At 43.3% G+C, this 60,948-nt stretch overlaps 1 protein-coding gene and 1 long non-coding RNA gene across 10 annotated transcripts; both read right to left on the bottom strand.

Annotated features, from left to right (window-relative positions):
* Positions 1–853: 853 nt before the first annotated feature.
* LOC135547426 (uncharacterized) lies at positions 854–6,465 on the bottom strand. The gene is made up of 2 exons (XR_010456711.1): positions 4,113–6,465; positions 854–3,764 (listed from the first exon to the last, which is right to left on the bottom strand). It is a non-coding gene; the product is annotated as an uncharacterized LOC135547426 (long non-coding RNA).
* A 9,388-nt stretch (positions 6,466–15,853) lies between these two features.
* LOC135547425 (nectin-3-like) lies at positions 15,854–57,833 on the bottom strand. Of its 9 annotated transcripts, none has more exons than XM_064976437.1 (14): positions 54,943–55,875; positions 53,268–53,334; positions 52,878–52,964; positions 52,125–52,324; positions 50,188–50,254; positions 49,796–49,882; positions 48,887–49,234; positions 44,986–45,291; positions 39,891–39,993; positions 24,637–24,791; positions 17,252–17,357; positions 17,086–17,128; positions 16,929–16,989; positions 15,854–16,254 (listed from the first exon to the last, which is right to left on the bottom strand). In XM_064976437.1, the coding sequence occupies exons 3-13, from the start codon at positions 52,951–52,953 to the stop codon at positions 16,930–16,932; spliced, it is 1,551 nt and encodes a 516-aa protein (XP_064832509.1). In that variant the 5' UTR covers positions 52,954–52,964; positions 53,268–53,334; positions 54,943–55,875; the 3' UTR covers positions 15,854–16,254; position 16,929. The 9 variants fall into 9 exon arrangements, 8 of the variants coding, with proteins under 8 accessions (XP_064832509.1, XP_064832516.1, XP_064832508.1 ...); XM_064976444.1 differs by lacking the exon at positions 54,943–55,875 and adding an exon at positions 53,874–53,880; XM_064976436.1 differs by lacking the exon at positions 53,268–53,334 and having other exon boundaries at positions 52,125–52,308; positions 54,943–55,878.
* Positions 57,834–60,948: the final 3,115 nt, after the last annotated feature.

Below are 60,948 nucleotides of genomic sequence, written 5' to 3'. Positions count from 1 at the left end.
GACCGAACTCAGTTCATTTTTCAATCACCCACGTGGGTATAACCAATGATGGCCACGGGATAGCGCTGACAGAGATGGTCGCTTCGCGTTCCTAGGAAACTACGCAGTATTTTGTTTTTTTAATGTATTTTTTCTTACACTGTTACCCCAGGAAATCTTAAGTCTTATTACATACAGCCGGGAAGAACTATTGGATATAAAAGCGATGCCAACTTACCAACATTATGACCAGGAATACGACATTCCCAAAGTGGATCCTCTGTTTGGACCACCACCCAGGACAATGGATCGGATCCCAGTAGGCGATCCAAAACAACGGCGCCGCAGAAGGGGCAGGCTCTGTAGATGGGCACATCTCTCACTGCTCCCGAGTGTACTATCCGCCAATGTCCAGTCTCTTGACAACAAGGTACTGTATATGAAATTCGAGAAAGGGTTGCCTTCAGAGAGACATAAGAGATTGTAACGTTCTTTGTTTCATGGAAACATGGCTCACTCGGGATACGTTATCAGAGTCGGTACAGCCACCTAGTTTCTTCACGCATCGCGCCGACAGAAACAAACATCTCTCTGGTAAGAAGAAGGGCGGGGGTGTACGCCTTATGATTAACGAGTCGTGGTGTGATCATAACAACATACAGGAACTCAAGTCCTTTTGTTCACCGGACCAAGAATTCAATCAAATGCCGACTGCATTATCTACCAAGAGAATTATCTTCGATTATAATCACAGCCGTGTATATCCCTCCCCCCAAGCAGACACCTCGACGGCCATGAAAGAACTTCATTGAACTCTATGTAAACTGTCACGAACCGGCTCAAAGCTCATAACAAAAGGAAGACAACGTGGAGATAAGGAGTAACAAAACATATATTTATTAAATCAAGTAAACTAAGTACAATATACAATGGTGTTTGTAATCAGTAGTGTAAGTGAGTGTTTTGCATGTATGAATGTGATAATGCAGGGTGTTGAAAGGTGCCAACGCAAACACCCCAAAACCACCAAGATACACAACAAAATCTATAAAGGTGTCTGCATGGAGAGAGTCTCCTCCATGAATGGGGAAGTGGTGTATTTATCCTGGGACACACGGGGCCCAGGTGTTTCCCATGTAGCTGACGACCCTCCCAACTCCGACCACCGACCATCCTAATATGGAAAAAAGAACAAAGAGAGAATACGGCAGACAGAGTGGGAGGGTCGTCACACCCCCCCCCCCCCCCATAAAACCGGGGACCAACAAGGACCCCGGAACATACCGACCTCTGTGTCCCCAAATTGACACAGCCCCTGCGTCCCCAAATTGACACAGCCTCTGCATCCCAAATTGATGAGGGGTTACGTTTTCACACTTCCACTTTCCCCAGCCAACCACCTCCTCCCCAGACCTCAGCAACCTTTGCGCACAGGAAGCAACGTTTAAGAGGAAAGAAGAACACAAGACCAGGAGGGAACAGACAGGAAAGATAGAACATGACAACACTTCACTTCCCAACGATTCATAGTCACTTCCCAACGATTCATAGTCACTTCCCAACGATTCATAGTCACTTCCCAACGATTCATAGTCACTTCCCAACAATTCATAGTCACTTCCCAACAATTCATAGTCACTTCCCAACAATTCATAGTCACTTCCCAACATAACAGAATTTCACTAATTTCAATCATTCAACCTTGTAGTGTTCAGCGATCTTCAACAGCTGTTCTTTAGTACATAATTCTAACAGGTCCTCTGATGGAAAGCGAATGAACAGTCTACATAAGACTCCATAGTCATAAGTAAATAATCTCACTCAACCCCTCTGCTGAGCACATCAGACCACAACCAGAGAAATGACAATCACCCTGAGCACCACAGAAGACAGATGAGATACAGAGCTTCCCCAAAACCTACAATAACTCAACCCTAGTCTTCCTGCGTGTTGCGGTGGGTATTTACACATTGTAGCCCGCTGGCAAGGAAATAGAACTCCCCAGCATGGTGGAAAATTACACCAAGCCACGAATGTGCCCCCGAGACTGTGGACTTCAGGAAACAGCAGAGGGAACACCCCCCTATCCACATCGATGGAACAGTAGTGGGGAGGGTAGTAAGTTTTAAGTTCCTCGGCATACACATCACAGACAAACTGGAGGCTGAAGAAATTCGGCTTGTCACCAAAAGCACTCACAAACTTCTACAGATGCACAATCGAGAGCATCCTGGCGGGCTGTATCACCGCCTGGTACGGCAACTGCTCCGCCCACAACCGTAAGGCTCTCCAGAGGGTAGTGAGGTCTGCACAACGCATCACCGGGGGCAAACTACCTGCCCTCCAGGACACCTACACCACCCGATGTTACAGGAAGGCCATAAAGATCATCAAAGACAACAACCACCCGAGCCACTGCCTGTTCACCCCGCTATCATCCAGAAGGCGAGGTCAGTACAGGTGCAACAAAGCTGGGACCGAGAGACTGAAAAACAGCTTCTATCTCGAGGCCATAAGACTGTTAAACTGCCACCACTAACATTGAGTGGCTGCTGCCAACACACTGACTCAACTCCAGCCACTTTAATAATGGGAATTGATGGGAAATTATGTAAAATATATCACTAGCCACTTTAAACAATGCTACCTAATATAATGTTTACATACCCTACATTATTATTCTCATATGTATACGTATATACTGTACTCTATATCATCTACTGCATCTTTATGTAATACATGTATCACTAGCCACTTTAACTATGCCACTTTGTTTACATACTCATCTCATATGTATATACTGTACTCGATACCATCTACTGTATCTTGCCTATGCTGCTCTGTACCATCACTCATTCATATATCTTTATGTACATATTCTTTATCCCCTTACACTTGTGTGTATAAGACAGTAGTTTTGGAATTGTTAGTTAGATTACTTGTTGGTTATTACTGCATTGTCAGAACTAGAAGCTCAAGCATTTCGCTACACTCGCATTAACATCTGCTAACCATGTGTATGTGACAAATAAAATTTGAATAGATTTGATTTGAGACAACTGCTCTGGCCACAGACACCATACAAAAATAACAAACATTAACCATGCCCAACATATTCCAAAAAGGAAACACGTCGCTAACACTATCAGGGGAAAAAGGCTCTAGCTCCGGGTAGCAAGTTCCACTACCCTATCCAAATCTCCCACTGAGGTACACAGATTACTCACCTCCTCAGACTGATGTCCCAACAGAAAGTAGAACAAGAGATTCCTGGCTGAAAACTAACCATTATACTCCAACTCAGCACACAAACCAAACAACAAAGGCAACCAATACTGGGCCTATCAAACTCAAACAAAATATGCAAACCAAACACGTACCTCCACGTTCTCCCAAACCAATACGTTCAAATATCCCAGATGAGCCGCCATTTGTCACGAGCCGGCTCAAAGCCCGTAACAAAAGGGAGACAACGTGGAGATAAGGAGTAACAAAACATATATTTATTAAATAAAGTAAACTTACAATATACATTGGTGTGTGTAATCAGTAGTGTAAGTGAACATTTTGCATGCATGAATGTGATAATGCAGGGTGTTGAAGCATCTCAAGGTCCTGGAGTGGCCTAGCCAGTCTCCAGACCTGAACCCAATAAAAACTCTTTGGAGGGAGCTGAAAGTCCGTATTGCCCAGCGACAGCCCCGAAATCTGAAGGATCTGGAGAAGGTCTGTATGGAGGAGTGGGCCAAAATCCCTGCTGCAGTGTGTGCAAACCTGGTCAAGAACTACAGGAAACATATGATCTCTGTAATTGCAAACAAAGGTTTCTGTACCAAATATTAAGTTCTGCTTTTCTGATGTATCAAATACTTATGTCATGCAATAAAATGCAAATTAATTACTTAAAAATCATACAATGTGATTTTCTGGATTTTTGTTTTAGATTCCGTCTCTCACAGTTGTAGTGTACATATGATAAAATGTACAGACCTCTACATTCTTTGTAAGTAGGAAAACCTGCAAAATCCGCAGTGTATCAAATACTTGTTCTCCCCACTGTATGTGGCAGGGTCTACAATCAATTACGGATTACAAAATGAAAACCAGAACTCCTTCGCCACTCCTCCACTAACCTCTCCCCCTTCCAGTGCGTACTGGGGTATCAGCCGTTTCTGGCGCCGTGGCGTCAGTCAGACTGAGGCTCCTGCAGTGGACGACTGGTTCAGGCGCGCGGAGGAGACATGGGACACCACCCATGTTCACCTCCAGCGGGCAGTGCTGCGCCAGAAAGCCAGCGAGGCCCCGGTGCGACCGGTCTGGCTCGACCTGAAACCTGCCCCTCCGGCCTGCCCTGCCGGAAGCTGGGACCGCAGTTTGTGGGGATAACATGCTGGGTCCCGGTGGAATCCTGTAGCCGTTTAAAATAATTGAAAGATTAGTGGAATCTGTGTGGGTAGCTGAACATGTAGGATGTCCGCCATTGAAGGTGAACAGGTGGTAACATGTCTGGTGAGAGAGCAATGGATGAGACTGTGGCCAGAATTCCTTTAACCATAAAGTGGTATATTTACTGAGTAGTCTGTGCGACCTAACAAATTAAACAGAATAACAGGTGAAATGATCAAATTCGTAACATGTATCCTATCAAATTCATAATCACAAAGATCAAATCATGACAATCATTAACATACTTAGGAAATTCCACATGCCGGTTCATTAAGAAGTCAATAGGTATCGTCCTTGAGTCATTTATGCTCGTAACTATTTATCATAATCATGAGAGGTATAATACATACAGTAATCGGTTATTAATACCCATTAGTTTGATGTCGGAATCGATCAGTTCCGCAAACATTGCCGTTTCATATATCACCCTTTCAAGTGTCTTCATGTGTCCATGTAATTTCATGACATATTAACCATATAATTTTGGCATAATTGGCCTGTGATAATCCGTAGGATCTTGATCATTGACCAAATCACATTACACGTTAGATTTGAAGCATGCGCGCCAAGCCGCTCTCCGCGGTAATAACTATAAATCAATAACCGATGGCAACAGAAAGTTCCAATGAAAGTTAACCAAATTCGGATGACTAACACGGATTCATGGTCGCACCGAACTTCTGGATTAGATGGAAGAGAAATCAGCGAGATCGGGCTATGGCTATTTACTCATTTTATGGGATGAGATCTGTCATACATTTCCACCCGACCTAATTAAGGCATTCCCTGGCACCGCTGAGTATGAGGCCTCGAATTAAAGGACGTTTCCACCAACGTCCTTGGGCTTTTCTACAATAATATTCAACTATATTTATACAAAACATCTACACATTTTATCATAAAAAATACGTACAATTGACAGCGATATATCGTAAAAATCGTTGTCCTCCAGTTTTAGAATATCTTGACTGAATATTGTTATATCTCGGAGTTGTCCTTATCATGTTGTCTGTCTGTCCATTTCAAACAACCGCAAATCAGCGACCTCCGAAATGTCATTTAAAGCTGGGAAATTATCCGACTTCAATGTTTTACTCGTTATGTTCCGGGGTACCCGTTATGTTCCGGGGTACCCCTGCCTTCTCGACCATGTCCTCTCGTGGTGTAGGGCCTTTGGTGTTGGTTAGACATTTTATCATAAAAAATACATACAGTTGACATATAGATATCTCCTAAAATTCGGTGTCCTCCAGTTGTTCTTCTGAAGCCTCATCAGGGATAGTTATAACAGCTGATGTTGGATGATCCAAGGCATTTATCCCCGGGAGCAGTTGGCTCAATGTTGTATAACCTAGACTTTAGATAATATTAACATGTATTTATACGAAATATATACACTTTAACTTGTAAAAATACATGCATTTTGGCCTAAATACATCCCTAAAAAAATCGTTGTCCACCCGTTTTTGAATATCTGTAAAAAACACATATGTCTGTTTAATGTTAGAACAATATCAAATTGTAATTGCCAGAAAAAATACCTAACGCATCCAAATCTAATATATTATTTTCACTAACTCACCTTCAAAAAGCTCCACGAGGAATGATTCACAGATTATCTTTTAGCTGTTCGGTCTTCCGCTCTTTTGGGCTGTTGTCCAGGGTTTGTAGTTACGTTAAAGCCGGTCGTACAGATGGGTAGAATACGGTCTGTTTCATCAGGACCTCTGTCGTGACCGGGAGATAGTATGTAATGACTTTACAGCCCAGGGGTTTGTTTGACTGTTTTTCGGGGCGCCATCCTGTATGCAAAAATGGACCTATTGTACCACAAATGTTTAGAGAACAACAGGAGGGGATGTCTAGACCTGATCTATGCTGGCTGTATTGCCCTTTGCTTCACAGCACCTCAGGGGGAAACCGCTGTAAATTTACAGACCGGGGTGGAGGTACCGTTAGTATCGGTGCTGGTTAGAAATAACAATGTTAAAAAAAAAAATTGCTGTCACGCTTTAGTTGGTGTTTATTTAACAAGATAGAGCATCTGTATATGTTAAAGCATGTGCATGCAGTTGGGGGGGGGGGGGGGGTATATGAGACCGATGAGACCATTGGATGCCACAAAATGGGGAAGAATTTATTTTTTATTTTTTATAGTGAGAGACAAAGGTCAAGAGCCATGCGTCTTCGAGAGCCAAACACAACCCAACCAAGCCGCTAATTAATACAGCACTGAAGCCAGCCGCACCAATGTGTCGGAGGAAACACCTGGTCAGCGTGCACTGCGCCCGGCCCGCCACGGGAGTCGCTAGTTCACGAAATAAATTTTTATTTTTATTTAACCTTTATTTAACCAGGCAAGTCAGGTAAGAACAAATTCTTATTTTCAATGACGGCCTAGGAACAGTGGGTTAACTGCCTGTTCAGGGGCAGAACGACAGATTTGTACCTTGTCAGCTCGGGGGTTTGAACTTAGAACCTTGCGGTTACTAGTCCAACACTCTAACGACCAGGGGTCGTTCTAGACATGTTATATTCCGGCTGTGGGTTTGGACTTTTGAGCCCCCACATCCTCTGGGCTGAGATAAATACGGATTTGAAAGGCATGTGTGCTAATGAATCGAAAGGGCCTATATTGTTTCAACCCTTTTTGATGGGGCTCGACAGATATCTAGACAGAGAGAGAGTATTAAGTGCAAATCCAAGGGCATTGATGAACACACACCACCAAAAACCCACGTGCACACACACGTCTTTCCTGAAAGCTTTTTTCTCCGGGACAGGCTGTGAGAAAAGACAGAGTCCCATCGTTAAAGGTGAGATACCGCTTTAATACCCTTGATTTAATTCTAAATGTTTAGTACCGACCTTTTAAAACATGTTATAATTAATTAAACAATTTTACTGCCCAATATCGAAACATGCAATCATGTTTTTATGTATAAACATTTTTGTACAACAGTTATACATCGTTACCAGACACAGTACTACACTTTAATAACCTTTAAATGTTTCTGTTCGGTCTGTTGTAGGAAAGACTATTCGTATAAAATAAGACAAAGACACCCTTCGTTAAAGGTGAGATACAGCTTTGATACCCTTTATTTAATTCTAAATATTTAGTACAGACCTTTTAAAACATGTTATAATTAATTAAACAATTTTACTATTCCTTTCTTACAGATAAAGGGCCCGGTTATAGGTTTACCCCTGGCATCCTGCCGTTTCCAATTCACCGCCGTCATGACAGGCTCTCTTGCTCGCAGGATATTCCACACAAGCCCCGCTCCATAAGTTTTCTAGGCACAAATACATACGAACTAGCAGATTGTGTAGCATTTCTACTATTTCTGACATGTTACTGTGGTCTTTAAAAAAAAAAAGTCAATAAACGTGTGTAAAGTGTACACTTAGTTTCACAGTAGATTTGTTTAAGACCACAAAGAAACACCTGATTTATCGCACTGCATTAATTGTGGGGTAGAAAATGAATGTGTTTAAGTCATAAGTAAAGGGCCCAACTTAAAGAGTACAATTACCCTTTAAAAAAGGGGCTGGCATGATTGACTGTGACATAGGAAAAATCACCTGTTGTTTGGGTATCGTTATGTATATATGGCCTCCTGTTGTTGAATTGTTTAGATAAAAAAACATGGTTTTTATCCCCCCAGGATAGATCAACTGCATGCACATGCTTTAACATATACAGATGCTCTATCTTGTTAAATGAACACCAACTAAAGCTGACAGCTTCAAAGGAATAGATGCACTATATGCATAAATTAACACGCACTCTAAGGCGTGAGAACAGGAACAGGATGTCCTGACAGGATGCCCAAATATCTGCATTTTGAATGTCTTTTTCCTTGTTATTTTATTAACGAAAGCATAAAGATGTTGATGAAGAAATACTGTACTGCTGTTTTGAGTTAGAAATGTAACACTTTAGAGTACTTAAGCTTGGAATACAAGTTGGGGGACGTTCACACCTACAGTAGCCGGGCTATAAAGAGTCTATTGTCCTGCTAATAGGGCTACACCTGCTACAGTACACATTTTCACTGTGGAGATCAGTGGAGAGAGGTACAGTAAGCAGTTATTACTACATCATTATTTAATCCAGTATTATATATGTATATGAGCAGTAGATGAGAATGTAGTATCAGTAGACAAAACATGAACCTGAACTAATAAGTTACTGTTCTCTCTTTTCAGCTATGTGACAGCCTCAAAAACAATACTCTTGTCAAATCAAATCAAATTTTTATTTGTCACATACACATGGTTAGCAGTGTTAATGCGAGTGTAGCGAAATGCTTGTGCTTCTAGTTCCGACAGTGCAGTAATAACCAACGAGTAATCTAACCTAACAATTCCACAACTACTACCTCATACACACAAGTGTAAAGGGATAAAGAGATGGTAAAGAGTAGATGGTAAAGAGTACAGTATATACATATGAAATGAGTGATGTAGGGTATATAAACATAAAGTGGCATAGTTTAAAGTTTATGTATTACATAAAGATGGCAAGATGCAGTAGAAAGAGCAAGATGCAGCAGTTTAAATGAGTACAGTATATACATATACATATGAGTTGAGTAATGTAGGGTATGTAAACATTATATTAAGTGGCATTGTTTAAAGTGGCCAGTGAAACATTTTTACATACATTTCCATCAATTAGCTTATTAAAGTGGCGGGAGTTGAGCCACTCGATGTTAGTGGTGGCTGTTTAACAGTCTGATGGCCTTGAGATAGAATCTGTTTTTCAGTCTCTCGGTGTCAGGATTTGGCCAGGGTTGTTCCGGGTTTTGGTCACTAGATGCCCCCATTGTGCTTTTTGACCTTATGTTTTTTCCCTTGTTCCCCATTATTATTTGCACCTGTTCCTCGTTTCTCCTGATTGTATTTAAACCCTTAGTTTCCCTCAGTTCTGTGCTCTGTGTTTGTATGTTAGCACCCAGCCCTAGTGTTCTGTGTTTTCCTGTCGATTCCGGTGGATGCTCTTGTGGAATTCTGTTTTTGTTTTTGAGTGTCTCTTGAGGCTTTTTTTGTGCTATTCCTACCACCTTTTGGATTTGCCATTTTTGTATTTAAGGACTTCTCCTTTTTACTTTATTAAATACACAGTCTTAAGTACTGCTGTGTCTGCCTCATCTTCTGGGTTCTACTGACTATTCGTGGCTCAGTTGGTTAAGTGACTGTTTCTCACTCCGGAGACCCAGGTTCGTAACCGGGTCCTGACAGAAACACAGAGCCAAAAATGAACCCAGAGGCAGCCAGTTCCCAGGACCTTTTTGCCATGCTGTCCCACCACCAGGAGACTGTCCAACGCCACGAAGCCGCCCTGGTTCAGCAAGAGGCCTTAATGGCTAGACATTCTCATCTTCTGTCGGAGATGCTGATTTCCATTAAGCAAATATCTGATCGTCTTACCCCGGCAACAGTTCCCGTCCCAGTACCTCAGATTCACGTACCCATGGCAGTTAACCCCTGGCTGAACCTCGTCTTCCACCTCCCCAACGGTTCTCAGGTGATCCAAGTGCTTGTAAAGGGTTTCTCACCCAATGTTCTCTCTCCTTTGAGCTACAACCCTCGTCGTTTCCCACCGACCGGTCTAAGATCGCTTATATCATCACCCTGCTGTCGGAAAAAGCCCTGGCCTGGGCTACTGCTGTGTGGGATGCCCATAGTTCCTGCTGTGCCAGCTACTCTGCCTTTGCTGAGGAATTCAAACGAGTGTTTCAAGGCCCAAGCAGTGGTTCTGACTCGCCAAACAGCTCCTGACTCTCCACCAAGGTTGGCGCAGCGTGATGGACTATGCCATCCAGTTCCGCATGGTGGCAGCAGCAAGTGGCTGGAACAACGAGGCGCTCACGGTGTGCTTTCTGAAAGGCCTTTCCGACACTATCCAAGATGAACTGGCCACTCGGGAACCACCGGACAATCTCGAGTCCCTGATCAAGTTGGCCTCACGCATTGACCAGCGTCTGAGAGAGAGAGAACTCAACCGTAGACCTCTAGCCCCTATCAGTCCCAGCTCCGAGTCCCCACCTTTATCCTCGCTGGCTCCATCGGAACCCATGCAGATTGGACGCATCTCCCAGGCTGAGAGAGACCGCCGGATGAGGAGCGACGCTGTCTATATTGCGGCAAACCGGGCCATTTCCGTTCCACGTGTCCCGGGCTCCAGGGAAACGCTCTGTCCCGTACAGACCGGGGGAACTGTAACGGGAAACATAACCTCCTCCCATCCGTCCAACTCCCGTCTGCTCATTCCAGTCACCCTCTCCTGGGACAACCACAAGCTTCACCTTCAAGCCTTGGTAGACTCTGGAGCCGCAGGTAACTTCATGGATGGTGTCTGGGCGAAGGAGAATGGCGTTCCCTCTGAACCTCTAAGTGAACCCATGAGGGTCACTACATTGGATGGAAGCCCTTTGGGATCTGGACTTGTCACTCATGTCACTACCTCCTTGCGACTTTCAGTTTCACAACACCAGGAATTGATGAACTTTCATTTGATCTCCTGTTCCGAGTTCCCTCTCGTCCTTGGATACCCCTGGCTTCACAGCCATAACCCTCACATCGACTGGTCTGTGGGCACTATCAAGCAGTGGGGTCCTACGTGCCAAGCTACTTGTATTTTCCAGAATTCCCCGAGTTCTACTCCCGAGTCTTTAGAATCCATCGACCTGACCCGAGTTCCCGAGTGTTACCATGACCTCAAACTGGTGTTGAGCAAACAGAGGGCCACCATGCTACCACCCCATAGACCTTACGATTGCCCCATCGACCCTTTTCCGGGCACTTGCCCCCCCAGGGGTTGGATCTTTTCCCTATCTCCACCCGAACGAGCTGCTATGGATACCTACATCAAGGACGCTCTGGAAGCAGGCCTCATGCGTCCATCCACCTCCCCGGCGGGAGCAGGGTTTTTCTTTGTGGCCAAGAAAGACGGTGGATTACGTCCTTGCATCGACTACCGGGGACTCAATGCCATAACCGTCCGTAACCGTTACCCGCTACCCCTTATGGCCACAGCCTTCAAGCTGCTCCAGGAAGCAGTTGTTTTCACTAAGCTTGACCTGCGGAACGCATACCATCTTGTGCGGATCAGACCTGGTGACGAGTGGAAGACCGCTTTCAACACGCCTACTGGTCACTATGAATACTTGGTGATGCCCTTCGGCCTGACCAACGCCCCAGCAGTGTTCCAAGCGCTCATAAACGATGTGCTTAGGGATATGCTTAACATATTTGTGTTCGTTTACTTGGATGACATCCTCATCTTTTCGAGCTCCCTTCAAGAACAAACTAAGCATGTCAGACAAGTACTCAAACGCCTCTTGGACAGCCATCTGTACGTTAAGCCGGAAAAATGTGAATTCCATTCATCCCGAGTACAATTCCTGGGATTTGTAGTGGAACCCGGTCGAGTCCAAATGGACCCCAGGAAGGTAGGGGCGGTAGCGGATTGGCCCACCCCCAAATCCGTTAAGGAAGTTCAGCGTTTCCTGGGCTTCACAAACTTTTACCGCAAGTTCATCAAGAACTTCAGCTTGGTGGCAGCCCCTCTCTCAGCTTTAACCAAGGGTGGCAATGCAAGGTTTTTGTGGGGAAGAGAAGCTGAGACGGCCTTCCAAGGTCTCAAGCAGCGCGTTCTCTCTGCTCCCATCCTGATACTACCGACTACGGATGAACCATTTGTGGTGGAGGTAGACGAATCAGAGGTTGGTGTTGGAGCTGTCCTGTCTCAGAGGGGTGAAGACAAGAAGCTTCATCCGTGCGCTTTCTTCTCACACCGGCTTACCCCGACTGAGAGGAACTACGATGTGGGGGATCGTGAACTCCTAGCGGTTAAGATGGCATTGAAGGAATGGAGACACTGGCTCGAGGGGGCTTCTCACCCATTTCAAGTGCTTACGGACCACAAAAATCTGGAGTATATCCCGCAGGCGAAGCGGTTGAACTCTAGACAAGCTAGATGGTCTCTTTTCTTCAATCGATTCCAGTTTATCTTCACCTATCGGCCCGGGTCGAAGAATCTAAAAACCGGATGCCCTGTCCCGAGTCTACGCTCCTGCCATTCGAGATGACACGGACATGCCTGTCCTTCCTGCTGCTAAGATTGTGGCTCCGATCTCGTGGCAAGTTGAGGATACCGTGAGACGTGCTCAAGCTAGCGAACCGGACCCGAAAGGAGGTCCTGCCAATCGGTTGTTTGTCCCCAAGGCAGTGAGGACTCAGGTCCTTCTGTGGGGGCACTCCTCTCGCCTCACCTGTCATCCGGGCGTAGGTCGCACCTTGGAGTTCATCCAGCGTAAGTTCTGGTGGCCTACCATAAGAGAAGACGTTGCCACTTTCCGCCCTCAAGTCAATGCCTGTCCCGTGTGCTGCCAGGGCAAATCTTCTCACCTCCGCCCTCAAGGACTCCTTCACCCTTTACCTGTTCCCCACAGACCCTGGTCCCATATCTCATTGCTTTATTACTGGACTTCCTCCATCCCATGGCAATACTACTATCCTAGTCATAATCGACAGGTTTTCAAAGGCGGCCAGGTTCGTCCCTCTGACTAAGTTACCTTCTGCCAAGGAAACGGCTGAGTTGGTAATTAATCATGTGTTCCGAGTCTTCGGCATTCCTCAAGATATGGTTTCTGACAGAGGTCCCCAGTTCGCCTCAAGGTTTTGGAAGGCCTTCTGCCAACTCATGGGGGCTTCTGCCAGTCTATCTTCAGGGTACCATCCGGAGTCCAACGGCCAAACAGAGAGGATGAATCAAGAGCTGGAAACCACCCTCCGATGTATGACTCGTGACAACCCGTCCACATGGTCATCCTTTATTGTTTGGGCCGAATACGCGCACAACACCTTGCACTCCTCCTCCACTGGTATGTCCCCAAAGCACGAGTGTCAGTTTGGCTATGCTCCTCCATTGTTCCCGGACCAGGAGGCAGAAGTCAGAGTGCCTTCAGCCTTGAAGTTTTGCCTGAAGCTCACGTTTTAGGGCACGCACAGAGAAAGATTCGTAGCAATTATATGCAGACGCTGTCGGCTTATGTGGAGGAAGACCCGTCTTAATCTTATGCGTTCCTCACAGAGGTACCAACAACAAGCCAACAGACGTTTCGCCGTCCCGGGCCTACCCTGCGCCCCGGCCAGAGAGTCTGGCTCTCCACAAGAAACTTACCTCTACGGGTGGAGTCTCGCAAGCTGTCCCAAAAATACATCGGTCCCTTCAAGGTTGCCAGGAGAGTTAACCCAGTTTCTTATCGCCTACACTTACCCAGATCCCTTAAGATTAATCCCACATTTCACATTTCATTGTTAAAACCTGTTGTTTTTTCTCCCCTTGTCCCGGCAGACAGACCTCCCCCTCCGCCTCGTGTCATTGGAGGCCAGCCGGCTTATACCGTCCATCGGATACTGGATTCCCGCCGGGTGCAGCGGTCCTGGCAGTATCTGGTGGACTGGGAAGGCTACGGTCCCGAGGAGCGCTCCTGGGTTCCTGCCAAAGACATCCTGGATCCTGACCTCATCAGTTCAGGGCCCTCCACCCTGAGAGAGCTGGTAGGAACGTCAGGAGCCGTTCCTAGGGGGGGGATTCTGTCAGGATTTGGCCAGGGTTGTTCCGGGTTTTGGTCACTAGATGCCCCCATTGTGCTTTTTGACCTTATGTTTTTTCCCTTGTTCCCCATTATTATTTGCACCTGTTCCTCGTTTCCCCTGATTGTATTTAAACCCTTAGTTTCCCTCAGTTCTGTGCTCTGTGTTTGTATGTTAGCACCCAGCCCTAGTGTTCTGTGTTTTCCTGTCGATTCCGGTGGATGCTCTTGTGGAATTCTGTTTTTGTTTTTGAGTGTCTCTTGAGGCTTTTTTGTGCTATTCCTACCACCTTTTGGATTTGCCATTTTTGTATTTAAGGACTTCTCCTTTTTACTTTATTAAATACACCGTCTTAAGTACTGCTGTGTCTGCCTCATCTTCTGGGTTCTGCTGACTATTCGTGGCTCAGTTGGTTAAGTGACTGTTTCTCACTCCGGAGACCCAGGTTCGTAACCGGGTCCTGACACTCGGTCCCTGCTTTGATGCACATGTACTGACCTCGCCTTCTGGTTGATAGTGGGGTGAACAGGCAGTGGCTCGGTTGATTGTTGTCCTTGATGATCTTTATGGCCTTCCTGTGATATCGGGTTGTGTAGGTGTCCTGGAGGGCAGGTAGTTTTCCCCCGGTGATGCGTTGTGCAGACCTCACTACCCTCTGGAGAGCCTTACAGTTGTGGGCGGAGCAGTTGCCGTACCAGGCGGCGATACAGCCCGACAGGATGCTCTCGATTGTGCATCTGTAAAAGTTTGTGAGTGCTTTTGGTGATAAACCAAATTTATTCAGCCTCCTGAGGTTGAAGAGGCGCTGCTGAGCCTTCTTCACAACGCTGTCTGTTTGCGTGAACCAATTCAGTTTGTCTGTGATGTGTACGCAGAGGAACTTAAAACTTTCCACCCTCTCCATCACTGTATGTGATGTGGATAGGGGGGTGCTCCCTCTGCTGTTTCCTGAAGTCCACAATCATCTCTTTTGTTTTGTTGATGTTGATGTTGAGTGTGAGGTTATTTTCCTGACACTACACTTCGAGGGCCCTCACCTCATCCTTGTAGGCCGTCTCGTCGTTGTTGGTAATCAAGCCGGACAAAGAATGCTGAGTTGCATCCAAAGAACACCATACCTATTGTGACGCATGGGGGTGAAAACATCATGCTTTGGGGCTGTTTTTCTGTAAAGGGACCAGGACGACTGATCCGTGTAAAGGAAAGAATGAATGGGGCCATGTATCGTGAGATTTTGAGTGAAAACCTCCTTCCATCAGCAAGGGCATTGAAGATGAAACGTGGCTGGGTCTTTCAGCATGACAATGATCCCAAACACACTGCCCGGGCAATGAAGGAGTGGCTTCGTAAGAAGCATTTCAAGGTCCTGGAGTGGCCTAGCCAGTCTCCAGATCTCAACCCCATAGAAAATCTTTGGAGGAAGTTGAAAGTCTGTGTTGCCCAGCCACAGCCCCAAATCATCACTGCTCTAGAGGAGATCTGCATGGAGGAATGGGCCAAAATACCAGCAACAGTGTGTGAAAACCTTGTGAAGACTTACAGAAAACGTTTGACCTCTGTCACTGCCAACAAAGGGTATATAACAAAGTATTGAGATAAACTTTTGTTATTGACCAAATACTTATTTTCCACCATAATTTGCAAATAAATAAATTAAAAATCCTACAATGTGATTATCTGGATTTCTTTTTCTCTTTTTGTCTGTCATAGTTGAAGTGTACCTGGCCTCTCTCATCTTTTTAAGTGGGAGAACTTGCACAATTGGTGGCTGACTAAACACTTTTTTTTGCAAATGTATTAAAAACAATCTGAAATATCACATTTACATTTATCTTTATTTACCTTTACTCAGTAACTTGTTGAAGTGTAAAAAAAGGAGGGGGGTGGTCAATACAAAATAGTCTGGGTAGCCATTTGATTAACTGTTCAACAGTCTTATGGATTTGTATAGAAGCTGTTAAGGAGTCTTTTGGACCTATACTTGTGGTCTGGTACAGCTTGCCGTGCGGTAGCAGAGAGAACAGACTATGTCTGGGATGGATGGAGTCAGAATTTTTAGGGCCTTCCTCTGACACCGTCTGGTATATCAGTCCTGGATGGGAGAAAGCTTAGGCCCAGTGATGTAGTGGTCCGTACGCACTACCCTCTGAAGCGCTTTGTGGTTGCTGAGCAGTAGCCATACCAGTAGGTGATGCTAACATGGAGATGCCTTGAAGCCTAGGAAATGAGAATTGATCATACAACCTTCTTTCATCAACAGGATAAGAGAGAACATTAATAACATCTGAAGGTGTAACCTTGTCAACCCAAAACCACTGACCAATCAAACAATATCAAGTTTACAGTGTAACCTGACCACCAGTGACCAATCTCAACAAGGTGTCACAGCATCTAAGACCAATGTAAATAAGACAGAATTTCTGAGAGGACCACACAACTCTATGCATAGGGTGATTAAAAGTTAACCCTGTATAGATACAATTTACCACAGAGAACATACAGCCACATAGATAACATTAAAGTTATCCTCAGTGAAGAAGTTTTAGATAGATACCAAAAATGGATACTATAGAATTATTCTATCACACATTCAACAGTCAGTCCTCTGGATTGTAACAGATATACACGTTGGCCCCTCAAAGGTGGAAGGGCTGACTAGTCCTTGGGAATTGTCCTTTCGTTGTGTTCCTGGACCATTTGCAATGCAGCTCCAAGTGACAGAGAACACATAAATTAGGGCCGAGCCTACACGTCTAAGACTCTTATGGCATTTGCTCTCAGCATGTCTGGCGACTTCTTCAAGCTAACACAATAGACCTATACATATTTTTAGGGGAATAATATTTCAAATGTGTTTTCAAAAAGAAAGAATAAAAGGATATGCACCCTACCTTATGATACTTCTTCCTCATCTGCCCTCATGGTTTCCATCCCAACTTCCTCTTCCTCAACCTGTCATTAGACATTTTAACAGAATTATTACAGAGCAAAAAGTGGCTTAGGTAGGTTAGTCACACAACAATGGTGGCCTGTAACATAGTCATATACCTGTGATTGTGCCTCGAACTGGTGATCGCCCATGAATGAACTCCTGGGATATTATCCAGAAAAAGAGAACATGGATTTGAAAGCAAAATCAATGTATGATAATTCAATATAAATACATTTTTCACTATGCAAAATTTAGTGCTTGATTTTGAGAAGCTGACGTTACCAAAGACATTTTCCATTTTTCCACCGGTACCATACGAGTCCAGCAGCAGCAGCAGCAACAATCAGAAATATAATGACAAGTAGAACCCAACAGGCAGCAGAGGTATCTGTGAGGAGAGGGGGGGGATACAGTTAATACAAACAGCCTGCATTTACAACTACAATACATGCCCTAGCAATCATCATAGCGCAAACACTTTCCTGTAAGCAAAGAGATAATGCTAGAAGGTTATATGTGTACATATACAATAAGCTAAAAGTGTGTACCATGACTAGGGCTGTGGCGGTCATGAAATGTCTTTAGCTCGTGATTGTCAAGCAAATAACTGCCGGTCTCACGATAATTGACCTTAATTGGCATTAACACGTTTAGCATCTCCTGGTTTCCAGGCATGGCCTACAAGCCACTGATGCAGACCTTTGGAACATCAGCATTTTAAAAAGTCTAATAAATCCATGTAATATAGCCTATACCGTCACAACAATCAAATCACATGTTATTGGTCACATACACATTGTTAGCCGATTTTAATGTGAGTGTAGCGAAATGCTTGCGCATCTAGTTCAGATTGTGCAGTAATGTCTAACAAGTAATCTAACAATTCCACAACAACTACCTAATACACACAAATCTAAAGGGGTGAATGAGAATATGTACATATAAGTATAGGGATGAGTGATGACCTAGAGGCATAGGCAAGGTGCAATAGATGGTATAAAATACAGTATATTCACTACCGTAACTTAGAAGTGTCCTTATTTTTTATCCATTAAAATAACATAAAATTGATCAGAAATACAGTATAGACATTGTTAATGTTGTAAATGACTATTGTAGCCGGAAATGTGGCAAAAGGTCACAAAGTTCAAGGAGGCCGAATACTTTCGCAAGGCACTGTACATATACATATGAGATGAGTAATGTAGGGTATGTAAACATTATATTAAGTAGCATTGTTTAAAGTGGCGAGTGATATATTTGACATCAATTTCCATCAATTCACATTATTAAAGTGGCTGGAGTTGAGTCAGTGTGTTGGCAGCAGCCACTCAATGTTAGTGATGGCTGTTTAACAGTCTGATGGCCTTGAGAATGAAAAACAGCTTTTATCTCTCGGTCCCTGCTTTGATGCACCTGTACTGACCTCGCCTTCTGGATGATAGCGGGGTGAACAGGCAGTGGATCAGGTGGTTGTTGTCCTTGATGATATTTATTGCCTTCCTGTGACATCGGGTGGTGTAGGTGTCCTGGAGGGCAGGTAGTTTGGTGATGCGTTGTGCAGACCTCACTACCCTCTGGAGAGCCTTACGGTTGTGGGCGGAGCAGTTGCCGTACCAGGCGGTGATACAGCCCGACAGGATGCTCTCGATTGTGCATCTGTAGAAGTTTGTGAGTGCTTTTGGTGACAAGCTGAATTTCTTCAGCCTCCTGAGGTTGAAGAGGCGCTGCTGCGCCTTCTTCACGACGCTGTCTGTGTGGGTGGACCAATTCAGTTTGTCCGTGACGTGTACGCCGAGGAACTTAAAGCTTACTACCCTCTCCACTACTGTCCCGTCGATGTGGATAGGAGTGTGCTCCCCCTGCTGTTTCCTGAAGTCCACAATCATCTCCTTTGTTTTGTTGACGTTGAGTGTGAGGTTATTTTCCTGACACCACACTCCGAGGGCCCTCATCTCCTCCCTGTAGGCCGCCTCGTTGTTGTTGATAATCAAGCCTACCACTGTAGTGTCGTCTGCAAACTTGATGATTGAGTTGGAGGCTTGCATGGCCACGCAGTCATGGGTGAACAGGGAGTACAGGAGAGGGCTCAGAACGCACCCTTGTGGGGCCCCAGTGTTGAGGATCAGAGGGGTCGAGATGTTGTTACCTACCCTCACCACCTGGGGGCGGCTCGTCAGAAAGTCCAGTACCCAGTTGCACAGGGCGGGGTCGAGACCCAGGGTCTCGAGCTTGATGACGAGTTTGGAGGGCACTATGGTGTAAAATGCTGAGCTGTAGTCGATGAACAGCATTCTCACATAGGTATTCCTCTTGTCCAGATGGGTTAGGGCAGTGTGCAGTGTGGTTGAGATTGCATCGTCTGTGGACTTATTTGGGCGGTAAGCAAATTGGAGTGGGTGTAGGGTGTCAGGTAGGGTGGAGGTGATATGGTCCTTGACTAGTCTCTCAAAGCACTTCATGATGATGGAAGTAAGTGTTACGGAGACGTTTAGCTCAGTTTCCTTAGCTTTCTTGGGAACAGGGACAATGGTGGCCCTCTTGAAGCATTTGGGAACAGCAGACTGGGATAAGGGTTGATTGAATATGTTCGTAAACACACCAGCCAGCTGGTCTGCGCATGCTCTGAGGACACGGCTGAGGATGCCGTCTGGGCCTGCAGCCTTGCGAGGGTTAACACGTTTAAATGTTTTCCTCACGTCGGCTGCAGTGAAGGAGAGTCCGCAGGTTTTGGTTGCGAGCCGTGTCAGTGGCACTGTATTGTCCTCAAAGCGGGCAAAAAAGTTATTTAGTCTGCCTAGGAGCAAGACATCCTGGTCCGTGACGGGGCTGGTTTTCTTTTTGTAATCCGTGATTGACTGTAGACCCTGCCATATACCTCTTGTGTCTGAGCCGTTGAATCGTGACTCTACTTTGTCTCCATACTGACGCTTAGCTTGTTTGATTGCCTTGCGGAGGGAATAGCTACACTGTTTGTATTCGGTCATGTTTCCGGTCACCTTTCCCTCGTTAAAAGCAGTGGTTTGCGCTTTCAGTTTCACACGAATGCTGCCATCAATCCACGGTTTCTGGTTTGGGAACGTTTTAATCGTTGCTATGGGAACGACATCATCAATGCACTGTCTAATGAACTCGCTCACCGAATCAGCGTATTTGTCAATGTTGTTGTTGGACGAAATGCGGAACATATCCCAGTCCGCGTGATCGAAGCAGTCTTGAATCGTGGAATGAGATTGGTCGGACCAGCGTTGAACAGACCTGAGCGCGGGAGCTTCTTGTTTTAGTTTCTGTCTGTAGGCAGGAAGCAACAAAATGGAGTCATGGTCAGCTTTACCGAAAGGAGGGCGGGGAGGGCCTTATATGCGTCGCGGAAGTTAGAATAGCAATGATCCAAGGTTTTACCAGCCCTGATTGCGCAATCGATATGCTGATACCATTTAGGGAGTCTTGTTTTCAGATTAGCCTTGTTAAAATCCCCAGCTACAATGAATGCAGCCTCAGGATATGTGGTTTCGTTTGCAAGTTAAATAAAGTTCTTTCAGGGCCATCGATGTGTCTGCTTGGGGGGGAATATATACTGCTCTGATTATAATCGAAGAGAATTCCCTTGGCAGATAATGCGAACGACATTTGATTGTGAGGAATTCTAAGTCAGGTGAACAGAAAGACTTGAGTTCCTGTATGTTGTTGTGGTCACACAACGTCTTGTTAATCATAAGGCATACGCTCCCGCCCCTCTTCTTACCAAAAATATGTTAGTTTCTGTCGGTGAGATGCGTGAAGAAACCAGCTGGCTGCACCGATTCTGTTAGCATTTCTCGAGTGAGCCATGTTTCCATGAAGCAAAGAATGTTACACTCTCTGATGTTCCTCTGGAATGCTACCCTTGCTCGGATTTCATCAACCTTGTTGTCAAGAGACTGGACATTGGCGAGTAGTATGCTAGGGAGTGGTGCGCGATGTGCCCGTCTCCGGAACCTGAACAGAAGACCGCTACATTTCCCTCTTTTACGACGTCTTTGTTTTGGGTCGCAGGCTGTGATCCATTCCATTGTCCTGGGTGGAAGGCAGTGAAATCCGCTTCGGGAAAGTCATATTCCTGGTCGTACTGATGGTGAGTTGAAGTTGCTCTTATATTCAGTAGTTCTTCCCGACTGTATGTAATGAAACCTAAGATTACCTGGGGGACCAATGTAAGAAATAACATGTAAAAAAACTGCATAGTTTCCTAGGAACGCGAAGCGAGGCGGCCATCTCTTTGAAAGGCTGGTAATGGCTCACATCAACACCATTATCCCAGAAACCCTAGACCCACTACAAATTGCATACCACCCAAACAGATCCACAGATGATGCTATCTTTATTGCACTCCACACTGCCCTTTCCCACCTGGACAAAAGGAACACCTACGTGAGAATGCTATTCATTGATTACAGTTCAGCGTTCAACACCATAGTACTCTCAAAGCTCATCGCTAAGCTAAGGATCCTGGGACTAAACACATCCCTCTGCAACTGGATCCTGCACTTCTTGACGGGCCGCCCCCAGGTGGTGAGGGTAGGTAGCAACACATCCGCCACGCTGATCCTCAACACTGGAGCCCTTCAAGGGTGCGTGCTCAGTCCCCTCCTGTACTCCCTGTTCACCTGTGACTGCCTGGCCAGGCACGACTCCAACACCATCATTACGTTTGCTGACGACAATGAAGAGACAGCCTATAGGGAGGTCAGAGATCTCGCTGGGTGGTGCCAGAATAATAACCTCTCCATCAATGTAACTAAGACTAAGGAGATGATTATGGACTACAGGAAAAGGAGGACCGAGCACGCCCCCATTCTCATTGACAGGGTTGAAGTGGAGCAGGTTGAGAGCTTCAAGTTCTTTGGTGTCCACATCACCAACAAACTAGAATGGTCCAAACACACCAAGACAGCCGTGAAGAGGGCACGACAAAGCCACCCCAGTCATAGACTGTTCTCTCTACTACCACATGACAAGCGGTACCGGAGTGCCAAGTCTAGGACCAAAAGGTTTCTTAACAGCTTTTACCCCCATGCCATAAGACTCCTGAAAAGGTAATCAAATGGCTACCTGCACTATTTGCATTGTGTTCCCCCCAACAACCTCTCTTTTTACGCTGCTGCTGCTGCTGCTGCTGCTGCTGCTGCTATCTGTTTATCATATATGCATAGTCACTTTTACTATACCTTAATGTACATACTACCTCAATTAGCCTGACTAACCGGTGCCTGTATATAGCCTCACTACTGTTAAAGCCTCGCTAACGTATATAGCCTCGCTACTGTTATTTTTCACTGTCTTTTAACTGTTGTTTTTTATTTCTTTACTTACTGTTCAACTAATACCTATTTTTATACTTAAAAATTGCACTGTTGGTTAGGGCCTGTAAGTAAGCATTTCACTGTAAGTTCTACACCTGTTGTATTCGGCGCACGTGACAAATAAACTTTGATTTGATTACAGGCTCAAAACAGCCAGAAACAAAGTGCTTTCTTCTGAAACTCGTCAGTCTATTCTGGTTCTAATAAATGAAGGCTATTCTATGAAAGGAAATGCCAAGAAACTGAAGATCTCGTACAATGCTGTGTAGTACTTCCTTCACAGAACAGGGCAAACTGGCTCTAACCAGTATAGAAAGAGGAGCGGGAGGCCCCGGTGCAGAACTGAGCAAGAGGACAAGTACATTAGAGTGTCTAGTTTGAGAAACAGACGCCTCACAAGTCCTCAACTGGCAGCTTCATTAAATAGTACCAACAAAACACCAGTCTCAATGTCAACAGTGAAGAGGCGACTCTGGGATGCTGGCCTTCTAGGCAGAGTTCCTCTGTCCAGTGTCTGTGTTCCTTTGCACAACTTAATCTTTTCTTTTTAATTGTCATTCTGAGATATGGCTTTTTCTTTGCAACTCTGCCTAGAAGGCCAGCATCCCGGAGTCGCCTCTTCACTGTTGACGTTGAGACTGGTGTTTTGTGGGTACTATTTAATGAAGCTGCCAGTTGATGACTTGTAAGTTTACCTATTCTGTGCAAGAAATAAATATTCCAAAACATAGTCTAGGACAGTTGTGGGATGGGATAGATCCCAAATTAATACAACCACTAGCATCAAAAAAAACTTTTTAAGCAATGAGGCTGACACAACAGATCTGAATGTTTAGCTTAAAATGTTGATAAACTATTAGGCTATTTCTTCACATTATAAACGCAGAAATGCGCACATGGCAGTAGGCTATAAGCGTGAATGTTCCATTAGCGGGAAAACACCATTCTTAAGTGACCACAAATGTGATTTATGCATGTAAAGCTTTATTGGGGCCGGCAGGTAGTCTAGTGGTTAGAGTGTTGGAATAGTAACCGAAAAGTTACAAGATCCAATCCCTGAGCTGACAAGGTAAAAATCTGTCGTTCTGCCCCTGAACAAGGCATTTAACCCACTGTTCCTAGGCCGTCATTGAAAATAAGAATTTGTTCTTAACTGACTTGCCTATTTAAATAAAAAAAAATAAAAAAATTATATGGTGCATTTTTAAGGTGAAAATCTGTATGCCAGTTAGGCTCTACACCAGTTGTAAAGCAGCTTAATGTGCTTAATTTTAAGAAGTTATTTTGCCACTTTAGTTGTGATACAAACCTTACCAAAACATATAGGCTTATGGGCTAGGCTACATGAGGTGTGCAACTATGATTTGAAAAAGTCGCAAAAAGAGTGTCTTACTGCACACAAGCTGGGCATCATTCACAAATGATAGGCTAATATTGTCACCCATCAGACAATTCTTGATTTAATCTTATCTTTACATATACTAAATCATCTATGAAATTTGTTTTGATTTAGAATGGACCATTATCATGCACCTGTATCGAAACAGGGGCAGGGGAAAAAAAACAGGTAATCTATGCACTTAAATAGTGAATGCGAATGGAGGGCGCTTTTCCCGTGATTCATTTTCATGGCAGCCAGGTAGGCTATACTCCTGTAGTAAAGATACGCAATGTGCTTAATATTAGGAAAGTTGATACATAAAGAAATATAGTAGGCCTAGCCTATAGAAAGCTGATGGGATCCTCTATTTAATACAGGCCATCACTGTTTTCTCACGCAATTGCATAGCCAATAGAAATGTCTTGCAACATGAGCTCAAGGGCTCTCATGAAGTGTTTGATTCGATTTTTAATTACAATTGCATTGATGTTTGAATGATTAGAGGGACAATAGTGCTGAGTACCAGGCAGTTAGCAAGTTTGGTAGGCTAATAATGTCCATCAGCAGCATCAGAGCTTGGAGAAGCCTAACAACCGTGAATAAACGGTCACATGGAATTTGACTGCCATCATGACTAGTGACAGCCGTTGTGCCAGTAATACGGTCACCATAACAGCCCTAATCATGACAGTCTTAGTTTTTAAATCTCCCTGTAGAAAAAGATTTGAGGCCATACGTCTGACACTAACACACGCAGTGAAATATAAGTCAGCATCTTGCTCAACTTTGGTATACATACATGCTACATCACATTTCACATAATTGTCCCTAATATAACAATTCAAGTATAAGCAGCCAGTAAAGCAACCATCATGAATTGTGTGTGTGTGCCTGCATGTGTGTGTGTGAGTATTTTGTATTTCTTTTCTCTCAGGTGTTCTTACAGGAGGCGACATGCACATATTGAGAGCCAGTCGCTCTTCCGTAAGGATTGGAGGCCTCACAGCTGTAGAGGCCATTCAGCTCAGAGCTGAGGCTGATGAGGTGCAGTGTGTTTCCCTCTGCTCTCACTGCAGACTGAGGCCATGGCTGGCCCACTCTGGGGGAGAGAGAGAGAGAGGGTGAAGAGAAGGTCTGACCCTGCTGAAAAAGACAGCAGACAAGCATAGGCTGGTGAGCAGCCTACGTTGTGTTTTAGCTAGTAAAAAGCCTTTGTTTTCACTGGTGACATTCACATTTTAGCCATTTAGCAGACGCTCTTATCCAGAGCAACTTAGTGTATTCATCCTAAAATAGCTAGGTGGGACAACCACATATCGCAGTCAAAGTAAGCACATTTTTCCTCTATAAAGTAGCTATCAGAAAACACAGAGCTAGTAAGGGGGTGTCGTGTCTTTGGCATCATTAAACTGAAGATTAATCTTTATCAAATAACTCTGTAATTATTATTACGCGATTAAACTGATTAATCATGTAACTGTAATTACCTAGGAAGTCGGGGCACGAAGGAAAATAATCAGATTACAAAGTTATAATTTTCCTAATATAACTTTCAGATATTTTAATATCTGATCACTTAGTCTTCTGATTAATGAATTACTCTTTACCTCACGTTAGTCTCATTCCAAACGTTGTAAATTGTTGGTTATCTGCATGAACCCAGTCTTCACTATGAGTCATCCACACATCAATTGTCTTAAAATCATTTATTTACTAAATAAGAAATTCACAGAAATACAAACAAACAAAATAGATATGTTTACAAAGAAATGATAGGGGGATGTGCCCCAGTGGGCTAAACCGGCTTGTTGGACAGAGTGATTTTTTTCTTCTTTTCCGGCCTCTTAAAGGCTAGGGTGCATTTTTTCGACTTTTTGATAAAAAGCGTGCAAAACTTCAACGTTGTGCTACTCATGCCAGGAATATAGTATATGCATATGATTAGTATGTGTGGGTAGAAAACACTCTGAAGTTGATAAAACTGGTTGAATCATGTCTGTGACTATAACAGAACTTGTGTAGCAGGCAAAACCCCAAGGAAAAACTGTTCAGAAAAAATAAAATAAATATCTCTCCGCCAGTTCCATGTATTGTCTATGCCAAGGGAAATTAGATAGCGCCCAGTTTACAGTTCCTACAGCTTCCACACGATGTCGCCAGTCTTGGGAATTGGGTTGAAGTTTATCTTTGGTGAAATGAAGAATAGGCACTTCCTGTCAGAGGTGACACTGTGGAAAGATATGAAAGAGAGAAAATCGTCCATGTTTTATTGACTTGCTGCTATTGAATACAGATCGCCCCGTGATCAATTTGATCGATTATTAATGTTTACAAGTACCTAAAGTTGGATTACAAAAGTAGTTTGAAGTATTTTGTCAAAGTTTATAGGCAACTTTTTACATTTTTTGTAACAACGTTGCGTTTTGGAAAGCTGCTTTTTTTCTGGATCAGACGGGCTTTATAAATGGACATTTTGGGTATACATGGACGGAATTAAACGAAAAAAAGAACCAATTGTGATGTTTATGGGGCATATTGGAGTGCCAACAAAGAAGCTCGTCAAAGGTAATGCATGTTTTATATTTTATTTCAGCGTTTTGTGTAGCGCTGGCCACGCTAATTATTTTGTTTACGTCACGTTCATGTGTTTTTTTGGGGGGGGGTACATGCTATCAGATAATAGCTTCTCCTGCTTTCGCCAAAAAGCATTTTAAAAATCTGACATGTTGGCTGGATTCACAACGAGTGTAGCTTTAATTGAGTACCCTGCATGTGTGATTTAATGAAAGTTTGAGTTTTATCTCGTACTATCTGAATTCGGCGCTCTGCATTTCCCCAAGGCTGTTGGCTAGGAGAGACGCTGTATTGTTAAGGGAATTTTTTATCAATGATGACTAATTATGTATACATTTCAATCAGGACTGACTAGTCCAAATGCTATTATGTACTGTATGAATTTTCTCTCTTGCTCCCATTCCCAATTGTATATAATATAGTCAGGAGTTTAGAACAATGCCTTGATACAAATGAATGAACTATCTCCAGACTGTCTAGAATGCTTATCTACACTGACTGACCTTGGCTTTAGGCGAGGAGGGAAGGCTCGAGAACTATAGGGCCTCTCTACCAGTGTCAAGAAGAGATAGAACATTTAGAAAACGCTGACATCATTTTCAGTTTATAACCTGTGGTAAAATGTGTATGAAGGCAGTACTCTCTTGAATTAAACACTGTTACCTGACTTTTAAGACCGGGGCTCTGTCCATTCTTATTAGATAAGGGTCTTACAAACCCTTAAATGCATTGACAGAGTGTTTAATTTTGATTGGGAAATAAAACAGAATAACATTTCTAATTTTCAATGACGGCCTAGGAACAGTGAGTTAACTGCCTGTTCAGGGGCAGAACAAAAGATTTGTACATTGTCAACTCGGGGATTTGAACTTGCAACCTTCCGGTTACTAGTTCAACGCTCCAACCACTAGGCTACCCTGCCGCCCCAATAATTATAGCAATTGAAATGATAATCCTTTGCACATGAACGCTCACTCATTCGGGAACAATTGCAATCAATATATATATTCATGCTCAGTGTGTTGTCGGGATCTCTGTTGAAAAGTTAGTTTCTGTTGGAGAGTGAATGAGTGAGGATGATACAGTTTGTGAAATTGTGTAATGTGATTTTGTACTGTTTAATGAAGGAAACTCCAAGGAAACTCCAATTCCTTCAAAAGAAATTCCTTCAAAAGAAAGTCTGGTCTCAGCAGTCAGGTCTCTCGTTATAGAATATATGTTTCGGCGGTTGTCGGTCTTCACGTTCAATGATACCGAATTCTTAGCTGCAGACTAGTAAATTAATATCAAAGACTTGTTCTTCATGTCGTTATAGACTATATGTTTCGGCGGTTGTCGGCCTTCGCGTTCAATGATACAAAATTCCTAGCTGCAGACTAGTAATTAATATCAAAGACTTGTTCTTATTCTGTCGGTATCGATAGTCTAAGAGTTTAACCACGTGGGATGGTTAAAAGATTCAGCAGTCTGATCTCAAACCTTAGCCCTCTTGTTATCGAAGTTAGCTGGTGATATAAAACCCCCACCCAGGTTTTCTTCGGAAGAGCAGAAAAGGGGCTATCCCAGGACGCCAGACCATAACTGTGCTCATGGGCAGTCCTCTGATTTAGTTAAACTTCAAAGGGAATTGGAGTTTCCTTCATTAAACAGTCCAAAATCACATTACACAATTTCACAAACAGTATCATCCTCACTCATTCATCTTATACAACAATTAGATGTAAAGCCTCATAACTGAGGCTATTATATAAACAGCGTTATGGTAATGGGGCCGTATTGTCTCCCATGAGTTTCACAAAATTGTACCAAACGGACCAGTTCGTAGCTGGATTCTTCACCGATCTTTTATACCTTCTCCAGGACATACATGTTGTTTGGACCTCAAGTTCTGTGAGGTGGAAGAAATAATTTTTTCTCTCTATGAAAACTCACTCCCTCTCTATACTGTGGCCATGAGGAGATAATCTCCTCCAGGAATTTACGACCTTTCTGACCAGCAGCCTGGTTGTAGGAGACAGAGAGAGGGGGATGGTGCTCGCTGTACCCAAAGAGAGCAACGTCATGACAGGGGGAAAAGAAAGTCAAGTGCGAGTGTTAGTTCACCAAACACATGTTTTGCAAGAAATGGGAGGTGGGGTGGGGGTATTGTGGGATTATTTAGAATACACTTTGAAGAGGTAGGGCTTCAGATGTTTTTGGAAGATGGGCTTCAGAGGGAAGCTGGTTCCATCACTGGGGTGCCATGACAGAGAAGAGCTTGGACTGGGATGAACGGGAGCTGCCCTCCTGTAGGGGTGGGAGGGCCAAAAGAACAGATCTGGAAGAACAGAGTAGTATGGTTGAGGTGTAGGGTTTGAGCATAGCCTGAAGGTAGGGAGGGGCAGTTCCTGTTGCTGCTCCATAGACAAGTACTATGGTCTTGTAGTGGATGCGAGCTTGGACTGGAAACCAGTGGAGTGTGCAGAGGAGCAGGTTGAACACCAGGTGGGTTGCAGCCTTCTGGATAAATTGCAGGGGTTTGATCGCATAAGCAGGGAAGGCAGCCAACAGCGAGTTGCTGTAGTACAGACGGGCGATGACAAGTGCCTGGATTAGGATGTTCTACGGACGTTGTAGAGCATGAACCTGCAGGTGCGAGTCACTGCTTTGATATTCGCAGAGAACGATGTGTTTGTGTTCTCCAGGATCATGCCAATGTTCTTTGCACTCTGGGAGGGGGACACCGTGGAGTTGTCAATTGTGATGGAGAGGTCTTGGAGCGGGCAGGCCTTCCCCTGGAGGAAGATCAGCTCTGTCTTGTCGAGGCGGTGGGACGAAATTCCAAGCTGAGATATCTGCCAAATGCGTGCCGCCACCTGTGTGTCAGAAGGGGGAAGTTAAAAAGTATGTGTCATCCGCATAGCAATGACAGGAGAGACCATGTTAGGATATGGCGGAGACGAGTGATTTGGTGTATAGAGAGAGGAGGGCCTAGAACCGAGCCCTGGGGGACACTAGTAGTGAGAGTATGTGGTGCAGACACAGATCATCTCTACGCCACCTGGTAGAAGCGGCCTGCCAGGTAGGATGCAATCCAAATGTATGCAGAGCCCTAGACACCCAGCCCTGGGAGGGTGTCAAAGGCAGTCGAAAGATCAACGAGGGTGAGAACAGAGGAGAGAGTCAGCTTTGGCAGTGCGGAGAGCCTCCGTGACACAGAGAAGAGCAGTTTTTCTTTAGTGACCAGTATGGAATCCTTAATTTTTCTTTTTCTTTTTTTCTCTCCTTTCATTTTATTTTTTACCCCTTTTCTCCCCAATTTCATGATATCCAATTGGTAGTTACAGTCTTGTCTCATCGCTGCAACTCTCCCATACGGACTCGGGAGAGGCGAAGGTCGAGAGCCGTAAGTCCTCCGAAACACAACCCAACCAAGCCACACTGCTTCTTAACAATGCCCACTTAACCGGGAAGCCAGACGCACCAATGTGTTGGAGGAAACACAGTACATGTGGTGACCGTTTCAGCGTGCACTACGCCCGGCCCGCCACAGGAGTCACTAGTGCACGATGGGACCAGTGGACTCAATAGGCTGAGTGAATGAGGAACGGATGTCATCAACTTTCTTTTCAAAATGGTTTTAAAAGTTGTTGATAAAGTCATCCACAGAGGGGGTGGAGGAATATGGGGTTTGAAATTGAGAGTGATAGAAAGTGGCTTAACATTTCTAGGGCAGGTGGAACCCCGCGACAACATTCCGCTGAAAAGGCAGCGCGCAAAATTCAAAAATATTTGTTTGAAATGTAACTTTCACACAATAACATCGTGTTAATCTACACATCGTGTCCGATATCAAAAAATGCTTTACTGTGAAAGCACATGATTAAGTAAAAAAAGCAGCCATTTTCCTAGACAAAGAAAAGGAGTCACAAAAAGCAGAACTATAGATCAAATTAATCACTAACCTTTGATGATCTTCATCATATGACACTCATAGGACATCATGTTACACAATACATGTATGTTTTGTTCGATAATGTGCATATTTATATCCAAAAATCTTAGTTTACATTGGCGCCTTACGCGTAGTAATGTTTTGATTCCAAAACATCCAGTAAAAATTGATAAAAGATACTAGTGTTATTCACAGAATAAAAGATAGACTTTTCCTTAAACCTGTTAAGGCTCGGGACAATACTGCCCCCTTTGGATGAATTGCGTGCCCATAGTAAACTGAAAAAAAATCTGTCCAAAATTGCTAATATATGCATATAATAATAATTATTGGATAGAAAACACTCTAAAGCTTCTAAAACCGTTTGAATTATGTCTGTAAGTATAGCAGAACTCACAGGGCAGCCAATCTCCCAAACTAGTTTTGGAAACATGAAAGTTGGGCCAACTTTGACATCATCTCCCCCATCCTTCCCAACCAGCTAAGGATCTGGAAACACTTTCTATGTCTTCCACTCGATGTCCTCATTCAGTAGAGAGTTTAATTGTGCAAATCCCGCGAGCTTTGACCCTTTGGGAGGCAAAAGAGTGGGTGTCGCGAGAAAATACATGCGCGTTAGGGCGCGAATTGTACACAGTCATTCCTCTGTTCCAGATCGTCTGAGAAAATTTGCTTTTGTCCGGTTGAATCGCCAATTGTTTTGTACGTTTATAACATCCTAAAGCTTGATTCTGTACTTACTTTGACCAGTTTAGTCGACATATAATATGTAATTGTGAAGTTTTTATGCGGGACCAGAAGTAATTTTGGATGCATTTCAGTTGAAAGTGTTAGCAGATGCTAATACAAAGACACACGACTTGAAACAAAACGATGTATTGGGTAAGTATGACTCCTTCCACTACATTCTGATCGAAGACCATCAAAGGTAAGGGAATATTTATGTTGTAATTTTGTATTTCTGTTAACTCCAACATAGCGGAAAAATATTGCTTATGTCTGAGCGCCGCCTCAGATTATTGCATAGTGAGCGATTTCTTTAACGTTAAAAATAAATGTGACAAAGCGGTTGCATTAAGAAGCAGTGTATCTTTCTAACTATATGTAGAACATGTATATTTACTCAAAGTTTATGATGTTTATTTCTGTTATCTGGCGGAGCTATCTATAATTTCTCCAGACATTTTTGAGGATTTTCTGAACATGGCGTCAATGTAAACGGAGATTTATGGATATAAATTGCATATTATTGAAAAAAACATAAATGTACTGTGTAACATTTCCTATTACTGTCATCTGATGAAGATTTTCAAAAGGTTAGTGAATTATTTGTCTTTTAATCCTGCGTTTGTGATTGCATCTTTTGTTCGACAAAATGGCTGTATATCGTCTGTGTCTTTGTGGTGGTTTGACATAAATATGTGCTATGTTTTCGCCGTAAAACATTTTAGAAATCTGACTCGCTGAGTAGATGAACAAGGTGTTTATCTTTCATTTGAGCTATTGGACTTGTTAATGTGTGGAGGTTAAATATTTCTAAGAATATTTTTGCATTCTGTGCGGCACCTTTTGAGTTGAGCGGGGGGTGCCCTTGGGGAACCTGTACCGTGAACGCGTTAATGCAACTGCTGTGTCAGATTTCAATAAACTTCATCAGAAGGCTCTCCCAGAAATCCCAGTTCGACAATAAATGACTGATTTATTCTATAAAGTCCACCATTTATGTCCAAATAGCCACTTGTTGTTAGCGTGTTCAGCCCAGTAATCCATCTTCTTGAGGTGCAAGCACTTCGTCCAGACAAAAACCTGAAAAGTTCCGTTACAGTCCTTTAGAAACATGTCAAACAATGTATGGAATCAATCTTTAGGATGTTTTTAACATAAAACATCAATAATGTTCCAACCGGAGAATTCCTTTGTCTAAAGAAAAAACACTGGAACGAGAGATAACTCTGTCGGGAGCGCGCGTCATGAGACCAAGGCACTCTGCCAGACCACTGACTCAGAGGTCTCATGAGCCCCTCCTTTATAGTAGAATCCTCATTCAAGTTTCTAAAGACGGTTGACATCTAGTGGAAGCCGTAGGAAGTGCAACTTTATCCATATCTCAATGTGTATTCGGTAAGCCAAGCTTTGAAAAACTACAAACCTCAGATGTCCCACTTCCTGGATGGATTTTTCTCAGGTTTTTGCCTGACACATGAGTTCTGTTATATTCACAGACATCATTCAAACAGTTTTAGAAACCTCAGAGTGTTTTCTATCCAATACTAATAATAATATACATATATAAACATCTGGGACAGAGTAGGAGGCAGTTCACTCTGGGCATGCTATTCATCCAAAAGTGAAAATGCTGCCCCCTATCCCAAAAAGGATAAGCAGCGAAAAGGTAGAGAGGAGGGAGTGAAAGGATGATCGGTCCCATGGAAATGTAGTTTTCTTCCATTTTCGCACAGCTGCCAACAGCCCTGTTCTGTAAGCTCACAATGAGTCACTCAGCCACGGAGCAGGAGTGGAGGGCCGAGCCAGCCGGGAGGAAAGGAGACAGTGTGAGTCAATAGGATGCGGATTGGGAGGAGAGTAGGGTCGAATAGGCAGAATCAGGGGACAGGAGGGAGAATGATTTAGCAGAAGGGAGAGATGATAGGATAGAAGATGAGAGAGAGAGAGCGAAGATTGCGTTTGGCGCATGACCAGCCTTGGTAGTCTTTTTACTGGTGACCAGCCTTGGTTGTGTTTTCAATACTGGTCAGCAGAGTACCAGCATATACTGGTCATCTGCAAAACCAGCATCAAATCACATTACTCTGGCTTGCAAAGTGATGTCTAATTCTTATTGGAATCCAGTCTGAGTGGCAATATCCAATAATTAACTTTTATTCACCCACAATATGCATTTACAATGGAATATACGGAATATGTGGCATTATTTAGGATGCTTAAGACAGAAGCGTATACTATACTAAATAAATCTAAATATTTATAAATATAACACTTTTCAAAATAGTGTGCCTTCAAGGGGATTCAACCTCATACCCTCCTAACCCTGAATGTTCCATAGTACCCTACTCTACCTGCTAAATTACTGGTCAGGTGAAACTACATGTACAAAATCCTTACAATATTTCTAAGTACGGTGTCCAGTAGAGGTCGGTGTTTGAAAGCAGATTGGAATCGATGAAAGCACTGGAACTATTGCGAAAATCAGCGGGATCTTGCATTTTGAAAAAGCACGTGATCAAACTAAGCTTTGGACGCCATTTTCTTCACTGACTAAGTGAGAAACAGCAAGCACTCCTGAAAGCGGCCGGAGTTGGGAGTAATGCATAGCGGAATTTGGCCGTCGTCAAATTGGCAAAATTTACAATAGAAAATAATTAGATTAGCAGGGTAATGGGCAGAATAGAAAGTTATACAACTACTACCCATGTCTCTGACCATAGGTCCAGTAACAATTTTACATGGCGACGGTTGGGGAACTCAAATGCGAAATGCCAGGGAAATGGATTCTAAACGGTAACAAGTTACAATTGACACGACAAAACACTCCTTACGAGCTCAGAAAACCTTGCGCATTTTTAATTTCGTGAGACACTTTATTACATCTTATTCTGAAATAGCTTTATATAATTGGCAAATGGGAGGAGGGGTCCTCTAGAGAAATTACAGGAGTTAATATTGTGAGTAATTGTTTGTAGCACAGCCATTTTCAGGTCTCTCCAGAGATGTTCGATAAGGTTAAAGTCTGGGCTCTGGCTGGGCCACTCAAAGACATTCAGAGACTTGTCCCGAAGCCACTCCTGCGTTGTCTTGGCTGTGTGTTTAGGGTTGTTGTCCTGTTGGAAGGTGAACCTTCACCCCAGTCTGAGGTCCTGAGCGCTCTGGATCAGGTTTTCATCAAGATCTCTCTGTACTTTGCTCCGTTCATCTTTGCCACAACCCTGACTAGTCTCCCAGTCCCTGATGCTAAAAAACAACCCCACAGCATGATTCTGCCACCACCATGCTTCACCGTAGGGATGGTGCCAGATTTCCTCCAGACTTCCTCCATGGTTGTCCTTCTGGAAGGTTCTCCCATCTCCACAGAGAAACTCTGGAGCTCTGTCAGAGTGACCATCGGGCCTAGCAGTAGTAGTTAATGTGTTATGGGTTAGATGGAATGATTTATGTGCAAATGGATTTATGGCCGAAGAGGGGCCATCTCTGAAACTAGTGGACTGCGGCAGGCTGGAAGAACGTGCACTTCCTAATTTCAAGGCTTCTCCTGACTGATAGGAAGACCAGGAGATGTGTGGGGGAGTACCAAAGGTTCTGCACTTGGTCTGAGACAATAACACCACCTGCCTAGCCACAGAGATGCATTGCACATCTTAGACTCAGGAGGGGGAAGGGTTTGTATTAGTATTATATTAGTCGACTGCACGTAGCACGCAAATAGAGGGCGAAGTAACAGGCGATATGGCGTGGGAACACCTGCTAACTGATGGGGAAGACTGGATGATGTGATTTTATTTTAGGGCTTTCTTTTTTGTGGACCCCAGCAGAACAGTATCCCGAAGTTATCGAGTCAGGCTAAGGAAGGTGGGCATCGTCACGGTATCACACTTCGGTTTTTGCTATATATGAATATGCATAGTTTAAAGCATTACTAATACTTGTCATATTTTGTGTTTTCTTGTTCATTTCAAGACTTTTGCTATCACTCTCTTAGGAACCCGAAGGGAGAGAAAGGCACAAACTCCAGCCGAAATTCATTATCAGTTGTACAACAGGAAGGGTAATGGCAGATAGGGGGTGGGGGTAAGAGTGTGTATAGTGTGATTATATGTTTGAGACCAGGGCCTTAAGCCATGGAAGAATATTACATAGTCAAAGGCCATAAGTCTTGGAGGTGTAAACATACAAATCAATTGAGAATATGAATCATGTTGTTTTCTCTTCTGTTCATTTATTGTAACGGCGTTCGTCTGTTGAAGGAGAAGTGGACCAAAATGCAGCGTGGTGGTTACTCATGTTCTTTAATGATAACGAACGAGACATGACATAACTTAAACATACAAAACAACAAACGTAACGTGAAAACCTATACAGCATATCTGGTGACAACAAACACAGAGACAGGAACAATCACCCACGAAATACTCAAAGAATATGGCTGCCTAAATATGGTTCCCAATAAGAGACAACGATAATCACCTGACTGATTGAGAACCGCCTCAGGCAGCCATAGACTATGCTATACACCCCCAAGACGAAACACACCACAATAAACCCATGTCACACCCTGGCCTGACCAAATACATGAAGACAAACACAATATAAAGAGACCAGGGCGTGACAGAACCCTCCCCCCCTAAGGTGCGGACTCCCGGACGCACATCAAAACAATAGGGAGGGTCCGGGTGGGCGTCTGTCCATGGTGGCGGCTCCGGCGCGGGACGTGGACTCCACTCGATCATTGTCTTAGTCCTTCCTCCTCGCGTCCTAGGATAGTGCACCCTCGCCGCCGACCATGGCCTAGTAGTCCTCACCCAGAAACCCACTGGACTGAGGGGCAGCTCGGGACTGAGGGGCAGCTCGGGACTGAGGGGCAGCTCGGGACTGAGGGGCAGCTCGGCACTGAGGGGAAGCTCGGCACTGAGGGGAAGCCCGGCACTGAGGGGAAGCTCAGCACTGAGGGGAAGCCCAGCACTGAGAGGAAGCTCAGGCAGGTAGTTGGATCCGGCAGATCCTGGCTGGCTGGCGGTTCTGGCAGATCCTGGCTGACTGGCGGATCTGGAAGAGTCTGGCTGTCTGGCGGATCTGGAAGAGTCTGGTTGACTGGCGGATCTGGAAGAGTCTGGTTGACTGGCGGATCTGGAAGAGTCTGGCGGATCTGGAAGAGTCTGGCTGTCTGGCGGATCTGGAAGAGTCTGGTTGACTGGCGGATCTGGAAGAGTCTGGTTGACTGGCGGATCTGGAAGAGTCTGGCGGATCTGGAAGAGTCTGGCGGATCTGGAAGAGTCTGGCTGACTGGCGGATCTGGAAGAGTCTGGCTGACTGGCGGATCCTGGCAGACTGACGGATCTGGCTGATCCATGCTGACTGGCGGCTCTGGCTGCTCCATGTAGACTGACAGCTCTGGCGGCTTCTTGCAGACTGGCAGCTCTGGCTGCGCTGAACAGGCAGGAGACTCCAGCAGCGCTGTAGAGGAGGAAGGCTCTGGCAGCGTTGAACAGGCAGGAGACTCCAGCAGCGCAGGAGAGGAGGAAGGCTCTGGCTGCGCTAAACAGGCGGGAGACTCCAGCAGCGCTGTAGAGGAGGAAGGCTCTGGCTGCGCTGAACAGGCGGGAGACTCCGGCAGCGCAGGAGAGGAGAAAGGCTCCGGCAGCGCTGAACAGGCGGGAGGCTCCGGTAGCGCAGGAGAGGAGGAAGGCTCGGACAGTGCTGAACAGGCGGGAGACTCTGGCAGCGCAGGAGAGAAGAAAGGCTCCGGCAGCGCTGGAGAGGCGAGGCGCACTGTAGGCCTGATGCGTGGTACTGGCACTGGTGGTACTGGGCCGAGGACACGCACAGGAAGCCTGGTGCGGGGAGCTGCCACCGGAGGGATGGTGTGTGGAGGTGGCACAGGATGGGCTAGACCGTGAAGGCGTACTGGAGATCTTGAGAGCAGTGCTGGCACAGGACGTGCAAGGCTAGGGATGTGCACAGGAGGCCTGGTGCGTGAGCCTGGCACCAACTTCACCAGCCGACTAACACGCACCTCAGGACGAGTATGGAGTGCTGACCCAGGTGCCATCAAATCCCCGACACGCTCCGTCGGGCGAATACCGTACCTAAAGCACCAACTCAGCAACTCCATCATAACTCTCTCCTCCAATTTCCCCATTAACTCCTTCACAGTCTCTGCTTCGCTCACCTCTAACACCGGCTCTGGTTCTGGTCTCCTCCTTGGCTCCTCACGATAAACAGGGAGAGTTGGCTCAGGTCTGACTCCTGACTCTGCCACACTCTCCCTGAGCCCCCCCCCCCCCAATACATTTTCGGGGCTGACTCTCGGGCTTCCTTCCACGCCGCCGTGCTTGTCTCTCCAACTCCATTCTCCTATAACCCTCTTCGCACTGCTCCAGCGAATCCCAGGCGGGCTCCGGCACTCTCCCTGGGTCGACCGCCCACCTGTCTATTTCCTCCCAAGTAGTGTAGTCTCGATATTGTTGCTCCTGCTGCCGCTGTTGCTTCTCCTCATACCAGCGCCTCTCAGCTCTCGCCGCCTCCAGTTCTTCTATGGCGCGGCGATATTCTCCAGGCTGATCCCAGGGTCCTTCTCCGAACAATTCGTCCTCCCATGTCCATTCCTCCCTTTGTTGCTCCTGCCTGTTACCACGCCGCTTGGTCCTGTTGTGGTGGGTGATTCTGTAACGGCGTTCGTCTGTTGAAGGAGAAGCGGACCAAAATGCAGCGTGGTGGTTACTCATGTTCTTTAATGATAACGAACGAGACATGACATAACTTAAACATACAAAACAACAAACGTAACGTGAAAACCTATACAGCCTATCTGGTGACAACAAACACAGAGACAGGAACAATCACCCACGAAATACTCAAAGCATATGGCTGCCTAAATATGGTTCCCAATCAGAGACAACGATAATCACCTGACTCTGATTGAGAACCGCCTCAGGCAGCCATAGACTATGCTATACACCCCCAAGACGAAACACACCACAATAAACCCATGTCACACCCTGGCCTGACAAAATACATGAAGACAAGCACAATATAAAGACACCAGGGCGTGACATTTATAAGTAACTTCAAAGTTTATATCATTTTGAACAGTATGGAGCTACTATTCAAAAAAGAGGGACTGTTGTATTCTAGCTTGAAATATACTTATTCATGTTATCATACTAAAACTTATTGATTACTTTACATGTATAAGGAATGTATATGTCGGGGTCAATGATTAACAACTTTAATATGTCCATACTCAAAAACAGCAGCTCCTTGCTGTATTCGTTGAGTCTCTCTCTAGTCGTGGGTTTAAAAGTTTTCAAATCTCACATGATCAATTTTGCTGTGCGTTCGAGGATTCTTTTTACAGTCTAAGGCGTGAGAAAACTGCAGACATGGTGATCTGAATGGTCAGTGGTACGCCTATAGGTGCACTTGATTTGCTCTCTGGACTTGCTTGGTAGGCAGAGTTTTACCTTCAAAACATATGAAATAGTTCAAAATGGGAACACTTTGCCTTCTCAACGCTAGGGCCACTAAATCAAATGCACTTACCACCAACAGCATGAAATGAAAAAATAAATATTGGATTGCAAGAGTGTGCAAAGCTGTCACCAATGCAAAGGGTGGCTACTTTGAAGAACCTCAAATCTAAAATATATTTTGATTTGTTTAACACTTCTTTGGTTACTACACAACTCCATATGTGTTTTTTCATAGTTTTGATGTCTTCACTATTATTCGACAATGCAGAACATAGTAAAAATAAAGAAAACCCTGGAATGAGTATGTGTCCAAACTTTTGACTGACACTGTATGTACAGTATATATGTATATGCACATAAAAAAAATATAAATATGGGGGATTGAAAATTATTTAGACAATTATATTGATGGAAGCTTCAATTTAACTTCAATATTAAAGCTGATCTACCCCCCCACCATTTATTGATATTTTTTTTTAAAGATACAGGTGTCCTTCCTAACTTCGTTGCTGGAGAGTGAGGAAACCGCTCAGGGATTTCATCATGAGGACAATTGGGACTTTACAACAGTTACATAGCTTAATGTCTGTGATAGGAGATGGTTGGATGGATCAACAACATTATAGTTACACCACAATAGAAACCTAATTGACAGAGTGAAAAGAAGGAAGTCTATACAGAATACAAATATTCCAAAACATGCATCCTGTTTGCAATAAGGCACTAAAGTAATACCTAAAAAAATGTGGCAAAGCAATTCACTTTTTGTCCTGTATACAAAGTGTCATTGGATTTGCCCCAAACATACAACACATTACTGAGTACCACTCTCCGTATTTTTAAGCAGAGTTGTGGCTGCATCATGTTATGAGTATGCTTGTAATCGTTAAGGACTGGATAAAAAAGAAACCGAATGGAGCTAAGCACAGGCAAAATCGTAGAGGTAAAAACCTGGTTCAGTCTGCTTTCTACCAAACACTGGGAGATTAATTAATCTTTCAGCAGCACAATTACCTCAAACACAAGGCAAATCTGCACTAGAGTTACTTACCACGAAGACAAGCCAAGTTAAAGTTTTGACTTAAATCTACTTGAAAATCTATGGCCAGAATGTGAAAATCGTTGTCTAGCAATGATAAATAACCAATTTGAGCTTAACCAATTTCTAAACAATAATGGGCAAATGCTGCAAGATCCAGGTGTGAAAAGCTCTTAGATACTTAACCCAGAATGACTCACAGCTTTAATTACTGCCGAGGTGATTCTAACATGTACTGACTTAAATAAGATATTTATGCATTTCATTTTCAATAAAAAATTACAAAAATACATGTTTTCACTTTATCATTATGGGGGTATTGTGTGCAGAAGAACATAAATCAATTTAATCCATTTTGAATTCATGCTGTAACAACAAGATGTGGAATAAGTCAAGGCTTCTGAATACCTTCTAAAGGCACTGTAGGTGTGTGAAAGCATAGGCTACCTGGTCCAGGTGTAGATGGCTTTTGGGTTGCTGTCTGCTACACATAGGAACACTGTGGCTGGGGTGGCCTCACTAAGAGTAATGTTCACTGTCTGAGGTGGATCTATGGAGAGGGAGAGAGAGAGGCATGAATGTCTGTTATGCAAATTGATGGAAAGTGGTGTTGGGGAAAAAAACATACAACATTACAAAACCCATGTGCACAAACAAGTGTGCATTTAAAATTGGCCACACACACATTTCTTTCCACAGGGACGTGGGGTGAGACAGGGATGCCTTATTTACAGTTGAAAGTTTACATACACCTTAGACAAATACATGTAAACTCAGTTTTTCACAATTCCTGACATTTAATCCTAGTAAAAATTCCCGGTCTTAGGTCAATTAGGATGACCACATTATTTTAAGAATGTGAAATGTCAGAATAATAGTAGAGAGAAAGATTTCTTTCATCACATTCCCAATGGGTCAGACGTTTACATACACTCAATTAGTATTTGGTAGCATTGCCTTTAAATTGTTTAACTTCTCCCTCATGATACCATCTATTGTGTGAAGTGCACCAGTCCCTCCTGTAGCAAAGCACCCCCACAACATGATGCAGCCACCCATGTGCTTCATGGTTGGGATGGTGTTCTTCGGCTTGCAAGCATCCCCCTTTATCTTACCAACATTACGATGGTCATTATGGCCAAACAGTTCTATTTTTGTTTCATCAGACAAGAGGACAGGGGCGGCAGTGTAGCCTAGTGGTTAGAGTGTTGGACTAGTAACCGGAAGGTTGAAAGTTCAAACCCCCAAGCTGACAAGGTACAAATCTGTCGTTCTGCCCCTGAACAGGCAGTTAACCCACTGTTCCTAGGCCGTCATTGAAAATAAGAATTTGTTAATTTCTTAACTGACTTGCCTGGTTAAATATAAAAAAAATATAAAAATAAAATAAATAAAAGGACATTACCCCAAAAAGTACCATCTTTGGCCCCATGTGCAGTTGCAAACCATAGTCTGGCATTTTAATCGTGGTTTTGGAGCAGTGACTTCTTCCTTGCTAAGCGGTTATGTCGATATAGGACTCGTTTTGCTGTGGATATAGATACTTTTGTACCTGTTTCCTCCAGCATCTTCACAAGGTCCTTTGCTGTTGTTCTGGGATTGATGTGCACTTTCCTCACCAAAGTACGTTCATCTCTAGGAGACAGATAACGTCTCCTTCCTGAGCGGTATGACGGATGTGTGGTCCAATGGTGTTTATACTTGTGTACTATTGTTTGTACAGATGAACGTGGTACCTTCAGGCATTTGGAAATTGCTCCCAAGGATGAACCAGACTTGTGGAGGTCTACAATTATTTTTCTGAGGTCTTGGCTGATTTCTTTTGATTTTCCCATGATGTCAAGCAAAGAGGCACTGAGTTTGAAGGTAGGCCTTGAGATACATCCACAGGTACACCTCCAAATGACTCAAATGATGTTGTAAACTTCCAATTTCAACTGTACATAAGTATTCAGACCCTTTGCTAAGAGACTCGAAATTGAGCTCAGGAGCATCCTTGTTCCATTGATCATCCTTGAGATGTTTCTACAACTTGTAGTCCACCTGTGGTAAATCCAATTGACTGGACATGATTTGCTAAGACACATACCTGTCTATATAAGGTCTCACAGTTGACAGTGCAAGTCAGAGCAAAAACCAAGCAATGAGGTCGAAGGAATTATCTTTAGAGCCCCGAGACAGGACTGTGTCGAGGCACAGATCTGGGGAGGGGCAAAAAAATGCCTGCTCTATTGAAAGTCTGCAAGAACACAGTGGTCCCATCATTCTTAAATAGAAGGAATTTGAAACCACCAAGACTCTTCGTAGAGCTGGCCGCCCAGTCAAACTGAGCAATTGGGGGAGAAGGCACTTGGTCAGGAAGGTGACCAAGAACCCGATGGTCACTCTTACAGAGCTCTGGAGTTCCTCTGTGGAGATGTTAGAACCTTCCAGAAGGACAACCATCAGCACTCCACCAATCAGGCCTTTATGGTAGAGTGGCCAAACAGAAGCCACTCATCAGTGAAAGGCACATGACAACCCACTTGGAGTTTTCCAAAAGACACCTAAAGGACTCTCAGACCATGAGAAACAAGATTCTCTGGTCTGATGAAACCAAGATTGAACTCTTTGGCCTGGAGTAAACTGGCACCATCCCTATGGTTAAGCATGGTGGTGGCAGCATTATGATGGGGGGGATGACTAGTCAGGATCGGGGGAAAGATGAAGGGAGGAAAGTAGAGGGATCCTTGATGAAAACCTGCTCCAGAGCGCTCGGGACCTCAGATTGGGGCGAAGGTTCGCCTTCCTACAGGACAACGACCCTAAGAAAACAGCCAAAACAACGCAGGAGTGGCATTGGGACAAGTCTCTGAATGTCCTTGAGTGGCCAAGCCAGAGCCCGGACTTGAACCCGATCTAACATCTCTGGAGACACCTGAAAATAGCTGTGCAGCGACTCTTCCCCATCCAACCTGACAGCTTGAGAGGGTCTGCAGAGAAGAATGGGAGTAACTCCAAAATACACGTGTGCCAAGGTTGTATCATCATATCCAAGAATACTTAACCTGTTGATGCTCTGGGGGCGCAATTTCATTTTTGGATGAAAAACGTTCCCGTTTTAAACAAGATATTTTGTCACAAAAAGATGCTCGACTATGCATATAATTGCTACCGTTTGAAAGAAAACACTCTGACGTGTCCAGAAATACAAAGATCTTCTCTGTGCGTGCCCTATAACGTGAGCTTCAGGCAAAACCAAGATGAGATGGCATCCAGGAAATGACAAGGATTTTTGAGGCTCTGTTTTTCATGATCTCCTTATATGGCTGTGAACGCAAGAGGAATGAGTCAACCCTTTCTGTCGTTTCCCCAAGGTGTCTGCAGCATTGTGACGTATTTGTGGGCAGATCATTGGAAGATTGACCATAACAGACCACATTTACCACGTGTCCGCCCGGTGTCCTGCGCCGAAATTGGTGCGCAAAAGTCACCTGCCAGTATTTTTCCATGCGATACAGAGAGGAAAGCAAGCTTCCACGAACTGCATGTCAATGAAGAGATATGTGAAAAAACACCTTGAGGATTGATTCCAAACAACGTTTGCCATGTTTCGGTCGATTTTATGTAGTTAAATCCGGAAAAAGTTTCACGTTGTAGGTGACTGCATTTTCGGTTCGTTTCGGTAGCCAGACGCAATGTAGAAAACGGAAATTTCTCCTACACACAGACGCTTTCAGGAAACACTGCGCATTTGGTATGTGACTGAGACTCTCCTCATTGAAAACATCAGAAGCTCTTCAAAGGTAAATGATTTTATTTATTTGGTTATCTGGTTTTTGTGAAAATGTTGCGTGCTACATGCTACACAAAATGCTATGCTAGCTTTGCATACTCTTACACAAATTAGTCAATTTCTATGGTTCAAAAGCATATTTTGAAAATCTGAGATGACAGTGTTGTTAAGAAAAGGCTAAGCTTGAGAGCAGAAGCATTATTTTCATTTTATTTGCGATTTTCAGAAATCGTTAACGTTGCGTTATGCTAATGAGCCTGAGGCTTTAGTCACAAACCCGGATCCGGGTTGGGGAGTTTCAAGAAGTTAACAGCTGTAATCAATACCAAAGGTACTTCAAGAAAGTACTGAGTAAAGGATCTGAATACTTAAGTAAATGTGATATTTAATTATTTTTGTAAATTTGCAAACATTTCTAAAAACCTGTTTTTCCTTATGGGGTATTGTGTATAGATTGATTAGGGGAAAAATGTAAACATTTTAGAATAAGGCTGTAACGTAACAAAATGTGGAAAAAGTAACAGTGTCTGAATACTTTCCGAATGCACTGTGTATATCAAGGAATTGGTGAGGACACTAGAACAGTCTGCAGCACCCGGGCTCACCCTACTAGAATCTGAAGTTAAATGTCTACTGTTTGCTGATTATCTGGTGCTTTTGTCCACAACCAAGGATGGCCTAGAGCATCACCTATATGTTCTGCACATATTCTGTCAGACCTGGGCCCTGACAGTGAATCTCAGTAAGACAAAAATAATGTTCCAGTTGCTAGGACCACAAATACAGACACCACAATCTATACACAATCTATACACACACCTAAAAAACTATACATACCTCAGCTTAAACATTACCGCCACAAGTAACTTCCACAAAGCTGTGAACGATCTGAGAGACAAGGCAAGAAGGGCCATCTATGCCATTAAAAGGAACATAAAATTCGACATCCCAATTAGGAACTGGCTAAAAATACTTGAATCAGTTGTAGAACCCATTGCCCTTCATGGTTGTGAGATCTGTGGTCCGCTCACCAACCAAGAATTCACAAAATGGGATAAACACCAAATTGAGAATCTGCATGCAGAATCCTGCAAAGATATCCTCAGTGTAAAACACAAAACACCAAATAATGCATGCAGAGCAGAATTAGGCCGATATCCACTAAATATCTAAATCCAGAAAAACCGTTAAATTCTACAACTACCAAAAAGGAAGCGATTCCCAAACCTTCCATAACAAAGCAATCACCTACAGAGAGATGAAGCTGGAGAAGAATCCCCTAATCTAGCTGGTCATGGGGCTCGGTTCACAAACAGACCCCACAGAGCCCCAAGAAAGCAACACAATTAAATAATGAGAAAACTAAAAGAAAACTACTTGACACATTGGAAAGAACTAACAAAATAACAGAGCAAACTAGAATGCTATTTGGCCCTAAACAAGAAGTACACAGTGACATACCTGACCACTGTGACTGACCCCAAATTAGCGAAAGCCTTGACTATGTACAGACTCAGTGAGCATAGCCTTGCTATTGAAAAAGGCAGCCGTAGGCAGACCTGGCTCTAAAGAGAAGACACTGCCCACAAAAAGGAGGTAGAAACTGAGTTGCACTTCCTAACCTCCTGCCAAATGTGGTCAGGGCAGAAGCCACAGAACAGGCTCCATGGGTAGAGTAGAGGCCTACCACCCACACCCACCTACACCCACACACGTTAGAGGTGCTACTAGGCCCACAGCCAGTGAAGGCAGAGAGTTCATACTTACAGTTGATGTTGATTGTGTAGGCCAGGGTCCTCTCTGTTGCCAGGGCAGACTGGTTGACCACACACTGAACATGCTGCTGATTGGCTGCTCTGGTTGGCACCCCGAGCAGGTGGCTAACAACCGTGGTGGTGCTGTTGGCGTGCTGGGTGGAGTTGGTCACCGTCCTCACCAAACTGCCGAATGCATCAGTGTTCCACCTCACTTCTGCCTGTGGCTTGGCACCAGCAGCCAAACAGGATGCCAAGACAACCTCATTCTCTCCAATGACAGGAGGGACATCGACTGTAACACTCATCACTGGAGGTACTATGACCAGCAAACAAACAAATAGAACAGAAAATATGAACTAGTTGTAAATTTCAGTGAAAAAACAAACACACAGCCAGTCATGTCATGTGAAACGTATTCAAATGCTCATGTTGGAATAAGCATCATTAGTATCTACACATTTACTGTACAGCAAATCCTGTTTAAACTCACCCTCTGGTGTGAAGTACCGGCACCGAAGGTATTAAGTTTCACAGGGTGGTAAAAGTGCAAGGTGATGAGCTTGATGCTGCTTTCTAATAAATATCAAGGATCTTATTCTGGTGAAATGATAATCGATGCTTGTCTGCCTTTTTACAAATATTCCCGCTCTTATCCATAATAATCTCATCATGCACACTAGACATCCCTCACAATATCTGCGAGCTAGAGCGCAAATGATAAGACCAGAGTAGGTACATTTTAACACAACAGTTTTCCGACAAAACTATCAGTAGAGTTGAAAATACGATGGAAACAAATGTAAAATGTTTATTCGATACATGAAAATTTAAGCGAAAAAGTACATTTTGTGTGCACTGTCATCATCATGCACTGATTATTATTTGCAACATGCCAATTTGGTGGAAACACACCACTGGTGGAAACATTTGCATATTTTATAGGGATTCTAAAATATTCACATGAAAATCTGTCGCCAATTGGATGGAAACCTAAAACTACAGAGACACAAAAAGCATGTTTCATTTCTACAGAAAAGAACAAAACACTAAACCTGTAACACATTCTTCTTCTGAGAAATGAAGGCTATTCCATGCAAGAAATTGCCAAGAAACTGAAGATCTCGTACAACGCTGTGTACTACTCCCTTCTCAGAACAGCACAAACTGGCCCTAACCAGAATAGAAAGAGGAGTGGGAGGCCCCGGTGCACAACTGAGCAAGAGGACAAGTACATTAGAGTGTCTCGTTTGAGGAACAGACGCCTCACAAGTCCTCAACAGGCAGCTTAATTAAATAGTACCCAGAAAACACCAGTCCAAACGTCAACAGTGAAGAGGTGACTCTGGGATGCTGGAGTTCTAATTTACTTGTCCTGGGCTTATTGACATCATTTGAGTCAATTGATTTCAAGGCCTACCTTCAAACTCAGTGCCTCTTTGCTTGACATTATGAGAAAATCAAAAGAAATTAGCCAAGACCGCACAATTTTTTTCGTAGACCTCCACAAGTCTGGTTCATCCTTGGGAGCAATTTCCAAGGTACCACGTTCATCTGTACAAACAATAGTATGCAAGTATACACACCATGGGACCACGCAGCCATCATACCGCTCAGGAAGGAGACAATGCTGGCCCAATTGTGCGCCGCCCTATGGGACCTCCCAATCACAGCCGGATGGGATTCAGCCTGGATTCGAACCAGGGACTGTGGTGTCGCCTCAAGCACTGAGATGCAGTGCCTTAGACCGCTGCGCCACTCGAAAGTAAAAGGTCTTAATACTTATGTAAATGTGACATTTCAGTTGTGTGTAAATTGATGAGGGAGAAAAAAAACTATTGAATCCATTTTAGAATAAGGCTGTAACTTAACAAAATGTGGAAAAAATTAAAGGGGTCTGAATACTTTCCAAATGCACTTTATATGTACATATCGGTATCAATGACCTCCTAGTCCTGCACATCAACTCGGTACTGGTGCCCCGTGAATCTAGCCAAGTCATTGTTACTCATTGTGTATTTATCATTATTACGTGTTACCACATTTCTATTATTTATCTATTTTATTTTTCTCTGTATTGTTGGGAAGGGCCCGTAAGTAAGCATTTCACTGTTACTTCGTAACCAACAGGTGTAGACTGTGTCAAATAAAATAGGATTTTATCTAAAAGTATAGAATTCTACTGTATTCAGCAATTCTATACCTAAACTGACCTTTCTACAATTTTGATTCAGTAGGTATCAGTTTTGATCTGATGGATTCAGTCAGTTAAATGTCAAGTAATGTCAAAAGTAAGTGAGTATTGCATTGTGAAAGCAGATACTTATACTTGAAAATGTATTCTAAGTGAAAGAGTGGTTTGGTGCAGTGAACAAATTATTTTGTGTATTTGTTTGTCAATTAAAAATAGACTTTTGCAACATAAGCCATTTTGATGATCTGTTTAGCTTTCTTTGCTAATAGTTTATACCTGAAAATTGCACCAAAGTGATAGAAAGAAATTGGTATGCAAATTCGGTTTTGGATGACAGGTTAGTCAAATACTGTATTGAATATTATATTTACTATCTACTATTCAGAACTTCAAAAATAACAGTTTTGTAATGTGCATCTTGTATCTTTTGCAGTGAGCCTATCATTATCTGTTGTATTGGTGACAAAACAAAATGTTCCCATGGTATTTCATAGAAAACTTAAGATTTTGCATGAATGACTCGGGGGTAAAAGTTGTGTTCAATAAAAATAAATAAAAAGGTTCTGAACATAAGATAGGGAGCATTACAAGTGTCATCACCTTACAGTTTTGAACTTAAGACTTTTGAAGAAATACTACTTACATCTGAAAATTGTATATTAATATATGCTGTTTAGTAGACACTTTTATCCAAAGTGACTGACAGTCAAGCAAAAATGGTTTGCTCCTCAGATTAAGTTAACGTGGCCGTGGCTTGCAACATAAACGCAGGCAGACAGGTGTCGAGGCATTCAGTCACTGTTCGATTGAAAGTTAGAATGGGCAAAACGAGTGACCTAAGCAACTTTGAGGGTGGTATGATCAGCGGTGCCAGGAATGCCGGTTCCAATATCTCAGAAACTGCTGGCCTCCTGGGCTTGTCACGCAAGACGGTGTGGTTACCGAGAATGGTGCGACCAACAAAAAACATCCAGCCCATAGCAGTCCAGTGGGAGAAAACAGCTCGTTGATGAGAGGTCGAAGGAGAATGGCAAGAATCCTACAAGCTAACAGGCGGGCCACAAACAGGCAAATAACGGCGGGCGCAGTACAACAGTGTGCACGGCGTCTTGGAACGCACCACTCATCGGTCCTCGTCATGGATGGGGTACTGTAGCAGACGACCACACCCGATTACAAAGTGCGTGACAGCGGCCACGCGATCACCAACACTTGACAATTGAGGAGTGGAAAAACATCACCTGGTCTGACGAATCCCGGTTCCTGTTGCGTCATGCTGATGGCAGAGTCAGAATTTGGTGTAAGCAGCATGAGTCCATGGCCCCATCCTACCTGGTTTCAACGGTACAGGCTGGTGTAATGGTGTGGGGCATTTTTTGCTGGCACACGTTAGGTCCCTTGATACCAATTGAGAAACGTTTCCATTCCCCGAAGACTTCAGGCTGTTTTGGAGGCAAAGGGGGGTTCGACCAGGTACTAGATGGATGTACCTAATAAACTGACCACTGAGTATATTGAGAGTTGATGTGCTCTTGTTACAACTTCGGTGGTAAGTAAGAGGATCTTGGTTTAAAAAAAACAACAGAAATGTGTAGATGAGGTCTCTGCTCTTACTTCACTTTAATAATGAACCCCTACCCACTTTCTGGTATTGATATTTCACACTCTTTCTACAATGTCAAAAGTAGAAACAGGGAGGCAAAGAAGGAAGTGTTCTTACCTAGAACCGTAAGAGGTATCTCTATACTGTATACTCCACTTGGGAAGACACTGAAGACGCATGTGAAGGTGCCTTCATCCAACAGTCTGGCAGCAGTTATGCGAATAGAACCAATGTTTTCTGTCGGGTTCCCAAAAAACTGGACTCTATTTTCCAATCCATTCGATGAAATAAAGTTAGTAACCCCACTGGGATAAATAAGCAAGAAATTATGGTTCTCTGGTTCTTCCAGAGTCCTTTTCTGCCATGTTATCTGTTCAAGCTCCTCATCTGTCTCTAGCAGTCTGCAGGATAGGTCCACGTCCTCTCCCTGTACCACAGTCCTGCTTCCTCCAATCACCTGTATACCTTGAGAAAACATAGGCTCAAAAAACATTCAAAAATGTACCTGTAGAATAGATGCTTAAACTAAAAAAAAGCAATAATAATTTACAGAAATGGTACCTAAACATACACAAATAAGAATTGTTTGTATATAGCTGTGCTTGTGAAATATATCTCCTATTGATGCAGACATTTGTGTACGACTATTGCAAAAACGTATTGGACCTTAATCCCATTTGGGCAGCCATAGTCAGAGATGGCCAAAGCATATTCAGATCTGTGCCCAGTCCAGGCTGAAGCTACGTAGTGAATATATATTCGAATAATAAGCTAAAAACATTGACTCTGTTCATACCGTTATTAAAGAGTAAGATATTCAAGACATTCCAGATGCTTGTGCATGTTCATCACGTCTCAAAACATAGTGAACATACTGAGCTGATGTGTGTGCCATGTTGTTTCCTAAAAGGACAAGGTCTAGAATGATGGGAGTGTGTGTTTGGTGTGTTATTGCCTGCCCTGTGTCAAAAATAAAAAACTTGAGCTCAATAGTATGAGATTTTATGACATAAATTGGAAACCTACTTTCTGAACTCCTGTGGATGACGAGTAGAATCACACAGCATAGAACAGCTTCCGTGACATGCTTTGCTCTTCTCATTGCAAGGGTCACTAGGAAAAATGGAATTATAGAATTATATTACATTCTGATGTAATGTTGTTGCAATTGTTGATAACTAACTGTTGTGCTCTACTACACCCCCTTGCACTTTTCACATTTTGCTGCCTTCCATTTTTTTTCCAACATTTGAGGGAAAGAATTATCCTACATATCTACACAACCTACTCCACATTTTGAAAGTGAAAGAAAGTATAGAAAATGTCCCCCCCACCCCCCAAAAAATTAAATATCATACATGGATAAATCATTTTCATTAAGATTTTAATAACTTTGCACAACTCTAAGGGCAACATACCGTATAAAAGTGCCTTCAGAAAAGATTCACAACCCTGGACTTTTTCCACATTTTGTTGTGTTACCACCTGAATTTAAAATTGATTAAAAAAAATGTGTCACTGGCCTACAAACAATACCCCATAATGTCAAAGTGGAATTATGTTTAGACAGTTTTACAAATTAATTAAACATGAAAAGCTGAAATGTCTGAAGTCAATAAGTATTGTTATGGCAAGCCTAAATAAATTCAGGAGTAAAAATGTGCTTAACAAGTTACATACAGTGCATTTGTTAAGTTCACTTTTTCAAAATTGTGTTACAGCCTTATCCTAAAATTTTATAAATATCCCTCCAATCTACACACAATACCGAATAAAGACAAAGGGGAAAAAAACAAAAAAAACATTAGTATTCAGACCCTTTGCTATGAGACTCAAAAATAAGCTCAGGTGCATCCAGTTTCCATTGATCATCCTTGAGATGGTTCTACAACTGTAGAAACATGTTCTACAACGTCCTTGAGATGAGTCCACCTGTGGTAAATTCAATTGATTGAACAGGATTGGGAAAGGCACACACCTGTCTATGTAAGGTGCCACAGTTGACAGTGCATGTCAGAGCAAAAACCAAGCCCTGAGGTCAAAGGAACTGTCCGTAGAGCTCCAAGATAAGATTGTGTCATGGCACAGATCTGGGGAGGGTAACAAAACGTTTCTGCTACACTGAAGGTCCCCAAGAACACAGTGGCCTCCATCATTCTTAAATGGAAGGAATTTGGAATCACCAAGACTCTTCCAAGAGCTGGCCCACCAACCAAACTGAGCAATTGCGGAAGAAGGGTCCGATGGTCACTCTGACAGAGCTCCAGAGTTCCTCTGTGGAGATAGGAAAATCTTCCAGAAGGACAACCATCTCTGCAGCACTCCACCAATCAGGACTTTATGGTAGAGAGCCAGATGGAAGACACTCCTCAGTAAAAGGCAAATAACAACCCGCTTGCAGTTTGCTAAAAGGCAAACCATTAGACCATGAGAAACAAGATTCTCTGGTATTATGAAAACAAGATTAATACCTATGTATTCATCGACTACAGCTCAGCATTTAACACCACTGTAACCTCAAATCATCATCATGCTCGAGACGCTGGGTCTTGACCCCGCTCTGTGCAACTGGGTACTGGACTTCCTGACGGGCCGCCCCCAGGTGGTGAGAGTAGGTAACAACATCTCCACCCCGCTGATCCTCAACACTGGGGCCCCAGTGGTGTAACTCTGTTGTCTGTTCACACTGCTATGCTTTATCTTGGCCAGGTCGCAGTTGTAAATGAGAACTTGTTTTCAACTAGCCTACCTGGTTAAATAAAGGTGAAATAAAAATAAACATTAGCTCACAATAATAATTATTATTTTGATGGTAAATAGTACGTCTTAAGCCGTTAGAAGTTATGGCGATTTTCCTTCCTAAATCGCCCGACAAAGTTATAGAAAAATGGTTTATTGGCTAAATGTGGCAACTCTATTGCTGCGACAAAATAAAATGGCGTTAGACATTTTGTTAGGCAAATATGCCATTTATAACGGTTTGTAGTCTTAACATCTGCCACACAACGGCACAATTGCTAATTTAGCCTAACGTTTGTTTACTAATGGCGTATTCTTTTCTCTTGCAACAAACATTCCTTTGAGTCACATTAGCTCACAATAATTATTATTTTGATGGTAAATTGTACGTCTTAAGCCGTTAGAAGTTATGGCGATATTCCTTCCTAAATCGCCCGACAAAGTTATAGAAAAATGGTTTATTGGCTAAATGTGGCAACTCTATTGCTGCGACAAAATGGCGTTATCAGACAGTTTGTTGGTCATGGCAACGTTAAATATGATGATGATGTTGTTGGACGACAGATCGCAGCACGATCTATTCACCCAACGAGTAGCCGAATAGGCATCAACTTACCACGAAGATTATTTGTAATGTTTGTCCATCGCAAAAACAATCCTTCTTCAAGGTGAGGTCTGTCTCGTAAATGTTGTTTTGGGTGGGTATAATTTGTGGAACCTTCCAACAGGAAGCAGTCTGCAGGATAAGTCCACGTCCTCTCCCTGTACAGCAGTCATGCTTCCTCCAATCACCCGTATACCTTGAGAAAACATAGGCTCAAAAAACATTTAAAAAATGTACCTGTAGAATAGATGCTTAAACTAAAAAAAAGCAATAATAATTTACAGAAATGGTACCTAAACATACACAAATAAGAATTGTTTGTATATAGCTGTGCTTGTGAAATATATCTCCTATTGATGCAGACATTTGTGTACGACTATTGCAAAAACGTATTGGACCTTAATCCCATTTGGGCAGCCATAGTCAGAGATGGCCAAAGCATATTCAGATCTGTGCCCAGTCCAGGCTGAAGCTACGTAGTGAATGTAGTATTCGAATAATGAGCTAAAAACATTGACTCTGTTCATACCGTTATTCAAGAGTAAGATAGATATTCAAGATATTCCAGATGCTTGTGCATGTTCATCACGTCTCAAAACATAGTGAACATACTGAGCTGATGTGTGTGCCATGTTGTTTCCTAAAAGGACAAGGTCTAGAATGATGGGAGTGTGTGTTTGGTGTGTGTTATTGCCTGCCCTGTGTCAAAAATAAAAAACTTGAGCTCAATAGTATGAGATTTTATGACATAAATTGGAAACCTACTTTCTGAACTCCTGTGGATGACGAGTAGAATCACACAGCATAGAACAGCTTCCGTGACATGCTTTGCTCTTCTCATTGCAAGGGTCACTAGGAAAAATGAAATTATAGAATGATATTACATTCTGATGTAATGTTGTTGCAATTGTTTAACTAACTGTTGTGCTCTACTACTCCCCCTTGCACTTTTCACATTTTGCTGCCTTCCATTTTTTTTCCAACATTTGAGGGAAATAATTATCCTACAGATCTACACAACCTACTCCACATTTTGAAAGTGAAAGCAAGTATAGAAAATGTCCCCCCCACCCCCCAAAAAATGAAATATCATACATGGATAAATCATTTTCATTAAGATTTTAATAACTTTGCACAACTCTAAGGGCAACATACCGTATAAAAGTGCCTTCAGAAAAGATTCACAACCCTGGACTTTTTCCACATTTTGTTGTGTTACCACCTGAATTTAAAATTGATTAAAAAAAAATGTGTCACTGGCCTACAAACAATACCCCATAATGTCAAAGTGGAATTATGTTTAGACAGTTTTACAAATTAATTAAACATGAAAAGCTGAAATGTCTGAAGTCAATAAGTATTGTTATGGCAAGCCTAAATAAATTCAGGAGTAAAAATGTGCTTAACAAGTTACATACAGTGCATTTGTTAAGTACTCAGACCCCTTCACTTTTTCAAAATTGTGTTACAGCCTTATCCTAAAATTTTATAAATATCCCTCCAATCTACACACAATACCGAATAAAGACAAAGGGAAAGCAAGTTGAGAAATGTTTGCTAATTTATTAAAAATAAAAAACAGAATAATTTTACATTAGTATTCAGACCCTTTGCTATGAGACTCAAAAATAAGCTCAGGTGCATCCAGTTTCCATTGATCATCCTTGAGATGGTTCTACAAAACATGTTCTACAACATCCTTGAGAGGAGTCCACCTGTGGTAAATTCAATTGATTGAACAGGATTGGGAAAGGCACACACCTGTCTATGTAAGGTGCCACAGTTGACAGTGCATGTCAGAGCAAAAACCAAGCCCTGAGGTCAAAGGAACTGTCCGTAGAGCTCCAAGATAAGATTGTGTCATGGCACAGATCTGGGGAGGGTAACAAAACGTTTCTGCTACACTGAAGGTCCCCAAGAACACAGTGGCCTCCATCATTCTTAAATGGAAGGAATTTGGAATCACCAAGACTCTTCCAAGAGCTGGCCCACCAACCAAACTGAGCAATTGCGGAAGAAGGGTCCGATGGTCACTCTGACAGAGCTCCAGAGTTCCTCTGTGGAGATAGGAAAATCTTCCAGAAGGACAACCATCTCTGCAGCACTCCACCAATCAGGACTTTATGGTAGAGAGCCAGATGGAAGCCACTCCTCAGTAAAAGGCACATGACAGCCCGCTTGCAGTTTGCTAAAAGGCAAAACATTAGACCATGAGAAACAAGATTCTCTGGTATAATGAAAACAAGATTAATACCTATGTATTCATCGACTACAGCTCAGCATTTAACACCACTGTAACCTCAAATCATCATCATGCTCGAGACGCTGGGTCTCGACCCCGCCCTGTGCAACTGGGTACTGGACTTCCTGACGGGCCGCCCCCAGGTGGTGAGGGTAGGTAACAACATCTCCACCCCGCTGATCCTCAACACTGGGGCCCCAGTGGTGTAACTCTGTTGTCTGTTCACACTGCTATGCTTTATCTTGGCCAGGTCGCAGTTGTAAATGAGAACTTGTTTTCAACTAGCCTACCTGGTTAAATAAAGGTGAAATAAAAATAAACATTAGCTCACAATAATTATTATTTTGATGGTAAATAGTACGTCTTAAGCCGTTAGAAGTTATGGCGATTTTCCTTCCTAAATCGCCCGACAAAGTTATAGAAAAATGGTTTATTGGCTAAATGTGGCAACTCTATTGCTGCGACAAAATGGCGTTATCAGACAGTTTGTTGGTCATGGCAAAGTTAAATATGATGATGATGTTGTTGGACGACAGATCGCAGCACGATCTATTCACCTAACGAGTAGCCGAATAGGCATCAACTTACCACGAAGTGTATTTGTAATGTTTGTCCATCGCAAAAACAATCCTTCTTCAAGGTGAGGTCTGTCTCGTAAATGTTGTTTTGGGTGGGTATAATTTGTGGAACGTTCCAACAGGAATCCGGTCCAAAAACTTCGTAAATAACAAGGTTGTGTTAGAGTTGCGTAAATTCAAATCTGGTATCAGGATAAATATAACAATGAGTCACCGATTTTATACTATGCATTTTTTATTAGCTAAGTAATAAATGGCAAATGCAACTTTCGTATATTCGGGCTCTCTGTAATACCACGCAGGGCAGAACAGAGAACTGACAAGACGTATGTAAAACAGTATTCTTTATACTGTGATAGACGGGTTGGAACTGTCTATCACAGTAGAGACTGGGCGTGGTTTAAACTTGTCCAGTCCATTGCAGGCGCCCAGGCGGGCCCCGCGTCTTGGCGCTTCTGTTGATAGATGTGAAGAACATCCAGGCTCTCATGCTCCATACCGTTATCTCACACCTGCCTCCTGTTATCTAACAAAAGACCGCTTGTTCTCGCAACACCCCGCTCTGAATGTGCCCCCCTCCCAACTAATTTGAACAGTTCCTGTCTTCATGCTTCTCTGTATTTTTCCACCATGAGAAAGTCCCATGGCCCTGATACTTTTAACAATGTTTCAAGTCAGCTATGTTGCATAACACATACATACATCCACACAAGCCAACAGCAGATAATATTCAATCATATATATGGTAATGGCTATAATGTAAAATCAGGATCCAACAATCCCCCTGTTGACACCCGCCAGGGTGTCACTCATTACCCTTATTTCAGCGGTCCCAACATAGTAATGTGTTAATAGCATTTCATGAAAATAACAAAAGGTTTATTATTAATAAAATATTATTATTTTTATTTTTATTGATTTTTTTACAGAAAAACAGAAAAGAAAAATCAACCAAGAAAAAATAAAAATCAAGTGATATATGCTTATGTCTCCCCCTGTTGACAAAAACAGGATAAGACTATTGTTTATTGACATAAAACTTTAGTCATGGAAAACAGCGTAAAGCAGAGCAAAGCATTATTATAAACCATCTGGTCCTCTCAGCTACTCCTATCCTGCACCAGGTGGGCACCATGCCACCCAGGGACTCCAAACCATGGGTCATCCTCAGTCAGTCTCATCCTCCCCTGAAAGCATGCTTCAGTATCAGCATCTCCAACTGGAGCATCAAGCAAAGGCATCATGCCTGAAGCCTTCACCACATCTGTAACAGACTTCTTTAAACACGGTATGATGCAAGCAGCACAACACATCAATAACAAAAATACAAGAATTAGGGTCAGAAATCCAGTAACCACCATACCAGTGTACTTACCAAAACAGGCTCCCAACCAAGAGAACAGTCCAGACTCCTCCACCCCCGCCATGGTCCTCATCTCAGCAGATAGTGCATCAAGCCCACTAAGGGCCTTAGATATACTACCATCTGGACTGGTGTTATTAGGAATATACGTGCAACATTGTTCACTGAACATCTTGCAGCCGCCCCCCTGACTGGCAAGAAGCATATCCAAAGCAAGTCTACTCTGTCTGGCAACCCTAGATGTGGCCTCAAGCTGTTCAGACAGACCAGTGAGTGCATCACGGGAGTAATTCACAAAACCCTGTTGATTATAGTAGATATAATTAATCCATGCAGTCTGTCTTGCATCCACTGGACCTATAATAGGTAGTAAGTGCCAGAGTCCATCATTCCTACCCAAGGCCTGAAACTCATGAGGAACCCCCACTGGCACTCCCAACAGGTTAGTGTGTATGTCAACTACATCCTCTGTCCATGGAGCACTACGTCTATGTCTCCCATGGGATGGAATGTTTTCAGGTCCCCTGGATACAGAACCCAACAGCTGCTCAGCAGTAACATCAACAATGGTCAGTGGAATTATCAAACTGGTCAGAGCACACATACCTTGCCAGTCTCCTCTAAGAATGGGTCTCAGCACTCTTTTGGGTCCACAGATCCACCACACATCAGCCAGACCACTAGTTTGGTTTAGGCCTGTAACTGGCCAAGTGGAATTAATGGTTATGTTACTACTGCAATCAGCTTCAGGCAATCTCCCATAATCAATGCCATTACCTGTACCCATGATGCAACTGTAATTGCCCCCATATGCCTTAACACCCAAAGGGGCCCGATGAGGAGGTACTGTAGGAAACACAAGGCTCAAAGAGGAACAGAGAGTTGAATTGGGCTGAACCTGGTAAAAACCTCTCAGAATACACAACCACCCCTCTCGTTCTCCTATAGCAGATGGGTGCGTAGCCAGAACAGGTCTAGCATGACCAATGTTTCATGTAACTCATGCAGTCCTTTCTTTTCAGGGTCTTAGCTGTATACCTCATATACGACAGCCACAAATTGTCCCTACCATCAAAACCAGTCTCTGTGCCTAATTGATCAATAGCTGAATAGTCTCTAACATGAATTACCTGAATGGGATTTTTAACACAGTGGTGGCAGGTTCGGTCCAGGGGTGGTAGAGGAGTGTGTCTGGCCCCGGTTCGTCTGGGACCTCTGGTTTTGGCAGCACCTTAATAGAAAACACACCCATCGTGTCTGTCCCGGTCCTTTGTAGTCTGAGGGTGTAAGTGCCTGCATCAGAGAGCTTAATAGTTTTGATGGTTAGTAGGATTTCATCACCTTTACAAAGTTCAACAGTGCTCCCAGGTTTCCCCCATATCATGGAAAACCTATCCACCTTTGTGGGATCCCCTATGCTATAAGGATACCCTCTTCTCCAATCCCAGAACTGTCCCAAGTCGGTTATCATGTAATCCCCATACGGACACCCTCCCAATTTAAAATAATTTAATTTATAATTTCGTCCACTTGTTCTGTAGACATACAATCAGCACTCCACGGGTCAGAACCTGGAATCGCTGGTACCTCACCATCTATTGCCATCGATTTCTCCAGAGTCCTGGAAATAAGGCCTCGTACACAGGGAATTAGACAACAGCCCCATACAACGAAAACAGTCACACAGGTGAATGTAGCCCATAACACAGTGATCATAACATTTTTCCATTTTCCAAACGTACTATCAAACCCAATTAGTCAGAGAAGTATCCACCCCAGAGTTTTCTGCCAAACCGTGAGCCAGGGTGGTCAAACCAGCAGAGGCTTCAGGCACTGATTCGTCCGGAGGTGTGTTATTTGGGATGTAAGCACAAACATGGTCCTGATAATCACGCATACTTCTCCCTTTTCAGCCATTAACATATCTAATGCAATTCTATTCTGCCAAGCCATCCAGCTGGTTGCTTCAGTCTGTTCTGCAAAACCTTTAATAGCATCTCTGGTATAATTGTTAAAGCGCTGTTGATTATAATAAATATAATTAATCCAGGCCACGTCCGTGGAACCCCATTGTTATCAATGTATACTTTGTCCTTCCATACTGGGTGAGTGGATTCATATAGCCCTCTCTCTCCAAATGAGCTATGACCTGTGTCCACGATCAATATGGGAACCTGCACCGATATATCCCATAATGGCTCAGTGTCCTAGACTGCCATGTAGTTAAAGACTCCATTTTGGTCTACATAAAACTCCATTGAGAGATCCTTCCCAACCTCTACTCTAACTTCCAGTCTACCCAGATCTAGGGATCTCTTATGCTTATTTTGGAACAAAATCCTCATCGTCTAAACCATGGGTCAAATTACCACTCTCCGCTTACTCAAGTAGGACGTGCTGTATCAGGAATATGTCACCCACGATAAGACAGCTCAGACGAACAGCTTCCATGTGAAGCCCCACCCTCTCCCCTAGAACACATCGCTTAGCAAGAGCCAGACACATCTTCACTTCAATGAACAAAAACAGGGGTGATAGGACAGGCAGGAATACTTCATTCGAGAGCAGGCCCCCGGAATTCTGTTAATTCCAGTTCTCCTCTCGAACACTGTTTATTGTTTGACAGTGTCAAGGTGTCTTACCCTCCCGCCGTGCGATATGAATCCGGGTAGCTCTTTCAGCTAGCTGTCACCAGGAGTCCTTGGTATGGTCCCCCCAACAAGCCTCTGGGACTGGATTTGAGTGACTTCACCTGTAGTTCACCTGTAATGCATTACATCCTGGACATACAGGCTTGTTTAACAAACAGTTTCTCATATTTTTTATCTGATTATATCTTTAGTTTCTTATCCAATAGGCCCCATCCTATCCTAGACCACAACTTAGGTAAGATTAGTATATTATTCTTCTGTTCTGACATTATCATGTAGGAGCGCCCCTTTTCATTCTCCACATATCCAATTCTCCCTTTTGTCTCCACTCAGTAACTGTTATCTTAGCTCGTCCTGGCGTCCCTTCTAAAACTTCTGCTCTCCAACCTTCAAGGTCTCTGCAGTGCGGGGGCGGGGCTCTTCTGTCTGCCTTTTCCCCCTATCTGTCTGTAGCTTTTTTTTCTCATGTTTCGAAATTTGAACTAAATGTCTCACTGTTTGGCTTTATCTAAACTCATGGATTTCTTTTTAGAAAAACATGTCTATGGTGGCATTTTCTAAAGTCCTTATATAGGTTAATTAAACTCCACTATAATTAAGTTACCTTAAAAAATAAATTAATTTAAAAAAACATTATTATTATATTTTTTTTTAAACAGTATTACCCATGACCAGAAATTCATTATTCAAATGGCACCCCCTTGTGGCTGATCAGACCACCCGTGCGAGCCATGAAAGCAGGTCAAAGGTTACACCATCCCCTTACATTCGTGTTCCATACCATATTAGACATATTAAAGAACCCTTTATCTTTAAAAAATTCACTTGTGTAATTAAAACTCAGAAAATAAAACTCCTAATATTCCATATGTAAGTGTACCCCTTTAAGATATCATGTCTCTGGGAACATGGAAATCCCCTTAACCCAAACATTTACTACAAAAACCTACAATTACGATAATCCCCTCAAACTCAAATAATTTGTCTCGATGTTTCATGTTTTATTCGTGTTTCTCCAAATTGTCTCCCCAAAATACTTCTTAAATACCCAGCCATTAGACACACACACACACAACTGTGATAAATGTATACTGTCCCTTTAACATAAAAACTCAGCCTGCAGTCCATGGCCCCGCCTTCTGTCCATTCTCTGTACAGCTTCTCACCCCGTCTCTTCCACTCCTTACCTACTCTGCCTCCATTCAATTCCAGAGTGGACTTCAGCGTTTTCAACACCTTTTCTATTTCCAACGACATTTTATGTACACTAAAATACTGTCAACAACCTATGCCTTTACTCAAACCCAAGTGGTACCCTTTCCATACGGCTAAAATCGGCCCCCAATTAGGTCTAAAGTAAGAACTCAATTATGCACTGTGGGTCCCCTAGGGTATTAAGTAGTCTAGTGTCCCCGTATTATCACCTTTACTTCAATACCAAATGTACAAAATAAAAATTCAAATCTGGTATCAGGATAAATATAACAATGAGTCACCGATTTTATACTATGCATTTTTTATTAGCTAAGTAATAAATGGCAAATGCAATTTTCGTATATACGGGCTCTCTGTAATACCACGCAGGGCAGAACAGAGAACTGACAAGACGTATGTAAAACAGTATTCTTTATACTGTGATAGACAGTTCCAACCCGTCTATCACAGTAGAGACTGGGCGTGGTTTAAACTTGTCCAGTCCATTGCAGGCGCCCAGGTGGGCCCCGCCTCTTGGCGCTTCTGTTGATAGATGTGAAGAACATCCAGGCTCTCATGCTCCATACCGTTATCTCACACCTGCCTCCTGTTATATAACAAAGACCGCTTGATCTTGCAACACCCCGCCTGAATGTGCCCCTCCCAACTAATTTGAACATTTCCTGTCTTCATGCTTCTCTGTATTTTTCCATCATTAGGAAGGCCCATGGCCTTGAAACTTTTAACAATGTTTCAAGTCAACTATGTTGCATAACACATACATACATCCACACAAGCCAACAGCAGA

Source organism: Oncorhynchus masou, chromosome 10, assembly GCF_036934945.1.
Source record: "Oncorhynchus masou masou isolate Uvic2021 chromosome 10, UVic_Omas_1.1, whole genome shotgun sequence".
Classification (NCBI taxonomy): Eukaryota; Metazoa; Chordata; class Actinopteri; order Salmoniformes; family Salmonidae; genus Oncorhynchus; species Oncorhynchus masou.
The sequence above is the reverse complement of the archived record's forward strand: the minus strand, read 5'-3'. Positions and strand labels throughout refer to the sequence as shown.

Bases quoted from the DNA above. Each gene is read 5' to 3' on its own strand.
- LOC135547425 (XM_064976436.1), bottom strand. From the start codon at position 54,971: ATGGACAAACATTACAAATACACTTCGTG. The intron at 50,255-52,124 runs GTAAGTTGATGC...TTTTAAATTCAG, and splicing joins CATTACAAATAATCTTCGTG to GTGGTAACACAACAAAATGT. The intron at 17,358-24,636 runs GTAAGAACACCT...CTCTCCTCACAG, and splicing joins ATATGTGCATGTCGCCTCCT to ATACCTCTGCTGCCTGTTGG.